At 42.2% G+C, this 72,089-nt stretch overlaps 1 long non-coding RNA gene across 1 annotated transcript; it reads left to right on the top strand.

The window, feature by feature from the left end:
* Positions 1-39,605: 39,605 nt before the first annotated feature.
* LOC118843198 lies at positions 39,606-63,908 on the top strand. Its single transcript, XR_005009903.1, has 2 exons — positions 39,606-39,831; positions 63,695-63,908. It is a non-coding gene; the product is annotated as an uncharacterized LOC118843198 (long non-coding RNA).
* The last annotated feature ends 8,181 nt before the right edge of the window (positions 63,909-72,089 follow it).

Below are 72,089 nucleotides of genomic sequence, written 5' to 3'. Positions count from 1 at the left end.
AGGACATGGGCAGACTATGCCTTGAAGAACGTCTCTCTGGCAGCTGAGTGAAGGATGAGCTGGAGCTGGGGGAAAACCTGGGGCAGGCAGGGAGACCAACAGAAGACTGCTGATATGATCCAGGCACAAAGAGAGGAGGGCCTGCACCAGGGTGGTATGTGACATATGTTGTGAAGGTAAAGGAAACAAGATTTGGCAAAGTGTTGGGTTTGTGGGGTGAATGAATGCAAGAGGAAATGAGGATGACTCTGAGGTGGCAAGCCTGAGAGAGGACCATGGTGCCCTAAACAGTAACTGGGAAGTTTGGTAGCCAGAGGGTTAGGAGGGAAGGTTAATGGGCTTTGTATGCTGAGTTTATGGACATCCAGTTGGAGACATCCAGTAGGCAGTAAGTGATCCAAGACTGAAGGTCAAGAGAGAGTTTAGGGCTAAATAGATTTGGGAATCAGCTACATAGAAATGATCATTGAATTGATGGAGCTGTTGAGATCCCCAGTGGATATAGTATACAGCGAGAAGAGGATATTTCTACGGGTGCTCATATATTTCCAGGACAAGAAAGAAATGTGGACATCCCTTGGAGTTCCTTTTAATGAGATTCGACTTGAGTGATAAAGAGAAAGTTCTTTGTCTATTGTCACTGTCAACAGAGCAAGAACTGGCTCAGGGCCCTGGGTTTTCCACAGCTCAGAGCCAGATTTTGCTCACTGGTTGCCAGGATTTCATCAGTAGTGAAAGGCCAGATCGACTTTTCTTTCCCTGTTTAGAAGATGAAAACATCTTTCTATTTTTGTGGAGAGAGTTATTTGAAAGTAATGTCACGGCTCTACAAAATACTGCATTCCCTCACACATGACTATGGTATTTCAGTTCTTCAACATTCTATTCCATGTGTAGGATTCAGATTTCAGGGGCAGGGGGAGGAACAAAATGAAATTTGGTGTTTCCTTTTTTTCTTGGGAATTATCCCCAGGGCCTTTGCACATAAGACAGCCTTAACAAGTATGGAATAGAAATTTGAGGAGTCCAAAATATAAAACCAGCACTCTTGATGAAAGCAGCCCTTTTCCTCCTTTACAAACATAAATTATTCAAATCACAGAACACTTACCCTGTTCAATACATCAAGAAATCTCACACTGTCCCCAATATGCTATATGACAGGATTAGTTAGCCCTAAACTCTCACTTCAGTATAAAAACCTAAGTAATGGCCAAAAGTATTTTTCCCATAGTTTTGAGCTGGCTTAAAATTGCACCAAGACTCTTAGAACCACATACACACACACATACACATACACACACACACACACACACACACACACACACATGGCCAGAGCAGGGGTGGGGTACCTGTGGCCACATGTGCCCCTCTACGTCTTCAAGTGGGACCCTTTGACTGAATCCAAACTTCACAGAACAAATCCCCTTAATAAAAGAATTTGTTCTGCAAAACTTTGACTCAGTCAAAAGGCTACACCCAAGGATCTAGAAGCCTACATGTGGTCTCGAGGCCTCAGGTTCTCTACCCCTGGTGCTAGAGAGCCAGCCATAGAGTCAAGAAGATCTGAGTTCAAGTCCTTACTTTGACAAGTAATGGTAGATACTCTTTCTCTCTCTCTCTCTCTCTCTCTCTCTCTCTCTGTTTGTGCCCAGGGCATGCCCCTTCACCTCTCAGTGCCCTCAGACACTATGACTTCCTGCCAGGTTTCAAGTCTGCAAAGCTGAAAATCTGACCAGACCAATAAGAATGAGTATTCCACCTATCGTTGGGCAATCTGTAGCACCAATACACCCTGAATACCTGGTCCTAAGAAATATCATCTGTTATGGTTCTTTCCTATCAGACTATAATTTTATGGATTTAACTATCTGAAGACTTCTGTTTGATTTCTGTAATTCTCATTAAATTACTTTCATACTGAGGGGGCAGAGCCAAGATAGCCACATGAAGGCAGCGTCTTACCGGAGCTCTCTCACAAGGTCTGTCAGATTCCTATAAAAAAGTGAATTTGAGCAGATTTGAGAGAGTCAGAAACCGCAAGCAGTCTTCGTGGGGCAAATTTCCGAGCTGGGAGAGTCTGAAAGGCCGGAGGCACGAACCTGTAGGCTCGGAGAGTGCTCGGTGCAGAGCTGCTCCAGACCAAGGCGGAAGCGGCTGGCCAGAAAATCCACATGGGAGACGGGCTGGGAGAAAGCTGGGCACCCGAAACCGGCGGAGATCCCCAGGACTCCCAACACAGGACGGCAGTCTGTGGAAGCGACGAGAGGCAGCGCAACGCCACCCATGAAACACCGTCTCCAGAAGTTTGCAGCCCAAACGTATTAAACGCGGCTTCTTGAACTTCCGGGAGTTCTTAATGTCCAGGTAAACAGCTCTAATCCCTCCCTTCCCCACCCAGAGAATCCCTCGGGGGGGAAAAAAAAGAACGCTGGAACTGAGCAGAAAGTAGTGGGGCTTCAGTGGTCAAATAGCAGAAGTTCATCAGTCCTAGAGGGGCAGAGTAGGCAGGGGTCAACGCCAGGAGCCCAGACGTACCCTTGCTCCCCCAGGGGAAGTGCCAGACATCAGCTCAAACAACAAACAGCTGAGACCATTGCTGAAAAGCAAGTGCTGGAGAGCACCCACAGGGAGTGAGATGCCAGGGAGCCAGACCCCTCCCCCACACCTCAGGAAACTGAAGGTTATAATTCTAGACTCACAACCCCCAGAATAAGAAAGCTGGGACAAAAAGCCCTGAGGCCCACAGATAGAAATTCATTGTAAAGCCAGCAAAAGGCAAACCAACATGAAGAAGAACACAAAAAAACCGAGGACAATAGATTCTTTTTATGGAGACAGGCAGGATCAAAATATCAACACAGAAGAGGATAGCAATGACACTGTAGATACATTGGATACCTCAAAAGCTAATATGAACTGGTCTCCAACCCAAAAAGCCCTGCTGGAAGAGCTAAAGGAGGATTTTAAAAACCAAATTAGGGAGCTAAAAGAAAATATGGAAAAAAAAGATTGGCGAAATGGCTACGGAGATTCAGAATCTAGAGAGAGAAAATCACACCCTGAGAGGCAAAATCAACCAATTGGAAAAGGAGACTCAAAAGCAAAATGTAAACACTAACTCATTAAAAATTAGACTTGAGCAAGTGGAAGCTAATGAATCTATGAGGCACCAAGAAGTAATAAAACAAAACGTAAAGAATGAAAAAATAGAAAAAAATGTGAAATATCTGATTGGCAAAACAACTGACCTGGAAAATAGATCCAGGAGAGACAATTTGAGAGTTATTGGTCTACCGGAAATCCACGATGAAAAAAAGAGCCTTGACAGTATCTTCGAAGAAATTATCAAAGACAACTGCCCAGAGGTCCTAGAACCAGAGGGCAAAATAGTCATTGAAAGAATTCACTGATCACCCCCTGAAAGAGATCCCAAACTGAAAACACCAAGAAATATTATAGCCAAATTTCAGAGCTATAAACTCAAGGAGAAAATACTGCAAGCAGCCAAAAAGAAGCAATTCAAATATCGTGGAACTACAGTCAGGATCACGCAGGATCTCTCAGCTTCCACATTAAAAGACAGGAGAAATTGGAATATGATATTCCGAAGGGCAAAGGAGCTGGGACTACAACCAAGGATCAACTACCCAGCAAAACTAAGCATAATTTTCCAGGCAAGGCGATGGACATTCAATGAAATAGGGGAATTCCGGACCTTCCTGATGAAAAGGCCAGAACTCAATGGAAAATTTGATCTCCAAATACAAAACTCAAGAGAGACATAAAAAGGTAAACAGGGGGAAAAACCCCACAAACCTTAATAACCAATAAGGGCAGGTTGTTTACATCTTTATGTGGGATTATATCATCTTATGTATGTTTTATCTATATATCTATATCTATATATATATATATATATATACACATATATAAGTCATTCTTGTGAATGGTACAGCTATTATGACAAATGAAAGGGATATACATAGGTTGTGAATGCCTGTATAAATTAACTGATGTAAAGATATAAAATATAAGTAAGAGATATAAAGGGAGGGCTATGAGAAGCGGTAAGGAGGTAGTAGAAAAGGGTAAATTACACCAAATGAAGTGGCACAAAAACATATTAAGAGATGTAAAGGGAGGGTTATGGGAGAAGAGGTAAGGAGATGGTAGAAAAAGGTAAATTACACCAAATGAAGTGGCACAAAAACATATTATAATAGAGGGAAAGAAGGGAGGGAGAAGAGCAGTATTTGAGCTTTACTGTCATCTGATCTAGTTCAAGAAGAGAATAACATACTCTGATAAGTTTAGAAATCGAACTTGTCCTACGGGAAGTGGGAGGGTAAGGGGGGAAAAAGGGAGCGGGGTGGTCAGAAGGGAGAGGAGAAGTAGCAAGTGGGTTACGGTAAGATAAGGGAGGGGAATAAAGAGGGAGGGTTAACTGAGGAAAGCAGCGGTCAAAAGCAAAACTTTGTTGAAGAGGAGAAGGGGAAAGGGAGAAATAAAAGCATAAACAGGGGGAATTATGATGGAGAAAAAGACACAGATAGAAATCATAACCCTGAACATGCAGGGGATGAACATTCTCACAAAACAGAAGCAGATAGCAGAATGGATTAAAAATCATAATCCTACAATATGCTGTTTACAAGAAACGCATTTGAAACAGGGGGATACACATAGGGTAAAGGTAAAAGGCTGGAGTAAAATATATTGTGCCTCAGCTAAAGTAAAAAAAGCAGGTGTAGCAATCCTAATCTCAGACAAAGCAAAAGTAAAGACAGATTTAATTAAAAGAGATAAGGAAGGACATTATATCCTGCTAAAAGGCACCAAAAACAATGAAGCAATATCATTGCTTAACATATATGCACCAAGTGGTAAGGCATACAAATTCTTAGAGGAGAGGTTAAGGGAGTTACAGGAAGAAATAGACAGCAAAACTATAATACTGGGAGACCTCAACCTCCCCCTTTCTGAACTTGATAAATCTAACCTCAAAATAAATAAGAGAAAAGTTAAGGAGGTAAACAGAAATTTAGAAAAGGCACAGATGATAGACCTCTGGAGAAAACTGAATGGGGATAAAAAGGAATATACTTTCTTCTCAAAAGTACATGGCACATACTCAAAAATTGACCATGTACTAGGGCATAAAAACCTCACAATCCAGTGCAGAAAAGCAGAAGTAGTCAATGCATCCTTTTCAGATCATGATGCAATAAGAATCATTTTTAATAAAGTGCCATGGAAAAATAAGCTAAAAACTAATTGGAAACTAAATAATTTAATTCTAAAGAATGAGTGGGCCAAAGAACAAATCAGAGAAACAATTAATAATTTCATTCAAGAGAATGACAATAATGAAACAACATACCAAAACTTATGGGATGCAGCAAAAGCAGTTCTTAGAGGAAGTTATATCTCTAAATGCCTACATGAATAAAATAGGGAAAGAGGAGATCAATGATCTGGGCATACAGCTGAAAAAGCTAGAAAAAGAGCAAAATTGAAAACCCCCAATTAAATACCAAATTAGAAATACTGAAAATCAAAGGAGAGATTAATAAAATTGAAACCAAGAAAACTATTGAATTAATACATAAAACAAAGAGCTGGTTTTATGAAAAAACCAATAAAATTGATAAACCTTTGGCCAATTTGATTTAAAAAAGAAAGAATAAAATCAAATTACCAGTATCAAAAATGGAAAGGGTGAGGTCACCTCTAATGAAGAGGAAATCAAAACAACAATTAGGAATTATTTTGCCCAACTGTATGCCCATAAATTTGACAACCTTAGAGATATGGATGAATATCTACAAAAACATAAACTGCCCAGGCTAACAGAAAAGGAAGTGAAATTTCTTAATAACCCCATATCAGAAAAAGAAATTGAGCATGCCATCAATGAACTCCCTAGGAAAAAATCTCCAGGGCCAGATGGTTTTACATGTGAATTCTATCAAACATTTAAAGAACAACTAATTCCAATACTTTGTAGACTATTTGGGAAAATAGGGGAAGAAGGAGTCCTACCAAATTCTTTTTATGACACAAATATGGTACTAATACCCAAACCAGGTAGAGTTAAAACAGAGAAAGAAAATTATAGACCAATTTCTTTCATGAATATTGATGCAAAAATTTTAAATAAAATATTAGCAAAAAGATTGCAGCAACTCATTATGAGAATAATACACTATGACCAGGTAGGATTTATTCCAGGAATGCAAGGCTGGTTCAATATTAGGAAAACTATTAGCATAATTGACCATATCAACAACAAAACTAGCAGAAACCATATGATCATCTCAATAGATGCAGAAAAAGCCTTTGACAAAGTACAACACCCATTCCTATTAAAAACACTAGAAAGCATAGGAATAAGTGGAACCTTCCTCAAAATTATAAATAGCATCTACCTAAAACCATTGACAAGCATTATTTGTAATGGGGATAAACTAGATGCATTCCCAATAAGACCAGGGGTGAAACAAGGATGTCCATTATCACCCCTATTATTCAATTTGGTACTAGAAACATTAGCTGTAGCAATAAGAGAAGAAAAAGAAATTGAAGGAATTAGAATAGGAAAAGAAGAAACTAAATTATCACTTTTTGCAGATGATATGATGATTTTTCTAGAGAATCCTAGAGAATCAAGTAAAAAACTACTTGAAATAATAAACAACTTTAGCAGAGTTGCAGGATATAAAATAAACCCACATAAATCCTCAGCATTCCTATACATTACTGACAAAGCCCAACAGCAAGAGATAGAAAGAGAAATTCCATTCAAAGTTACTGAAGGCACTATAAAATATTTGGGAGTCTATTTGCCAAGACAAACCCAGGGCCTATATGAACATAACTATGAAACACTTCACGCGAATAAAATCAGATCTAAATAAATGGAAAAATATCAGTTGCTCATGGTTAGGCCAAGCTAATATAATAAAAATGACAATTTTACCTAAATTAATCTTACTATTCAGTGCCATACCAATCGAACTACCAAAAAATTATTTTACTGAGCTGGACAAAATAATAACAAAATTCATTTGGAAAAACAAGAGGTCTAGAGTATCTAGGATATTAATGAAAAGACATGCTAGAGAAGGTGGCCTAGCCACACCAGATATTAAACTGTACTACACAGCAGCAGTCATCAAACAGGGGCGTGGATCAGTGGAATAGGATAGGTACACAAGTAGGAGAAATCAACAAGTTTAGCAATCTACTCTTTGATAAACCCAAAGAGGCCAGCTTCTGGGCTAATAATTCACTATTTCACAAAAACTGTTGGGAAAATTGGAAAATGGTAGGGCAAAAACTGGGCATAGACCAATATCTTACACCATATACCAAAATAAAGTCAAAATGGGTTCATGATTTAGGAGTAAAAGCTGATACTATAAGTAATTTGGGAAAGCAAGGAATAGTTTACTTATCAGATTTATGGAAAAGTAAAGAATTCATGACCCAACAAGAGATAGAGAGCATTACAAAATGCAAAATGGATAATTTTCATTATGTCAAATTGAAATGTTTTTGTACAAAAAAAGCTAATGCAACAAGAATTAGGAGGGAAGCAGAAAATTGGGAGAAAATCTTTGCAACTAGTATCTCTGATAAAGGCCTCATTTCTAAAATATACAGGGAACTGAGCCAAATATATAGGAATACAAGCCATTCCCCAATTGAGAAATGGTCAAAGGATATGAACAGGCAGTTTTCAGAGGAAGAAATTGAAGCTATCTATAGGCATATGAAAAAATGCTCTGGATCACTACTGATTAGAGAAATGCAAATCAAAACAACTCTTAGATACCACATCTCTCCTGTCAGATTGGCTAAAATAACAAAACAGGAAAATGATAAATGCTGGAAAGGATGTGGGGAAATTGGAACATTGTTGCATTGCTGGTGGAGTTGTGAGCTGATCCAGCCATTTTGGAGAGCAGTTTGGAACTATGCCCAAAGGGTTATAGATATGTTCATACCCTTTGACCCAGCAATACCACTTCTAGGGTTGTATCCCAAAGAAATCACACAAGCGGGAAAAGGACCCATATGTACAAGGATATTTATAGCAGCTCTTTTTGTGGTAGCCAAGAATTGGAAATCAAAGGGATGCCCATCAATTGGGGAATGGCTGAACAAGCTGTGGTATATGAAGGTGATGGAATACTATTGTGCCATAAGAAATGGGGATGATGCAGACTTCGTAACAACCTGGAAAAACCTACATGACATAATGATGAGTGAGCGGAGCAGAGCCAGGAGAACGTTGTGCACAGCCACAGATATATGGATGCCGTGAGGACCAACCCTGACATACTGCGCTCTTCTCAGCAACCTAAGGGGCAAGGCAACTCCAGGGGACTCACGACGGAGAATGCTATCTTCATCCAGAGAAAGAACTGTGAAGTTTGAATACAGAACGAGGCGCACTACATGCTCGCCTTTTATGCTTCTCTTTTGTTTTTGTTTTTGGGTTGTTTTTTTTGGTTCTGTTTCTTCTTTCTCATGATTCAGTCCATTGGTCAAAATTCTTCTCCACAACTTGACTAGTGCATAAATTAATTCAATGCGAAGTTATGCATGACAGTTATATGAGATTCCATGCCATCTTGGGGAGGGAGGGGGGAGGGAGGGGAGAAAATCTGGAACTCAAAACTATGTAGAACCGTGTGTGGTAAACTAAAAATAAATAAATAAATAAATAAAAATTCTTTCATACTTATGTCATTTGCCTAATGTTTAATATAGGGATTTGCCAGAATTCTATTTTATTTTTTGACGACATTCGTGACAATGAACTTAAGAGATCCTGTATCACATCTGTCCAGGTCTGCCCAATTCCCAGGCTCTGCTGCCTCTCTATGAAGAATTCTTAAGACATGGCAATTTACTGGATGTGGGGGGCAAGGGGAAAGGATGTCTCTACCAGCCAGAGATATTGATTAACTTTTACAGAGAGAGGGAAGCCCCCAAAGGGAGCTTCCTAGGAAGGTGGTGGGGGGTGGGGATTAGGAAGCACGGTGTAATAGAGAACACACTGGATTGGGACTGTGTTTTCACTTAACCTCAGGCCTTCAGCATCCTCAATTGTAAACATGTGATTTGCAGTCATTTGGGATTCATAGACCTAAGAGGTGAGAAAGTAGGATGGAAAGGGGAAGTGACATGCCCAGTGTCACACAATGCTAAAGGCAGGATCCAAGCCTGGGAACCCCTCCACAGGGAGCACTCCTTCCCTCCCCAGTGCCATCCCATTTGGTCCTGCCCAGTCCTTTGGCCCATGACTATTTAGCATTCAATTCGAGTTTCTCTGAAGTCTCTGAAAAGCTGCTTGTTTTCTTAGGATTTCCATGAACATGTTTCTATTTTCCTCTGCAGTGAGTTTTGATAGTCACCAGAGGGAGGTATCGACCTCTTTTTGACGGAGAGTTTTCAGTGAACTTTCAAGTCTGTGCTTTCCCACCCCACCCCCAGCAAGAGAAAATCAAGTTTCCCTTATTCAGTGTGACACAGGAGAAGATCTGAAATAGGAGTGACTCCTCTAGGCAGCCTTTTTAGTTGGCTGGCTTTAGAGACAATGATAGAACCATTCTTGCATAGCAGAGTTGGGAGATAATTAGAGACGGTTCCACTGAACCCCACCTTTATAAGGTGTGGAAGCCCAGAGATGCACAGTGCCCTACCCAAAGTGACACAGAGATATTGATGTAGCCGGGCCTAGAACACAGGGCTCCTGAGTCCAAATTGGGTGCTCTTTCCATTCTGTCACACTACTATGCCTGTTTTTAAAGAGCTGTTTAAAGTAAATCAAAGGTGCCTATAGAATCAAACAGCTCATTAAGGGATTTCTAACACACCTCTGGGACGCATTTAAACTGGACTCAAACTTTGGGGATTTATCAAGCAAACCTCTCATCCATTCGGTGATGCTGTAAAACATACCTTGTGTGAACATGTCCTGAAAGCGCTCCCTCTGCCTGGAGGGCCTTTCCCTGGACACGTTTCTCCCCAGCTTCTCCCAGCTACTTCTTACTGCTCCTTCAAGACCAGGTACAAATGCTGTCTGCTCTATGAAGCCTTTTTGGATCCTCTTCCAGAAGTAATCACCTTTTCTTCTAAACTCTCAGAGCATTTTTATTCCCTCCCTTTCTACCTTATATTACAGGGACTGGTTACACATCTCATCTTCCTGCTAGGCTGCTCCTTGAGATTACCGGACATGTCTTATTCTCTGTATGCCCAACATCACCTTGTACTGGGCCTTGCACAGAGTGAGTGGTCAGTAGGCATTGGTCAAATAGCAATAGACTCATCATCGATTTAGAGCCCAAGGGACCTCAGACACCACCTGGTCCAAACTACTTATTGTACAGATGAAGAAACTGAGGCACAGGGAAGAGAAGTGACTTGCCCACAGTTGCACAGATAGTAAGTGGCAAAGCCAGGCTCCAAACCCAGCATCATTTCTACTATACCACCCCACACACACACACACACACTGAATATTTACAGTATGTTATAGAAGACTTGGAGTGATTTGTATCTCACACTCGGGCTGGCCAATTCTCACAAGATCAATTTTAGCTATTAGAGCTCAGACTGGTAATATAGATCCCAAAGATAAGTCCTGAGATTTTTATCTAGGTAAGTTATGACAGTCCACTGTGAGATATTTTACATCATAACTTCTACATGTTTAAAATGAATTGTCCTTTGTAGATTGGATAGACAAGTTGGAGAAGTGTTTTATGACATGGCTGATATCATGTTTGTGCCAGCTGCAGAGGATGTATGCCCACCTTTCTTCAAGTAGGCTTGTAGTTCCTTGTGATTCTCAGGTAATGGGTAGTGTAGGACCTGGAACTCAATGACTGTCTTAAAACATACCCCTTGCATTTAGTTTGGTCATCTGCTGGGAAACAGAAACATTTATGCCCGGTTTTCTGAGCCGAAGTCAGAATCATTGACTAAGAATACAAATAATTAATTGTTCTGTGACATTTGACCCCAGTTTCTGCCAGTTTTCTTATAGGAGGGTAGAAATGAAAGCCTTGTCCACTCTTGTTTTTGAGTGCACAAGTGGGGGTGGGGTAGCATTTGGGGTGTCATGTGGATTAGGTAACAGAGCCAGTCTTTGTGATGACCTTTCAATAAAGACCCAGAGGTCAGCACCTATAAACATCCTTCCACCTATTACTGTACCCATGGCTTTCCCTTTCCCTTTCTTTAGCATTTTGCCTCCTGGTATTGAGAGATTAATAAAGCGTGCCAGCAGCCTTTTAAGCAGCTTGATTTGGGTTCTCTTTTCCACCCTATTAGCAAGGAGGCAGACCATTCACATTTCCAGCTAGTAGGTACTTAATAAATGCTTTTCCATGCTTTCATTCATGTATTTCTTGTATTATAATTATTGATGTTTCTGTCGTATCTCCTTAGGAGACTATAAGTTCCATGAGGACAGGGACTCAGTCTTTTTGGCAACTTTGTATCTCTCCCAGTCCGCAACATACAGCAAGTATTTGTAAATATTAGATGAAAAAATAACACAATAAAAATGAATGCTGTGTAATTATAATGATCAAGCTTTTCGTGAAAGAAAAAAAGGAGACAATGTACCTCCCTTCCTTCTTTGCAGAGATAGAAGACTGTGGTTTGGAAGAATGCATACATAGCCCATCAGACTTGGTTGATGTGTTGGTTGGTTCTCCTGAAGGGCTTTCTCTCTTCTCCCTTTATTTTTTGTAATAGTGGGTAGCTATCTGGGAAAAGGAGGGAGGAAGATAATATTTAAAAAAGAAGATGATATAAAACAAAGGATATCAATAAAAAATTTTAAAAGTCTGTTGACTTTCTGAATTGATCCAGCTATTTGGCTGGAAGGGTCACTGTTTGCTCAGCAAGAACATGTCACTAGACGCTGAAACAGATGAGGATGTTATTTTCAAACTGCATGTAGACCCCCAAGTGCAACATCTTCTTTTCCAATGCAACCCCTTCTAAAACCCACCCGACAAATTGAGTTTCACTTTGAGCAAGCTCCTAGCACTGGGTGAAGACAGAAACCAGCAGCCATTTGGGCCCCCTCAGTACAGATCCTGCTCAAAGATAAAATTATTTGTTGCCTGTATTTCTCCTTCTTCCTTCCTCCCCCAACTTCCATGATTATTTGCCATCTTTTCCCTCCTTTTTTCTCTCTCTTCTCTTTTTCCATGATTGATCTTTCCCTTTTTCTCCTTCTCCTATGTCCTTCCCTTTTTTCATCTGAACATCTGTTAAGGACCTACTATGTGCCAGTCACTGTGTTAGGCACTGGAACACCAAAACAAAGATAACACAATGTTTGGTCTCTTGAAGTTGACATTCTCCTGAAGCTTAGATGCAAAATCCTTAAGGATTAGGTCTTTTTCTTGCATATAATCTATGAGCTATCCTGTATGCATTCAATATATGTGGAGATGGGACATGTGGTATCTTATAGATAGGACATTTGGCCCAAGAGGCTTGATTTCCCTTTTTCATTTGTCCTCAAAAATAAATAAATGAATGAATAAATAAATAAATAAATAAATTCAGGCTTTGCCCCAAGGTACATAATGTGGAGATTCCTTCATGACTGGGTTGATTTAGATGGCCTCAGAGATCCCTTGGCCTCATTCCAGCATCTATAAAATGGGTTGGATTAAGTGAGGTCTAAGGGGCTTTTCAAATCAAGAGTCATAATCCTAAGACTCTCCTAGAGTCCTTCAGTCATTCCCCATCAGGCCACACTCCTCTGGACTTCTCCATCATTGCCTTCTCTCCCCACCCCATCTCACTCACTTTTCTGCCTCCTTTTACATGCTGTCTTCCCCCATTAGAGTGTAAGCTGCTTGAAGGCAGGGACTGGCTTTCTTTGTGCTTGTATTTGTATTTCCAGAACTTAGCACAGTGCCTGGCACCTAGTAAGCATTCATAAATGTTTGTTGATTGATCAGTAAGTGTCAGAGTCAGAGTTCGAATCTAGGTCTCCTGATTCCAAACTCAGTGTCCTTTCCCCACCACTATGATGACCATCCCACCCACCCCCTTTGCTATTTTGAATAGTAACTACTAGTTACATAGTACTATATAACTAGTAACATAGTTACTCCACCTGTCGCCAGCAGTATTAGTTGTACAGTGACTCAGTTGATCATTTGACAACCTCCCAGTGAAGTCAGGCAGCATGTCATGCACAGGGAGCCCAGGGGGCTTGCAAAGGCTCACAACCTGTCTGCTTACCACCCTAAAGAACACTCCCCACAAGAAGATAGGAAAGAGGCCGGTGGAGAGGAGGGAAGGAGGCAGCAAGTACAGTGGAAGCCAACCAGTCTGTTCTGACTCCTCACCCTCAGCCCAGCTGCAGGGTCTGTCTCCTGCGGGCCTGTCTTCCCCACTCAGGGAATCCCCAAGTTCCCTCACTGTCCTTAGAAAAGAGTCAAATCTCCACTTTCCTCTGTTGTACCAATGCCTGAGTCACCCCTTAGCTAGGCTCTGTCCAGGTGGCATTTTGACCTAGTCCCTGCTTAAAGAGCAACCCAAGCATGTCCTGGCAGAGCCCCTCAGTCAGTGTGCTTGCTTTGTGATCACTTGACAGCAAGTGCAAAGAGCTCTTTTTGAAGACGGAAGCCTGGAAGACCCAGCATTGAAGCACAGACAAAACCTCTGGCTCACACTAATGGTGGTTCTAAGGCATCACTGGAGGAGAGGGAGGGGGAAAGCCAGCACAGTCACTTGAGTATCTTGCCTGGAGAGTGAGCTCACTGGAGGGGAGCCATGCAGGATCGGAGAAAGAGCATGGGATTTGGAGTCAGAGGACCAGAGGATCCTGTGCCTAGAGCTCAAGGGGAGCTGAGGTCACTTTGCCCAACTCCCTTGTTTTGCTGATGAAGAAACTGAGGTTCAGAGAGATCCAGTGACTTGCCCAGGTAGTAAGCCACAGGTTCAGGATCTGAACTCAGTTTCTGAAGCTCCAACTTCAAATGTACCACATTTCCTTTGTATCACAACTTGGGATTCAATTCCACCTCTGCCATTTGTTATGTATGTCCTTACACAAGCATTTATTAATTGCCTACTATGTACCAGGCATGTGTGCTGGGGATACACAAAGGAAACTGTTCCTCTAAGAGCATAAAGCAAGAAACCCCAACTCTCCAAGGTTCAGTTTCCTACCATAAAAATATGGCAGGAATGGTTTGGAGGGTCTTTACTATGTTTGTGTCCTCGATCCCTTTGGCAGTCTGGTGAAGCTGTAGGCCCCTTCTCAGAGTAATGGTGCTAAATTCATAAAAGAAAACATATGGGATTATAATGGAAGCCAATTATATGTTTACTGACTACTCAAGACACATGTATATAAACATGGTGGGCATATAGGTGATATAGTGAATAGAGGACTGGGCCCAGAGTCAGGAGGACTCATCTTCATGAGTTCCAGTCCAGCCTCAGACACTTACCAGCTGTGTGACTCTCAGTTTCCTCATCTATATAATGAGCTGGAGAGGGAAATGGCAAAGTACTTCAGCACTTCTGCTAAGAAAACCCCAAAGAGGTCACAAAGAGCCAGACGCAACTGTAAATGACTAAACAATCACAACATATCAATATGAGGTTAAGAACCCCTGGACTAGATCCTCTCTATGGATTCTTCCAGCCCCAAATCCTTTGATACTACGAATTTATGGAATAGTGGAAAGAACACCAAACTAGGAGTCAAGAGACCTAGCTCCTTGTCTGGCTACTAACTTTCTGTGTGACATTGGACAAGTCACATGTAAAAGGACAATGATCATACTTAACTCACAGGGAGCCAAGAGATAACTTGTGAAGAAAGCACCTTGAGAAGTAAAAAGGGCTAGGACCCTTCTTGGCTGCCACATTGGATTCCTCTATACTCTCCTCTCTTCCTCTTCTATAAAATCAGGAGTTGGCACTCGGTGACCTCTAAGGTATTACAGCTTCCGGCCCTCAATCTATGCTCCTACAATCCACACTTGCTTCCCACTTCCCAGAGTGGGTCAAACAGAGGTTACCTAAAGTATTTATAAGGCAGCTCAAAGCCTGGGAGGTTTGTTACTGGCTGGAGCCTAATTTTCTAGGCTCACTGGGCATTCCTCCCCCTCTCTAACCCTATATTGCAGCCAGACTGACTTGCTTTTGGTGGTATATGCCATTCATTCCATCTCCTCCTTCCCTAGGCCTGGAAGGCACTTCCTCGTCACTGCCATTTCTAAAAACTCCTAGCTTCTTTCAGGGCAGAAGTCAAACTAGGTCTATGCTGCTTCCTCCACTTGGTAATTAATGTTCTTCTTGCCTCCAGTCCTAGAAATTGCCTCGTTTTATTTTTACTTAGTATATGTTTGATGTGTTCCTGTTGTAATGTAGAATGTAAACTCCTTGAGGGCAGGGACCATTGATTTTGCCAGCAAAAGCAAACTCTTCAATTTTTCCCCACTTATTAGCATTTTGTTTTTTCCAATTACATGTAAAGATAGTTTTCAGCATCCACTTTTATAAGGTTTTGAGTAACAAAATTTTTTTCTCCCTCCCTTCTTCCATTCTTCTCTCCCCAGGATGGCAAGCAATCTGATATAGGCTATACATGTACAATCATATTAAACATATTTCCACATTAATCATGTTGTGAAAGAAGAATCAGAACAAAAGGGGAAAACCACGAGAAAGAAAAAAGAAAAAAAGAGAAAATAGCCTGCTTCAATCTGCATTCGAGCTCCATAGTTCTTTCTCTGAATGTTGATAGCATGTTCCACCACAAGTCTTTTGGAATTGTCTTAGATCATGGTATTGCTGAGAAGAGCTAAGTCTATCAAAGTTGGTCATTGCACAATGTTGCTATTACTGTGTACAATGTTCTCCTGGTTCAGCTCACTTCACTCAACATCAGTTCATGTAAACCTTTTCAAGTTTTTCTAACCTGCTCATCATTTCTTATAGCATTCTATTAAATTCATATACAACAACTTGTTCAGCCATCCTCCAATTGATGGGCATCCCCTCAATTTCCAATATTTTGCCACCACAGAAAGAGCTGCAATAAATATTTTTGTACATGTGAGTCCTTTTCCCTTTTTTTATGATAGCTTTGGGATACAGACCTATAGTATATTGCTGGATCAAAGGGTACACACCGTTTTATAGCCCTTTGGGCATAGTGAACTCTTCAATCTTAACCCCGGGGATTTCTGCTTGGCTTTGAATAGGGAGTCCTACCTATTTATAGTACCTGTTATTGATGTTATCATTGTCCTGGCAGGCGGCAGCAGAGACAACTGACAGGTGCCCTGAGGAGATGAAATCCAGAATCTAGTAGCAAAAGGACACCTGGCAACAACCATGAGACCAGCAGAGATGCTGCCTAACCATTTTAAGGAAATCCACTTTGACAGGAGTTTTTTTTAATCTATTTTGGGACTTGTAACAAGAGAAAATATATCAATATAAATTTAAAAATTAAATAAATTAACTTCATGTAGGAGTGAATAGATTGTTAAGAAATGTCACCCTCAGGGATTGGTTAAAATCTGATGTCATGAAGGGAAGCATAATTGAAGTGAAGGTGCACATAGTAGGTATGAGTAGGTGGCAGCCATGAAGAATTGCACAAGAGAAGTGGTGTAACAAATCACTGAAGAGATTTTTGCTGGGAAAAGAAGATGAGCTATTCATGAATGGGAGATAACCAACCAACAGCCTGCATGCTTCACTGGTATTCATACAATGTCAGGAGATCTGAAGGAAGGCTTCTAGCACATTAGGTGCCTCTATGGAGGCTTTCTAGGAGGTCATGGACAAGCGTACCCCTAGATAAGGAGATTTGGGTAGGTTCAGTTCAATTCAATTGATCATTTATTAAGCTCTGTGCTAAGCATTAGGGATACAAAGAGTGAAGTGATCCTTACCCACAGAATTTACATTCTTATGGGAAAGACTATAAGTACAAACAGAATAAATATAAAGAGAATAAATACAAATCAATTTAAATACAAGGTGGTTTGAGAGGGAGGGCACTAGTAACCAGGGTTGGGGGACTTATCAAAGCTTCATACAGAAGGTGATGTTTGAGCTGCATCTTGAAGGAAGAATAAGGATTCTAAAAGGTGATGGAGAGAGGAAGATGAATTCCAGGCATGGGAGACAAAGGCAGGAGGTAGGAAATGGTTATGTGCTGAGTGAAGAAAGAAGCATTTGTGATCTGGAGAGTTGGGAGGGAGACCCCACAGTAATGAGATCATAAATCTATGGAAATATTGAAGTGACAAACCTGAAAACTGATGAAAGGACCAGGAAGTGGGTAGAGGTGTGATCTTGTGGTTGGAACAGTGACGGCAGGTAAGCGTACTGTGTTTTTGTTCTGGCTTTGTCACTAGACTTCCCTACGAAACCCTGGGTTCAACCAGGCAGAATCAGACACTTGTCTCGCAAGGTCTTGGGGCATCAAGTGAAAGGGAGTGTCTAGCATATAAAAGTTATTGGGAGGCCAATCGTTGTGGAGTTTTTTTCTTTCAACAAAACAAAAAGCTTTCCTGAAAGGGTAAAGGATATTATAAGTACCTTACAGATGAAGAATGCAATAATCTGAGTCCCTGTCATATTTGTGGGTTTGTGAAATGTACCAGAGCCATTCATCAATCAAGATGACGTAGCCCTGAAAGCAGCAAGAGGAAAGCAAAGAGTCATGATAGGAAATCCCACCTCCCTGGTGGGCAGTGGGGGAGAGGAGTGAATCATGGAAACCTAGGAGGCTTCTCTGTTAAGACACAGCCACCCTACCTACACTCAAGAACACTGACCTATACTTGAACATTTGAGTCAAACACTGGTATTCTCTCATTTACAAGGCGTGGAAAGGGCCAAGTCCCTTGAGGACGAAGCACTTTTTCAAGCACCTTTAGCCAACCCTGGAGGAGATCCTGGGGTCATCCCTTAGGCTGGGTGCCCCAGATTTATGTCTGATCCCTCAGGTGGTGCTCCAGAGTCTCTCCTTCCAAACACAGAAGAGTAGATGACACAGAAGAATTTCATTTTTCTAAGGATCACAGAACAGATTCTTAGGGTACAAAAGGATTTGAAGAAATTCCCTTGTCCAGATCTTTCATTTTACAAATGAAGAAATAAATAAAAGCCTACAGGGTTGAAGTGACTCACCCACAGTCACACAGCTAATTAACAGTAGAATTGGAACTAAAAACCAGGCACATGGACCGGCAGATCAGTGTCCTTCCTACCACAATAGGCTGCTTCTCCATCTTCTTGCATGAGAAATACAGTAAGTTAGTAAATACTAGAGAAAAAACACAACCCCCCCCCCAAATAACCTTGTAAAAACAAGTTAAAATTAAATGATATGGTAGTAAGCAAATGAAAAAAAAATGCTGCCTAGGTCTCATTTTTTAGAAACAGAACTGGACTGATGAATGTCTGGTTGGACTCATTCTAGGGAAATGTAGTGGAGCCCTTCCCTGATCTAGTCCCTACTCCATTAGGATGCTTAGATTCTTGGAGACGGAAAATTAAGTGGTCCTCCTTCACCATACTCCTTTGTTGAAGACAGAAGCACCATCGAGTCTGCAGCAGCAGCAGACTCTCTGTTTCTGCCACTCTGAAGGGCCTACAAGGCGTCCTCAATGAACACAGACCATCTAGATACTGTGGAATCACTTTGTTCATAGGGCACAGTCGACAAAGAAGACAAAGCAGAGTGGATTCTCTATACAAGGAGTCAGAGTTTTTTCTCAGGAGACCAAGCTTCTTCAGAAACCAGATTAGAGCTTTCTTCCAGGATGGCACACGCACAAAGACAAATCATTCTGGTCTCTCCCTTTTCTGAACTGAGGGTTACAATAAGAAACAAAGCTAATAAGGTCAAAGTCTGGGGAGCAAACAGTTGTATAAGGACTAGGATGGCATTTTCACTTTTGCCTTGGACGCTGGAGCTAACTTTACACATAGCAGGAAACAGTGTCAAACTGGAAAGAACCTCAGGTGCTCTGGCCCAACCACTTCATTTCTCCAATGAGGAGACTGAGGTTTAGGGAGGTTTTGTGATTTGCCTAAGATCACACAGACAGTATATTTAAGGGGCAGGATTCAAACTCAGGTCCTCTGACTCTATCCCCCTGCAAGATGTTGCCTTCCCTGAACAGAAGCTCTGAGAAGGAAGAATATAAAGTATTTCTTCCATCTTGTTGGGTTCTGCTTTGTATATTCAAATGTGTATAAACACATTTGTTTATGGTTGTTGATGATTGTTAAGTTCCTAATATAATGGAGAAAGATTTGGAAAATGAAGAAGTCAAAAAGATGGTGGCTGAGAGGAGGATTTGGATTTTAGGTCACAACACAAAATACAGAAATGATGGCCTCTGGGCCAAGATTGGCTGGTAGGGATGGAATTTACTTGGAGTCTTATACCTCTAGTCAAAAGGGTTTGGGAGAGAAAAGGAGCGGAAGGGATAAACTGGGCATATGTGTGGACTGTGTGCCACACAGCAGGGCTCTTAACTGGTCCAGAAGGGTCTGGTCACAAATTTTCAGGAGGTCTGTGACCTACGATGAGAAATAAATCACGTCTTTGTTTTTCACTAACTTCTGACTGAAATTTGGCATTTCCTTTCCTTCAATGGTGAATTTTCAAAAGCCCACATTATTCAGAGAAATCTATGACACAAAAACAGCCAAGAGCCCTTGCCATAGAGGAGAGCTAAATCAAGGAGGAACAGGCATCAGGACACCCATGAGTCCACAGGAGACACTCCAAGGAAGGAGCCCCTGTAAAGGCCATGGCCTCAGAGGACCCTCTCCAGAAGCAAGCAAGGCTGGCTGACAAGGAGATGCATGGAAAAGGGCTGAGAGAGAGATCGGAACTCACAGGCATGAGCGCAGCATGGGGTAAGGCCAAGCCCCACTGCATGCACATACCCACAGAAAAGGGATGAGACTTTGTAAAAGAAAACAGAGTTAACTGGGTCAAAGGTAACTGGGTGTCAGAGATAACTGGGTCAAAGGTAACTGAGTGTTGGTGTACACAGTGTTGGGGCAAGAGGGCAGTCTGTCTCAAGGAGCCCTGAGGGGTGGAGGAGCATGGTAGGTACCAGAGAAGCATGACTATAGTAAGCACACACTGCAGACCCTCCAGACAGAAGAAGCAAATAGAAGAGGAGGCTGGGAAAATGCTATAACCTGACAGAGGCACGCTATCTGAAGCAAAGCAGGCTTCAACTGTCCAGGTATCTGTGGGTGCTCCCTCTCTGCCAAAAGTAAAATGCTTTCTAATTCCTGAACTACCTTAATGGTAATTTCTTCCTTCAGAAGGTGAAGGAACCAGTGGAGATCCTATTCTGCATCTCCATCCCACCCAAAGGAGAGGTAACTGGGTCAGAGGTAACTGGGTATCAGAGATAACTGGGGTGAAGGTAACTGGGTGTCTGAGTACAGAGTGTTGGAGCAGGAGGGCAGACTGTCTCAAGGAGACCCATTTGGTTGTCCTGGCGGGTGGCGGAGCATGGTAGGTACCAGAGAAGCATGACCATGGTAAGGACACACCGCATACCGCTCCCCACCCACCCAAGGAAGAGGAAGCGAAGAGAAGAGGAATCTGAGAAACCATTATAACCCGGCAAAAGCACCCAGGTGCTCCCTCTCTGCCAAAAGTGAAGTGCTTTCTAATTCCTGAACTACCTTAATGGTAATTTCTTCCTTCAGAAGGTGAAGGAACCAATGAAAGGAGACCTTATTCTGTGTCTCCCTCCCACCCAAGGGAGAACATGGCTGCTGGCTGGAAATGAGAGTTCTGCAAGGAAAGGGAAGGAAAGGAAAGCAAACAAGTCTGATGGGCAGGAAAGACTTTACAAGGTTCAGGGAAATGTCAGGTGGGGTCTCACGGACTAAAATTCTACAGGGGAAGTCAGGAAGAGCTCAAGGAGATTTTAGAAAAATAATTCCAAGGTACAGTCTACGAAAAGGCCCAAACGATGCACATGGAATTTACCAACCAGCTTAGATTTTGAGAATCTAAATTGGCGCTGAGCGGACCTGTTTGGTGAATAAAACAATCACCTAACACTCGTTAATTTTGCTGGCCCCAGACCAGGCTTCCTACCCTATTCAACTATCCACCAGCACAACAGGGTCCACCCATGGTGAGCATACCACCCTCAGCTTTGCTGCCACTTGTCTCCTTCTCCTGAACTCCCCCCACCCCTAGATTTCCAAAGGCTTGTTCTGGAAACACTAATAAAATCAATGCTGCCATCGCGACTGGAATGGAGATGATATTCTAGCACCGTAGTTAACAATCCCCTAACTGCTGAGAACAAAAGTCTCTTCCTTGGCCACTACTCCCCCACAGGTAGCATATTCCCCCACTAGACTGTAAGTTTTCTGACAGAGGAACCACCCCAGTTTTGTCCTTGTTAAGTCCCCAGAGCCTTGAACAGTGCCTAGCACATAGAAGGAAGGCAACGTCTATTAAATGCCTGTTAATGTTAAATGTTAAATGCCATGATCAGAAGTTGGAAGCAAGGGCAGATATCAAAGGGTGGATACAGAAACATGGCATGGTCCCACAGAAGCCCCAGGTTACTCTAGCTCAGAATAAGCAGAGCTTGGTGAAGAAAGTGAAGGACAATAGAAAGGTGGTTTTTAAAAAATACATAGTGAGAAATAAAGGTGGGTCAAAGCAGCAGCAGGATCATGGATCAGAGAGAACAACAGAGAGAAGGCAATGATGTCACTTTTATTCTGCTTTTGGCAAGAACAATGATCTTTGGACTGAGAGGGACAGGACAAACACAGCTAACAGAGAAGTGATTCCCAAAATCAATAAGGAGAAAGTCAAAAGCTCTTGGGCACCCCAGACAAATTCAAGGGATTCGGCCTAGCAGAACTATATCCTTGGGTGCTACAAAACTAGCCTGTCACGAAGAAGGCTCAGCAGCTAGCTCCAATCCACTGTCTTCCTCGGTCAGAGGCTGGAAGACCATCTGGTACTTCAGGGCAGAGATATGCAGAAGCCAGAGTCCATTAGTGTCAGGATGGATCGTATTTTTCCCAGTGATGCTTCTATGAAGCTTCATTCATTAAAACGCTCTCTTGCCATCAGGTTTTCAAGCCCTGGAATTGATTAAATCCTGAGGCCTCAGAAGGAAAGAGTCAGAGACAATATAAAATTACCAGAAAATTTCAAGCTCAGAGCTCAGAGGAGCCCCAGGGTGTCTTTTTTGCCCTGTACTTTGCTTAAACTACAGTGATGACAACTGCAGTACCAGGCTTTCCAGCCAGACTGAGGAACATTAATCTCACATCATTCCAGATGAAGCCTTATTTTAAATGATCTGACCCTTCCTCCTTTCATGGTCTCTATTTCTTGAAAAAACATGCCAAGACAATGAAGTGTCTTAACATGTGTTCTAATACTTCACATTATAGAGCAAATATGAAACCATTGCTTCTGGGAGAAATACAGGGTCAGGTTCCTGTGAGCCTCTGGTAACAACATTTACTGAAGCACTTTCCAGAGTTGGCTAATGGACAGATTGGTAGATTTTCTTTACCTTTTTCTCATCATACCATATTGCTAACATCGAACTGAAGGCCCACAGGACTGTAATTCAGGTCTAACACACATACTTTCTCCATACGGTACTTCCCAGCTTTCTTCCACTTAGGGACACTAGACAGCACTTAAAGCACTGTGTTTGGGGGCCATTTTAAATGACAAAATCACCAACAAAAAATGTGGAATGTGATGCTAAATAGACCACACAAAGGATACTTGTTTATAGAGCTGAAACAAGAAGGCAGAGCATCACTTCATTCACCTCAGCTGGAAACAGGTTGGACAACTCAAATTTTTCATCACTCTTCATGTATCCATAAAGGACAATGAAAACACTGCAAGTTACAAATAAATTTGAGTAAGCAGGAGAATACCCAAATACAGAATGCAAACAAGGACTGACTGTAGCTGCTGTCTGAAAACCTTCTCAATGGGGTGGGTACGTGGATCACAATTGTTCTCTCCTTCTCAACTCCTGCCCTTACACTAGAGGACTTCAGCATCCACATGGACTCTCCCTCAAACACCCTGACTGCCCACGCAGTTCCCCAACCCACTTCCTTTTCAGGTCACTGTGCTCTCCTGGTTCTCCTCCTACCTCTCTCATCACTCCTTCTCTGTCTCCTTTGCTAGATCTTCCTACAGCTCATTCCCTCTAAGCACAGGTGTTCCTCAGGGTCCTGTCCTGGGCCTTCTTCTCTTCTCTCTCTATACTACTTCCCTTGGGATCTCATCAGTTCCCAAGGATTTAATTACCACCTCCACGCTGATGATGCTCAGATTTACCTATCCTGCCCTAAACTCTCTGCTGATTTCCAATCTAGCCTCATTTCTAACCACCTTTCATACATCTCAAACTGGATGTCCAAAACAGAACTCATTATCTTTCCCCCTAAACCTACCCCCCAACCTGCCATCCTACCTATCTTCTCTATTTCTGTTGAAGGTAACATCATTGTCCCAATCCCTCAGACTTCCAACCTAGGCATCATCCTTGACTCTTCACCATCTCTCACCCCCTATATCTAATCTGCCAACTTCACCTTTGCACCATCTCTCTTGAATATGCCTCCTTCTCTCCTTTGACATTGCCACCTCTCTGGTATAGGCCCTTATCCCTCTCATACCTGGATCACTGCAATAGCCTACTGGAGAGTCTGCCTACCTCAAGTCCCTCCTCACTCCAGCCCATGTTCAAAATCGCACCACAGTTATTTGTCTAAAGTGCACATCTGACCATGTCACCCTCACCCACACTCAATAAACTGCAATGGCTCCCTGTTGCCTTCAGGATCAAATACAAAATCCTCTGTTTGGCATTCAAAACCACCTATAACCCCTGCTCCACGCCTCACTCTCCAACGCCTACACTTGGCCACCATGGATCCCTTGCTGTTCCACAAATAAGACTCTCCATCTCCTTACTCCAGGCACTTTGTCTGCTTGTCCCCCCACACCTGGAATGTTCTCCCTCCTCATCTCTGCCTACTGGCTTCCCTGATGTTCCACGTAAAATCTCCCCTTCTACAGGAAGTTTTTCCCAGCCCCCTTAGTTTTTGTGCCTCCTCTCTGTTATTTCCTAATGATTTGTTACTTGGCTTGTTTGCGTGTTCTCTTCCCAATTAGAATGTGAGCTTCTTGAGGTCAGGAGCTGTCTTTTACCTCTTTTTGTACTCCCAGAGCTTAGCACAGTGCCTGGCACATAGTGTGCAATGAATTAATTAATCTTTACTAACTGACTGACTGCCCAGTCTACACCTAAAGATCCACAGGGATGAAAAGCTCACTCTCTTCGAGGCTGCCCAATCAGCTTTTAGAGACTTCTGGTAGGAAGGTGTTCCTTGTATTCAGCTGAAATCTGCCTCAGTAATTTTTCACTTCCTGTCCTTAGTTCTACCCTCCAGGACCAAGCAAAATTAGATAAATTCCTCTTCCCCTTTATGACCTTTTAAATATTTAAAAAAACAGCAATTATGTTTGGCCTCACCTCTCTGACCCCCACCCCAAGTCTTCTCTTTTTTAGATCAAACATCCCTGGTTCCTTAAACCAATGTTGACATACAGTCACACGTTCTCTCACTACCTGGACACGCTCCAGCCTGTCCAGGTCCTTCTTAATGCAAAGCATCTGGGGCTAAACATAACACTCCAGACAAGGCCTGACCAGCTCATAGCACATGACGGCCATTCCTTCCCTCATCCCAGTCACTGTATACTTAGATAAGCATTTAAGACTGTGTTAGCTTTCTCTACGTCCTTGAAGGCAGGGACGTCTTTTGCTTTCCTTGTGTCTCTTGGTCTCTGAGCACAGAGTGTTCTCAACACGTGTTCAATAAGAATTTCATAGATGTGGAGCTAGAAGGAATTTCAGAGATTTTCTGGCTCAAGTCCCTCATTTTATAGGTTTCTATATTTTCCTAGGCCTCATTTTATAAATCCTTTTTCTCTCTTATCTAGTTTAGCCCCATCAATGCTGGGAAGAACTACCCAGGATCCCTTGGAGTAACTCACCTATCTTGCTACAGAGAAGCTAAATGAATAACATACTGGAGCAACACAGAATTACCTTTATCCAAGGACTGGCTACTGTGACCACTGACAACAGGCAATCAGAACTTTGTGAACCTTACGTGAAAAACTAGGTTTATTACAAGAGAAATGAACATGAGTGTTGAACCCAAAGAGTTCACAATCCATACAGAAGTCTGCACATTTACATCAGCAGGACAAAGGAAGGAGGAGATATCAGAATCCCTACCTGAAGGGGCGTAGCGTGGGAGGGGAAAGGTGCAGTAAAAGAGGGAAAAGGACAAAACCCCTCCTGAGGGGAAAGAGCAAGATGAGGGCCAAAGCCACACTCTTTTCCCTTGGGAACTGCTGGACCATGAAAATAGGAGGGTCTCCTTATCTGCAAGGGTCCAGTTGCACAAGCCTAGTACAGACTGACTGGAGCCTGCCTTAACCCCAAGGACACACAGGAAGTCCAGCTTGGAATGCAAATGACAAATCACATCAGCTCGGGGAGCTTCATCCTTGACACATTCGGGGCCTCCTACATACTCTGGGTCCAGTGTTTCTGGAAATTATCACAACTCAAAAATACAAGTTAAATTCCTTAACATCGATCTTGGCCAAGATGGCAGCTGGAAAGCAGACACCAGCGTGAGCACCCCACCAAGTCCCTCCAAAAACCTATAAAAAATGGCTCTGAACCAATTCTAGAATTGCAGAACCCACAAAATAGCAGAGGGAAGCAGGGCTTCCAGGACAGCCTGGATGGTTGCTGTGTGAGGTATATCGCCCACAGAGCTGGGAGCAGGAAGGGAGCTGAGCAGAGCCCAGCGTGGGCTGTGCGGACCAACCAGACCAGGAGCCGGGTGGCGCAGGCTCTAGCACCCTGAATCAGTGAGCTGTGGCAGTTGCCAGACTTCTCAACCCACAAACACCAAAGACAACAAAGAAGAACTGCAGAACCCACAAAATAATGGAGGGAAGCAGGGCTCTAACCAAGGGCAGCCTGGATGGTCTCGGGGTAAGGTCTATCCCGCATGGAGCTGGAAGTGGAGCGGGGCTGAGCACAGCCCAGCATGGGTGGCATGGACCAACCAGACCAGGAGCCAGGCGGAGTATGCCCTAGTGCCCTGAATCAGTGAGCTGCAGCACTTACCAGATTTTTCAACCCACAAACACCAAAGACAACAGAGAAGGTTAATGGGAAAAGCTGCTGGGGACAGGGAGGAAGGGAAGGTGGGGCAGCTACAGAACTACAGCTACAGTTGCTTCCAGCCCCAGGCCCACCTGGTGGGAGGAATTAAGTGGCATATCAGAGCAGGAGTGCAGAGCCTGCTGAAGATCTAAGTCCAGTCCGGGTTGGGGGTTCTTGGGGAAGGAGGAGTGCTGCTGTGGCAGAGCTGGCTGTGATAGCTCTGAAATCAACAGCGCATCCCCTCAAGCTTGGAACATACCCTGCTGAAAAACTCAAGGGTCAAGTAAGTTGGCTGGGAACATGGCCAGGCAGCAAAAATGCACCCAGATTCAGTCTCAGACTTTGGAATCTTTCTTTGGTGGCAAAGAAGACCAAAACATACAGGCAGAAGAAGTCAACAAAGTCGAAGAGCCTACAACAAAAGCCTCCAAGAAAAACACGAACTGGTCTCAGGCCATGGAAGAGCTCAAAAAGGATTTGGAGAAGCAAGTGAGAGAAGTAGAGGAAAAACTGAGAAAAGAAATGAGAAGGATGCGAGAAAACCATGAAAAACAAGTCAATGACTTGCTAAAGGAGACCCAAAAAATACTGAAAAATATACTGAAAAAAACAACACCTTAAAAAATAGACTAAGTCAAATGGCAAAAGAGCTCCAAAAAGCCAATGAGGAGAAGAATGCCTTGAAAGGCAGAATTAGCCAAATGGAAAAGGAGGTCCAAAAGACCACTGAAGAAAATACTACCTTAAAAATGAGATTGGAGCAAGTGGAAGCTAGTGACTTGATGAGAAATCAAGATATTATAAAATAGAACCAAAGGAATGAAAAAGTGGAAGGCAATGTGAAATATCTCATTGGAAAAACCACTGACCTGGAAAATAGATCCAGGAGAGATAATTTAAAAATTATTGGACTACCTGAAAGCCATGGTCAAGAAAAGAGCCTAGAGCTCATCTTTCAAGAAATTATCAAGGAGAACTGCCCTGATATTCTAGAGCCAAAGGGCAAAATAGAAATTGAAAGAATCCACCGATCACCTCCTCAAATAGATCCCAAAAAGAAATCTCCTAGGAATATTGTCACCAAATTCCAGAGCTCCCAGATCAAGGAGAAAATACTGCAAGCAGCCAGAAAGAAACAATATGAGTATTGTGGAAACACAATCAGAATAATCCAAGATCTAGCACCTTCTACATTAAGAGATTGAAGGGCTTGGAATACGATATTCCGGAGGTCAGTGGAGCTAGGATTAAAACCAAGAATCACCTACCCAGCAAAACTGAGTATAATGCTCAAAGGCAAAATGTGGATTTTCAATAAAATAGAGGACTTTCAAACTTTCTCAGTGAAAAGACCAGAGCTGAATAGAAAATTTGACTTTCAGACACAAGAATCAAGAGAAGCATGAAAAGGTAATCAAGAAAAAGAACAAGAAAAAGAAATTGCAAGGGACTTACTAAAGTTGAACTGTTTTGTTTACATTCCTACATGGAAAGATGATATGTATGATTCATGAGACCTCAGTATTAGAGTAGCTGAAGGGAATATGCATATATATATATATATATATATATATATACATATATATATAGTGTGTGTGTGTGTGTGTGTGTGTGTGTGTATGTATGTATATGTGTGTGTATTTATGTACATATGTGTGTGTATGTATGTGTATATATATACATATATATGTATATATATGTATATATATATACATATATATATATATATATAGAGAGAGAGAGAGAGAGAGAGAGAGAGGGAGAGAGAGAGAGAGAGAGAGAGAGAGAGAGAGAGAGAGAGAGAGAGGGCACAGGGTGAGTTGAATATGGAGGGATGATATCTAAAAGAAATAAAATAAAATTAAGGGATGAGAGAGGAATATATTGAGAGAGGGAGAAAGGGAGAGATAGAATGGGGTAAATTATCTCGCATAAAAATAGCAAGAAAAAGCAGTTCGTTGGAAGGGAAGAGAGGGCAGGTGAGGGGGAATGAGTGAATCTTGCTCTCATCAGATTTGACCTGAGGAGGGAATACTATACATACTCAGTTGGGTATCTTACCCCACAGGAAAGAAGGAGGAAGAAGATAAACAAGAGGGGATGATAGAAGGGAGGGCAGATGGGGAAGGAGACAATTAAAAACAAACACTTTCAAAAAGGGACAGGGTCAAGGGAAAAAATTGGATAAATGGGGATAGGTTAGGAAGGAGCAAAATATAGTTAGTCTTTCACAACATGAGTATTGTGGAAGGGTTATACATAGTGATACATATGTGGCCTATGCTGAATTGCTTGACTTCTTAGGGAGGATGGGTGGGAAGGGAAGAGGGGAGAGAATTTGGAACTCAAAGTTTTAAAAACAGATGCTCAAAAACAACAAAAAAAGTTTTTGCATGCAACTAGAAAATAAGATACACAGGCAGTGGGGCATAGAAATTTATCTTGCCCTACAATAAAAGAGGGGAAAAGGAGATGGCAGGGGAGTGGGGTGACAGAAGGGAGGGCTGACTGGGGAACAGGGCAACCAGAATACATGCCATCTTGGAGTGGGGGGGAGGGTAGAAATGGGGAGAAAATTTGTAATTCAAACTCCTGTGAAAATCAATACTGAAAACTAAATATATTAAATAAATTAAATTTTAAAAATAATTCCTTAACATCAGCAACATCAGGATATTTTAAAGTAGGGCTGAGCAAGATACCTGGGGCAAACTGATGGTCTCATTCAAAGAGACACCAGGGAATCTAAGGGTTACCAAGACAGACTAAGTAAGGTGCTTAATAGAGATGTGGCAGCATAAACAACAGAGGACACTTAGGGAAAATGACTATTTGCCCCACTTCAGGTTTCTCACCCAAAGAAATATGTAGGAGAGCTGTAGGAATAGAAAACTGGACTTTAAACTCCAGAAGGGCAGGGATTATGTCTTACATAAACGTTATTTCTTCCCCAATGCTTAGCACAGCAATCTACACAAATCAGATGCCCACCAAATGTCTGAAAAGTGAACTTGGATGTAAAAGTTCTTCAAATGGAAGAGCCTCCTGGATGGGAGGGGGGGGCGTGGTTTAAATGTGATGAATTAAGAGTCAGGAGACTATAAATCTTTTACCCTATATTTCTAAATTCCCCTTTAGGAAGTGGTGTTTTATCTTCCATTTGCACTAAAACCAACATTCTCTAATACTCTGGTCCCAGGTTACAGCACTTACCTGTCCATATTCTCTCTCTTCCCCATTAGGAGGACAGCAAGTTCCCTCATTCATGTCTCAACTGTATTCCTTTAGAGAAGCCTTGAGAACTCAGTACAACATGCCTCAGCACAAAATTTCTGGCAAGGCCAGAAATCCAGAAGCCACAGGTAACAGTGGAAAAATCAAGGTCTCTATCTTTTCATTGGTCATGCAGGCTGAGGCAGAAGAAACAGGACTCCTAAGAAACTGGGCAGCCGCTAACTTCAAGATTCCCATCCAGCCATCTCTGGGGGACTCAGTTCTCTCTTGGAATCTTCAAAAGATGCAGCAATGTTAGTGACTTAGATTTGCTAACTCTTCTGTGCTGCAAGGCCAAGCTGCCTCTGCAGATCAAGTCTCTGGGCCCTCAGATCCAAGTGAACTGTCGATTCTGCCTCACTTCTGCTACCAGGAACGTCAGGCTATGTCCGTGTACCAGAAAGTACTCACACAACTCAGGCCCAGTGAAGAGTTGGTTTTCTTGTATAGCAAACAAAGCCCTAGGCAGTGGTCAGAGCTATTGCATTCAACTCTGTGATAAAAAGCAAACCCATGTTATCATCTACAAGTGTGGTCTCTAACAGAGAGGGCCGGTACCCCCAGCAGGTGATGGCATCACTACATGGGGTAACCAGCCAGAGGATGACAGGTCTTCTCATGCCACCTTCTAGTACTAACCAATCTGCTACCTTCAATACAATTCCATCCTCCCTTCCCAATCATTCCCCTACTCTACTCCTTCCCAGTGGCTGCCTCCTCCAAAACTTTCCCCTCCTGAACCTGGCATAGGCTCCTCAGGTCAGTTATAACCTGCAGCAGCAGCTGAGTCAGCCATGTTCCTCCCTTTGCCCATCCCTCCCCCCAAGAAAGTGCTCACACTGTACCCCCAGATTACCCCACGGCTGAGGCAGATGCCTGCAGGGAGGCAAGCCTGTCCATCCCTTCCCTTTTGTTTTTGCTGAGACAGAGTGAGCTAAGTAGACAAGCAAGGACGGATGCATTCTGTACCAACAGGGTCAGTATGTTATCTTTCCTTCAGAAACCACCCTCTTCCCAACTCCTCTTTTCTGTTCAGCGGTCCACCATCCTTCCAGTTAGCTCCTGCCTTCCTTTGCCCTCCCCTCATAGATCCAATCAGGTGCCACATCTTGTTCATTTACCTCCCACACCTGGCATCTACCCCCTTCTCTCCACTGACATAGCTCCTCACCCCAGACTACTGCAACAATTTCTTCTTTGGTCCCCTGAACTTGGTTTTCCTTAATGGAATCCAGCTTCCACACACCTGCCAAATTGATAATACTCTTGGTTTTGTTTTACTATTTCTTGTTTTCTCATAAAGTCATAGTTGTGTTCATATAGTTCCTGGGCTGGTTTGGCTAGGTAGACTCCAAAATATTTTATCATGTCTATAGTAACTTATAGAAATGAAATTTCTCTATCTCTTGCTATTGGGCTTTGTTAGTAATATATAGAAATGTAAATCATTTATGTGGGTTTATTTTATATCCTGGAACTTTGCTAAAGTTGTTTATTATTTCAAGTAGTTTTTTACTTGATTCTCTAGGATCCCATAAGTATATCATCATATCATCAGCAAAGAGTGATAACTTAGTTTCTTCTTTGCCTATTCCAATTCCAGCAATTTCTTTTTTTCCTCTTCTTGTTAAAGCTAACATTTCTAGTACCATGTGGAATAATAGTGGTGATAATGGATATCCTTGTTTCACCTCTCATCTTACTGGAAATGCATCTAAGTACATATGCTAGCTAATGGCTTTAGATAGATGCTACTTATCATTTTAAGGAAGGCTCCATTTATTCCTATGCCCTCTAGTGTTTTTAATAGGAAAAGGTGTTTTATTTTGTCAAAAGCTTTTTCTGCATCCATTCAGATAATCATAGGGTTTCTGTTAGTTTTGCTGCTCACATGATCAATTATGCTGATAGTTTTCCTAATATTGAGCCAGCACTGCATTCCTGGTATAAATCCTACTTAATCAAAGTGTATTATTCTCGTGATAAGTTGCTGTAATCTTTTTGCTACTATTTCATCTCAAATTTTTGCATCTATATTCATTAGGGAAATTGGTCCATAATGTTCTTTCTCTCTTTGACTCTTCCCGGTTTAGGTATCAGTACCATATTTATATCATAAAAAGAATTTGGTAGGACTCCTTCATCACCAATTTTCCCAAATATTCTATATAGTACTGGAATTGTTCTTTAAATGTCTGATAGAATTCCCTTGTAAATCCATCTGGCCCTGGAGATGTTTTTCCTAGGGAGTTCATTGATGACTTCTTCAGTTTCTTTATCTGTAGTGTTAACAGGTCTGCATTTGGTTAAAAAAAAGCCTAGGGGACAATCTTAGCCTCAATCTAAAATGGGATCCTCCTAGCTCAGTTTCCCTATTGTGTTCTTTTGGAAAGGAATGTTTCCCACCTGACAATTCCTGAGTTTAGCCATGGAACAGATGCTGCATGATTGAAGAACTGTAACCATATCTGATTTTAAACAAAGCAAGTATGTTTTATCTTATCATATTGGGTATGTCACATGTCCCTGCTTTTTCCTTCTATAGAAAAATTCTGTGATCAGAGCAAGTAGTCGGCATAAGATATGAGCTCTTTTGTGTTATCTTACTAGGTAATCTAATATTATTTTTACGTAGAACTAGAACATAAGCAGAACTTTATACAAACTGCTTCAGCCTCCCTTAAGATATTCCCTTTGTTTAAAAGGATTCTAAGAGTGATAGTATTTTTCCTGTACTCAGTCTCTTACTTCTACCAATGTGAGATTCCATTACAACACCTTTATGATATCTAAGAACTCTGTAATAACTAGAAATTTTGTTTGTTATAATACTTTGGGAATTGTTGTTACTTAAGGACTTTTGCACCAACTTAGTAAGGCCTTATGAACAAGAGTGGAAATGCATGCAAGCTAGTTAGGGCTCACTTTGGAGATGTTCCTTAAGCAATGTGAGAATGTTATTTTGTTATGTGATCAATATCATACTTGTCTAAAGTTTTGTTATAATTAATAATGCTAAAAAGAAGAATGGTTTGTTGTTTCTTTTGTAAATGCCATCAAAGAAACATGGCATGAAGAAGGTTAAGATTTCATATGCATTCTGTTAAAAATTGACTACTCAATGTATTTATGTATGTACTGAAGCCTGCTATTAATCCCTTAAGTGAAATCTCATCCTCCTGATGAGGAAATTAATAATGGATGAATGTAAAGTGTAAGACATTGCGTTCTGATGTGAATTTCTTAAACATGAGAATTGGCCATGGTTCCAAGTTTGAGTTTGTAAAAACAATCAGGGCTATAAGGATTAGAAATGATAATTTAAAATTGTGCTAAGGTCACTTTTGTAGGAGAATGGACACAAAGCTGGTTCGTACAAGAAGAAAAGAAAAAGAAGATGCTGAGATGCTGTGGAGATGGCTGGAACAAATACCAAGGACCAGAGGACTTCATTTAGGATGTTCCCTGACGGACAGTTTTATAAGAAAAGATTTTTGAATCTTAAAGAGACAATTAGATTTTTATTTCTTTTTGAGTCTCTGTATCTACATTCATAAAGGGAACTGCCCCTTTGATTTGTCAATGTGTTGATCAATCCTTCCCATATTTACTTAAAGGGGTGATGGTTAAGGGGAAGAATTCAGATGTATCTATAATGGTGAGGGGTCTTCAGAAGAAAAAGGGAGGATTGATTGGAATGCTGAAATAGTAAAACGGCCCTCTTCCTGGTATTGATCCAGAGGGGGTAACAAAAACAATTATTGATACTTTCAAAAAGCTTAACCCATTTAATGATGTGTTGTTGACTTGTTTTCCATACACTACCTTATATTCTTTGTTCGGTCATAGTAAATTTTTTTGTCTACCTTGTATCCTCAGGATAATGAATGCTATGACGAAGCCACTTAAAATTTCAGAATAAAAAGGAGGAGATTTGCAGATCCAGCTATATCCTATTTAGGCCTCTTAGACCTCTGCAGGGCACCCTCCTAGGCCTCTGCGAAGCAAGGTCATTTGAGGATAGGTCTATGCGAGGCAAACGCTACTGAAGGATGAGAAGACGTGGCAGAGAATACCCACCTTCGCAGCTGCTACCCACATGGGAAAGAACAGAAATGTTTCAATTTGGTTAGCAGTTAGGATACTAGCGTCTCATTCCCAAGCACAAGTTGATAAGGAACTTTACTATGTTAAACCATTACTTCACTGTATTTTTTCTGAGAAGTCAGAATGACTCAGTAATTAACCTGTATAAAAGATTGTCTATGTCCCCATTAAAATCAGTCTATAGCCAGACTATATGTGAGTGTGTGTGTGTGTGTGTGTGTGTGTATGCATGTGTGAGTGCCTGTGTGTGTGTGTGTGTGTGTGTGTGTGTATGTGTGTAACAGATTAGAATCCCAGGCCTCCTGAACCAAAGGCCAGTCAACCTTTATTACATCTTGCTGCATCTCTTAGATTTATCTTATTACACATTAATCTGCTCCCACCCATCTCACACCGTATTAGCTCATCTAGGAAGCAAAATACCAATAGGGACAACTGGAGATGGCTCTGGATACAGTGGGAGATCTTGGCCTTTTTAAACTAAGGTCTTTCCTAAGGCTCAGTTTGACTGAGGCAACACCCATTCGGTGATTAGGGCTAGGTAAGGAATGAAGGAGAGAATGGCCTCTTTAACTAGTCCAGAAATAAAAAAAAAATTGATCTGGGAGAGGAAGACCCTCAAAGTTTCTGGCCAAAACAAAATAGTTGCTATTTACATTTATTCTGAGCCAATCAGGGCCAAAATAATGACCAAGTGGGGCTCGGCCTGAGACTTATTGTAGGCCAATCAATGAGAGCCAGAGTGATTTGGATTGAAAGCAAGATCCTTAAGAAAAGTAATCGAGTCAGGAAACCCCAATGTATCTTGCAAGGTTTCAGTATTCAAAACTTGCATTCCTTTGGGCAGAGCATCTGCAGGTAAGGGTATCATACCCTATGTGGACAGAGCGAAGGGAAGGGAAGGGGGGGAGAGAGAGGGGGAGAGAGGGACAGATAGAGACAGAGAGAGAGATAGATAAATACAGAGAGATAGAGATAGAGAGAGATAGAGAGAGAGAGAGAGAGTGAGAGAGAGAGAGAGAGAGAGAGAGCATATGAAAGAGAAAGAAAGAACGAGCTGTGTTGTCCAGAAGGTTCTGGAGGAGAAAGTCAGGCTGGTGGTTTTACACAGCCCTCCTTCACTTATGTCCGATTCACTTGCACATCATGGCATCACCTCCCTGAAGTCATGGTGCTCTTCAAAAATGAAGGACAAAAGCAACAGCAACAACAACAACAGGAAGCAAGAAGCCAGCGAAGCAAGATGTTTGACAATCCTAAGTAGGCTAAGCTACTATTGTGGAAAGCAGAAGTAAGGAGATCAGTTATATAAAGCATCTTCTCTACAGTCTACATCAGAATCCTGAAGGTAACCTTCATTTGGACCTCCTGTTTTTAAACATCAGCATGTGGAAAATAGGGAAATTAGTTTTTATGTGGCAAAAAGAACTACGGCTGGAAGATAGGTCATAGTACCAGTGTAAAGAAGGTAGGCACATCTGTCCTTGGAAGAATAATTTTTTAATAAATGTAAATCCATTTCAAATCAACAAATAGTTATTATTAAATACTATATACAAGGCAGCTAGGTGGTGCAGTGGATAGAGCACTGGGCCTGGAGTCAGGAAGACCTGAGCTCAAATTTGGCCTCAGACACTTCCTAGTCGAGTGACCCTGGGCAAGTCAATTTTGTTGGCTTCAGTCTCCTCATCTGTAAAATGAGCTAGAGAAGAAAATGGCAAACTACTCCAATATCTCTGCAAGAAAACTCCAAATGGGGTCACAGAGAGTCAGACTGAAAATCGATTGAACATCACCATCGCTGAATGAAAGGCATCGTACTAGGTGCTGTCATTTCACATGTTTACTTTGTGCATGAGAACAAAGCTGAAATGGGGAGAGCAGGCTGGACAGGACCAAGAGTGCCATGCATCCTAACCTCTTATCAGACACTAAGGCACATTTTGTGTTGCCAAAGTTCTCCTGGTGATGAAACAGAGCTGGGAATCACGGGACATCCCAGTCTCAAATGATCTAAATTGGAGATGCCTGAAAGTATGTGGAAAGGCAAATGTAGGGAAAGAGGGAGTGGTGAAAGGAAGCACAGAGTTATACTGCAAAGACAAGGAAGAGGTCAGACCCCTATCCACAGGGCAGTAACAAAAAAAGAAAAGACCCTCGAAGAAGGCTCCTTGCTCACAGAGCCAGAGCTGGAAGTGACCTCAGAGGAAAAGGAAGCCCGAGGGGCCACATGACTTGTTCCAAGTCTCTCAGGCAGTGATTTCTGGAGGTGAGATTTGAGCCCAGGTTCTTTGACTTCTTGGTGGACTGCACCGCCACTTCCCAGAGGTTGGAAATGCATAGGTGGGCTTCCATCTGCACCAACAGAAGAAGTACCCTCATCAATTAAGTCATTCATATATAACTGGAAGGGGAAAACTCACTGAATAGGTATTTAAGTAAGTAATTGACTTCATCTGTGTATACACACATATATAAAACATTATGTGAAGCCTGTAGCCATGGCATGACAGCATCTATTTAAAGGGCAGCCAAAAAGCAAGTGTGATTTTGGGCCTCACACAGAGGCCAAACTTCTAGGAATAAAGAAGGGATAGGTCTGCTCTATTTCTACCCTGGTCAGAACCTATCTGGAGCACTGCGTTCTGGTCCTGGAACCAAAGCTTAAGGAGAACACTGGCAAACTGGAGACAGACCAGATGAGGGCAACCAGTGTGGGGAAGGTCCCAAGTCCATATTGGAAGTTCCTTGAAGGCAGCACCTGGTTTTCTTTCTTTCTTCATGTGTCTGTGTGTCTTAGATCTGTTTTATTTTTTTTTTACATTTCCTTTTTATTTTTAGTTTACAACACTCAGTTGCACAAGTTTGTGAGTTCCAAATTTTCTCTTCCTCCTCTCCTCCCCCCTCCACCCTAAGACAGCATGTAATCTGACATAGGTTCTACATATACCTTCCCATTAAAGTAATTTACATAGTAGTCAAGATGTAAACAAGAATTATAACCAATAGAATGAATAATAAGAAAGAAGAAACAAAACCAAAAAAGAAGGAAAAAAAAGAGAGGAAATAGTTTGCCTCAATCTGCATTCTGACTCCATAATTTTTCCTCTGGATGTGGATAGCTTTTTCCTTTATGAGCCTTCTGGAGCTGTCTTTGAACTTTGTATTGCTGAGAAGAGCCAAGTCTATCAAAATCAGTCATCACAGATACCATGTGTCTGTAATTGTGTAATAATGGTCTCCTGGTTCTGCTCCCCTCACTCAGCATCAGATCATATAAGTCTTTCCAGGTTATAATGAAGTCTGTCTGCTCCTCATTTCTTATAGCACAATAGTATTCCATTACATTCATATACCACAACTTGTTTAGCCATGCCCCAATTGATGGGCATCCCTTTGATTTCCAATTCTTTGCCACCACAAAAAGAGCTGCTGTAAATATTTTTTGTACATATGGGTCCCTTCCCACTTGTATGATCTCTTTGAGATACAGTCCTAGAAGTGGTATTGCTGGGTCAAAGGGTATGCACGTTTTTATAGCCCTTTGGGCAAAGTTCCAAATTGCTCTCTAGAATTGCTGGATCAGTTCACAGCTCTACCAACACTGTTCCAATTTTCCCACATCCTCTCCAGCATTTATCATTTTCCTGTTTTGTCATGTTAGCCAATCTGACAGGAGAGATGTGGTGCCCAAGAGTTGTTTTGATTTGTGTTTCTCTAATCAATAGTGATTTAGAGCATTTCTTCATATGACCATAGATAGCTTTAATTTCTTCCTCTGAAAACTGCCTGTTCATATCCTTTGACCATTTCTCAATTGGGGAATGACTTGTATTCCTATAAATTTGATTCTGTTCCCTGTAATATTTTAGAGATGAGGCCTTTATCAGAGACACTGGTTAGAAAGATTTTTTCCCAATTTTCTGCTTCCCTCCTAATCTTTGTTGCATTGCCTTTGTTGGTACAAAAACTTTTCAATTTAATATAATCAAAATTATCCATTTTGCATTTTGTAATGCTCTCTTATCTATTGTTTGGTCATGAATTCTTCCCTTCTCCATAAATCTCACAGGTAAACTATTCAATATTAGGAAAACTATCAGCATAATTGCTCATATCAACAACAAAACTAGCAGAAACCATATGATTATCTCAATAGATGCAAGAAAAGCTTTTGACAAAATACAACACTCATTCCTATTAAAAATGCCAGAAAGCACAGGAATAAATGGAGTCTTCCTTAAAATGAGAAGAAGAATCTACCTAAAACCATCAGTAAGCATTATATGTAATAGGGATAAGCTAGATGCATTTCCAATAACATCGAGAGTGAAACAAGGATGTCCACTATCAACCCTATTATTCAATTTGGTACTAGAAATGTTAGCATTAGCAATAAGAGAAGAAAAAGAAATTGAAGGAATTAGAATAGGCAAAAAAGAAACATCAGTTACTTGTGGTTAGGCCGAGCTAATATAATAAATGACAATTTTACCTAAATTAATTTACTTATCTAGTGCCTACCAATCAAACTACCAAAAAATTATTCTACAGAGCTGGATAAAATAATAACAAAATTCATCTGGAAGAATAAAAGGCCCAGAATATCACAGGAATTAATGAAAATAAATGCTAGGGAAAGTGGCCTAGCCATACCAGATATTAAAACTGTGTGATAAAGTAGCAGTCATCAAAACTACTTCATACTGACTAAGAAATAGTGGTGGATCAGTGAAATAGGTTAGGTACACAAGAGACAGTAGTCGACGACTATAGCAATCTACTCTTTGATAAACCCAAAGAGTCCAGCTTCTGCGTTAAGAATTCACTATTCCACAAAAACTGCTGGGAAAACTCGAAAATATTATGGCAGAAACTGGGCATAGACCAATATCTTACACCATATACCAAAATACAGTCAAAATGGGTTCATGATTTAGGTATAAAGGTATAAGCAATTTGGGAGAGCATTGTTTTTGTTTTTGTTTTTGTTATCTCCGTGCTTAGCACAAATACAAAGTATGTAGGAGGCACTGAATAAATGGTGATTGGATTGAACTGGATTGCCAGTTCCTAAGCTAAGGGCTGAGGAATGGGAAAAAAAGCGAAAACATATCCTGCTCTCATACAGGTCAGTCTGATGGGGAGATAACATTGGAACAACTCTGTACAAACTTGCTGGGTTTTTTAAAAGTGTAGTTTTATGACTGTATCCATATAACTGGCTTCCTTTGCAGCCCTGCATACTGTGTTTGATGCACATAAGAAAAGGGTCCACAGTCTTCCACAGCCTACCCGGGGGTCTGCGACCCCAAAAGGGAATAACTCTAAGATGCAGAAACGGTGCCAAGCTGCCCTGGAGATGGGAGGTCTCTCTATACAGTGGGATCCCTGCCCCACCCCCATTCCCATTCCCATCCCCAATTCCTTCCAGCGGAAAAAGCCCAGGATGCACCAGGGGAGCCCCAGCTGCTGGAGAGGTTACTTAGTATCAAATCCTTCGGGTCACGCCCTTCTCCCGCCTCGAAGGGAAGCTGGGTGGGGTGGGGCGGGGCACACTGGGCTTTCGGCTGGGGCGCGCGTCCTGCGGTGACCTAACTGCCTCAGCCGGTGATCCCTTTTCCCACAGAAACCGCCTCAGTCCAGCAGCCACCACCTCAAACCGACTCCCCCGGCGTCTGCCCTGGGCACTGCCCCGCCCCGGCCAAACGCGCGGCTCAGACGGAACTACACTTCCCAGCAGTCTTCGCGAGCCTGCCCTAACGGATCCCGGAGAGAGTGCCAGGGTGCAAAGTTCCAGGTCCAGTCGCTGGACTGCCCAATTTTGCTGCCCGCCCTAGTGGTGCGGATGGGCGAGGTGGGTGGGCTATGGGCGGGGCGGCGCCCAAGGCCCTCCTTATACCTGGCCAGACCACCCCGGGCTCCATTCCTCGGAGGCGGTCAACACGATGTTGTGGCTGTGGTGGGCGCTGGCGTCCGGGGTCGCGCTGCTCGTGACCCGGGTCCGGAGGTTCGTGGGCGGCGGCGGCCCGAACCCCTTCGCTTAAAGACGTGAGGAGGCCGCGGGAGCCGCTGGTGACCGACCGGGAGGCCCGCAAGAGAGTGCTCAAGCAAGGTGCGAATCCCGCGCCGTGCCTCAGTTTCCCTCTATGTAAAACGCAGCGCGGAGGTGGAGGGTTGGCGGGGGGGTGGCGTGGGGGCCAGGCCCGTCGGTTTCAGAGCGTGTCACTGTTGGGACCCACCCCCACGAGGATCTGTGACTGAGCGAGGCACTCCCGCCCACGGCCTGTTTCCCCACAGGTCAGACTAAAGTGTAGCTCCGAGCCCCGCAGAGCGGCTGTCGGGGCCGGACGTGGTCAAGCTCTAAGTGTCTGGTCAGCGTGGCCAGTGACCTCTACCTACGAAGCCCGGCGGGCCCTCACTACGAACCACCCGCAGAGCCATTTATGCAGAGCCCAGTTATTCCTCCTGGAGCTTGTGTCCCTCGCCCCCGGCACCGAATAATGGGCCTTCTTCATTTAGCCTTCTGCACTGTGTCATTTCACTCAAGACTTCTCTGGCTTCTCTTATAGTATTGTATTTATATATCATGATTTATATATCATGATTTTTCCATCCTTTCCTCATTGGATGGGTACCTCCTTAGTTTCCACTTCTTTACCATCACAAAAAAGAGCTGGTAGAAATATTGTTGGTGACACACTAAGTCCAGAACCAATATGGTGAGCAGACAGGAGTGGGGGAAAGGGATTAGAATTTGGGTGGAGTACAAAGCTGTCTAGGATGGGGTAAACTGGTTCATGTCAGAAAGGGAGCAGGCCAAAGCTCTAGTGCTGACTGGTGGTGGGATCAGGTCCATGAATGGCTGATGCCACTGGGTAACACAGGAAGGCCCAATCAAAGAAAGGAAGGAAGGAAGGAAGAATTTCTGGAAATAAAAATACATGAACAAAATCAAAAGCAAAAAAAGAATGAATTAATAAAATTAGGAGTTGGATTTTTTAAAAAAATATGGACTACTTTAGGTGAATTTGATTTTTTAAAAGAAGAAATAGGAAAAACTGATTATCAGTATGAATAATTAAAAAGGAGAATTCATAACAAATGGACACTAGACCTAAAGGCAGGAAGGCTGGAATTCGAATCCAGACTCAGACCCTTCCTATGTGACCCAAAGCACATCACTAAACCTCTGTATGCCACAGTTTTCTCAGTGAAATGGGGATAATCCTATCTCTCAAAATTGTTGTGAGAAGACAATGAGATAATATTTGTATAGTGCTTTGCAAACCTTAAATTGCTATATAAGTGCTAGCTATTATTAGTATTATTACTGGAAACAATTTTGCTCAACTATATATCAATAAAAATCACAAATGAGATGGGTGAATATTTACAAAAACCTAAAGTCCAGATTAACAGAACAAGAAATAGAATTTAATTAACCCAACCTCAGAAAAATAAATTGAATAAGCCATAAATGAACTCACAAAAGGGAAAAGACGGGGAAGAGATGGCATTATAAGAAACTTCTCTCAAACATTCAAAGATGAATAAATTCCATTATTCACAAACTGCTTGCAAAAATAGAAAAAGAAAATCCTCCCAATTTTTTTCTATGATACAAATGTGGTCTTGATGCCTAAAGCAGACAGTCAAAACTGAAAGAAAACATCAACATCTCTAATGAATACTGACATAAACATTTTATATGAAATATTAGCCAAGAGACTACAGCAATATATCACAAAAATTATATTCTGTGACCAGGTTGGATTTATACCAGAAATCCTGATTTGGTTCAATAGTAAGAAAGCTACAAACACGATATACTGTAGTAATAAAAAGAACAATAAAAATTGTGATTCTATCAATATATATAGAAAACGATTTTTGATAAAGTATAACACATAATTCTGTTAAAAACATTAGAAAACATAGGAACAAATGGACCTTTCCTTAATATGGCAAGTAATATCTATCTAGTGCAGCTAGGTGGCACAATGGATAGAGCACTGGACCTGGCGTCAGTAGGACCTGAGTTCAAATTTGGCCTCAGACACTCACTAGGTCTGTGACTCTGGGCAAGTCTCTTAACCTTGTTTGCCTCAGTTTCCTCATCTGTAAAATGAGCTAGAAAAGGAAATGGCAGACCACTCCAGTATCTTTGCTAAGAAATTCCCAAATGGCACTATAAAGAGTCAGATATGACTGAGCAATAATATTTACCTAAAATCCAGAGACAACATTATATGTAAAGTTAATAAATTAGAGACCTTTCCAATAAGATCATCCAAATGACACCTAAGTGGTGAGCCTGGGAGACTGAGAAGATATTGGCACCATTGACTAATGGAAAGGGTAGGAAGATGGGGAGGTTTGGGAGGAAAGATGATGATTTTGGTTATGGACATGTTGAGTTTAAGACATCTAAGGGAAATCCAGTGCAAAATGTCCAACAAGCAGCTGGAGACATAAGACTGAAGGTCAGCAGAGAGGTTGGGCTGGACAAAGAGATGTGAGAACCATTTGCATAGAGATGATCCACGGGAGTTAATGAGATCACAAATGAAATACTATAGAGGGAGAAGAGAGGAGAAGGCTCAGGACAAAGCCTTGAGGGACACCCACAGCTGATGGGTATTACATGGATGAAGCTCCAGCAAAGGAGACTGAAAAGAAGGGCTCAGGGAGGAAGGAGAAGTAGGAGAGAGTCATGTCAAAAACCTAGAGAGAAGAGCATATCAAGGAGAAGATAGTGCTCAACAGTGACAAAGGCTACAGAGAGGTCAGAAGGAGGAAGCTTGAGAAAAAGCCATTCTCAGACTCCTGGGAGCCAAGACGGTGGAATAAGCAGTAAGTCATTCTCAATCTCCCTTACTGACCTCTAAAAACCCAGAAAACATCACCCCAGGAAAAATCCTGAAACAGCAGAGCCAACAGAAAGATGGGGAGCAGCAGTCTTTTAGCCCAGGAGGCTTGGGGGATTAATGGGGAAGATCTCTCTTGCTCTGGTGGAAGGGGAAGAGTACAGAATGGGAGGCATCTTGGCAAGCAGGAATCCTCCAGCAGTCAGATATTGCCACCTCCCTTCCCCCCAGCTTCAGTGTAGCCCCAGGGAAATGCAGAAAAATCCCACCTGTCCTCAGCACATGCCAGCCACCACCACTAGGACCCCAGCTCAACACCAGGTAAGCTGCCAGACCCCTACTGCCTCTAGCTGCTAGTACCTGAGGGCCCAACACACAAAGCCAGTGACCAGGCCCCTGGACCCCAACTCAAGAAGCTTGGGACAGTGCTTCCTGTGCTCCAGCAGGAGAGCTCAACTTTAAAAGTCAAGAAATAGGCAAACATAATGAGCAAAAAGAAAAAATGAACACTGATCTTAGATTCTTTCTATGGAGACAGGGAAGATCAAAACACAAATTCAGAAGAGGACAATATTGTAAATATATCTACATGGAAATCTCAAAGAAGAATAGGAACTGGTCTCAAACCCAAAAAGCTTTTTTGGAAGAGCTCAAGGACTTTTAAAAAGTTAAAATAAGAGAGGTAGAAGAAAACTTGAGAAAAGAAATGAAAGTTATGCAAGAGAAAGTCAATAGCTTAGAAAAGGAAGGACAAAAATTGACTGTAGAAAACAATTCCTTAAAAAAATACAATTGGCCAAATGGAAGAAAAAAAAAGTCCACTGAAGAAAACACCTCCTTAAAAATTAGAATTGGCCAAATGGAAAAGAAGGCACAAAAACTCAGTTAAGAAACTCCTTAAAATAGAAGAAAATATAAAGTATTTCACTAGAAAACCAACTGATCTTGAAAATACATTCAGGGGAGATAATTTAAGAATTATTGGTCTACCTGAAAGCCATGGTCACAAAAAGAGCCTGGACAGCATCTTTCAAGAAATTATCAAGGGGGGCAGCTAGGTGGCGCAATGAGTAGAGCACCAGCTTTGGAGTCAGGAGTACCAGAGTTCAAATTCGACCTCAGACACTTGACACACTTACTAGCTGTGTGACCTTGGACAAGTCACTTAACCCAATTGCCCTGCCTTCCTCCCTGCAAAAAAAAAAAAAAAAAGAAAAGAAATTAGCAAGGAAAATTGCCCTGAAGTCTTAGAACCAGAGGGTAAAATAATCATTGAAAGAATCCACTGATCACTTCCTGAAAGAGATCCCAAAATGAAAATGCCAAGGAATATTGTAGCCGAATTCCAGAATTATCAGACCAAGGAGAAAATACTTCAAGCAGCCAGAAGGAAACAATGTAAATATTGTGGAACCACAGTTCCATTACAAGGACCTTGCAGCTTCCACCATAAAAGATCGAAGGGCTTGGAATATAATGTTCCAGAAGGCAAAGGAGCTTAGATTACAACCAAGGATCAACTACCCAACAAAACTGAGCATAATCTTTTAGGGGAGGAGATGCAAATTCAATGACATAGGAGACTTCCAAACCTTCCTGATGAAAAGACTAGAGCTCAACAGAAAATTTGATCTTCAAATATAAGACTCAGGAAAGGCATAAAAAGGTAAACTGGAAAGGGGAAAAAATGTCATTCAATAAAGGCAAATTGTTTACATCCCTACATGGGAAAATGGTACTTGTAACTCTTGAGAACTGTAACTTTGTTATGACATTTAGAAGGGGTATACAGGCAGGAGGTGTGGGTATAAGTTGACTTTGATGTAATGATAAAAAGTCTAATTAAGAAATGAAAAGGGATTGTACTGGAAGAAGAGGAAAGGAGGAGGCAGAAAAGGGTAAATTACATCACATGAAGAGGTGCAAAGACCTATTACAGTAGAGGGAAAGAAGGGAGGGAGATGAGCATCATTTGAACCTTACTCTCATCAGATTTGATTCAAAGAGGGAATAATATACTCACTTAGTGTAGAAATCTAACTTACCTTATAGGAAGGAGGGGAAAGGGGAAAGAAAAGAGAGGGTGTGGATAGAAAGGAGGGAAGATTGAGGAAGGCAGTGGTGAAGAGCAAAACTCGGAAAAGATAGACTAAAAATTAATTAGAAACTAAATCATCTAATCCTAAAGAATGAGTGGGTCAAACAACAAATCCTAGAAACAATCAGTAACTTCATCCAAGGGAATGCCAATAATGAGACAACACACCAGAACTTATGGGGTGCAGCCCAAGTGGTTCTTAGGGGAAATGTTATATCTCTAAATGCTTACATGCTACCCAGAGTCTTGTCTGGGCAAATCACACAAACACTCTTCCAATGAGTGAGCTCCAAAGCAAAATGCCAACCTCAGAGTATACATACTGTTTCCAATCGAGGACTCTTAATTCAAAGACTCTTGATTGAAACAAAGGCAAGTCTCAATCAATCAAAGGCACTTGATGGCCTTAGTGCTAAAAAGCACTCCAAAAGAAAAAACAGCAAAAAGTCCCACTTTACTTGCCATTACATTCAGTCAACCTCTTAAAGGAAATGGTCGTCTGCGGAAAGAAGGACTGACTTGGTTAGCATGTGCAGTCTTTGGAGCATATTCAAGTCCTCTTAGCAAACTGCAATGCAAGGTACACAATCCCTATAGCACAAACTATTTCATCACACTACAGTGGACACACTGGGCTCTAGGAGTCAGGACACCCCACAATCTAATCCTGGCTCTGCTATGTGACCACAGGCAAGTCACACCCCCTCCTCTGCACTACAAGGGACTCAGGTTAGACAAGGTCGTGGGTCCCCTGTGGTTCTAGATTCTGTGATTCCATCATTATTTATTTGTATTCTCTATACAGCATCTCCTTACCTGTTACAGTTAACATCAAAGCACATTACAAGGGAAACCCTGATTTACTAAGGAACCTGGCGATGATATTCAATGAATAATGAAAAACCCATCTTTAATTAGTGTCATCATCTTCTTTAGAATATTATTTTTTTAAAAATCAAATACACTTCTTCTGCTAGCCAAAGAAATTAACCTTTTGTCATTTACTGTCAGGTGATTAACCCTGTACCAAGCTTTCTGATTGGCACAAGTGGTCATTTTGCAGTGCTCACATTTAAGTTCAGATATTTCTAAAAGTCTTTAGCATTTAGGAGGAGGCAGCTTGGCCTGATGGGTAAAGTGCTAGGCTTGGAGTCAGGAAGACCCCTGGTTCAAAACATGCCTCTAAGGTTAGTTGATAATCCTAGGCACTTGTAAGTCAGCCTCCCATGGGAGCATTATCCATTCAGCAGCTCCCTCCCTAGGGCTTTCAAGTCATCAGGAATACTTACTGGCTGTTCCTGTACTGAGAGTGGTATAATACTGTAGTTCTAAGTTCTGCATAGCAGGTAAGCAAGAACAAGAGGAAAAGAAGAATGGGCATTTTATTACTTCTAGCTAATGCATTCCTGGTAGTGTAGCTAAAGGACCATCACACCCTCCTCCTGCCTCTCAAGATCCTGATCAGGTTATTATAACAAAAGTGGCTCCTTTTCAAGTCCCAAATCCCACTTTCATTCTGCTTTAGCTGTAATGGGCTGAGCAGGATCTTGTCGGTCTCATGGGAAGGGATGATCAAAGGTCAGTGTAGCAAGAACTCTACAAGGAGCCAAGAAACAAAAGCTGAAATGTATTGGGGAAAATGATAAATGTAGACTCAAACCCAAGCAAAACAGAATGAAGACACTTCCATGAAGAGGAGCATTTTAAAAGCTCATGGTAAAAGTCATCATTCTATTTTCCAAGATACTGTTATTCCATTAAACCAAATTTTTAAAATGTTAGTAACACTAAAAACACTGTTGTTCACCCACCTGTGGCCCGCTTCTCTCGAGTATATGAATGATTTTTACGTTTCTGCACTTCATTGAGAATGAGGAAAATTCCTAGCTTCATGATTACAACAACAATCAAATGATTTCTGTTATAGCATTTCTCTAAAATAGTCAAAATGAATGTTTATCTTCAAGACTATGAGGCAGATACGTAGATTTTGATCCAGATGCTATCAGATTCAAGTTAATTACCAGCATAAGAAAAACGCAACAGATTGCATCACAGCAATATCCTTCTAGAAAATTTAGAAATTAATTATTCAATGCAAGGAATGCTTTTTGTTTTTAACTAGCTAGTGAGAGTCATACTTAGAACGAAGGGAGGAATGACTAAAAAAGCATTTACTATGCACTGTGTTCCAAGGGCTGTGCTAAGATCTAGGGAAAAACCCCAAGACAATCCATGCTGTCAAGGAGATCCCACTAAAGGCTTTGCTGATTGTGTCTGCCCTAGGGAGGAAGGTGAGGACAGCAAATTCTTGTATTATACTGTAGATCTTTCATGAAAAATAATGTTAGATTGAAATCCTGTGCACTTGTTACAGATAGCATCATCTAAAAATTGACAGAATTAAACAAGTAGGAAGTTCTTACCATGGAGGCAGCTAAAGTGGCTCCTTTAGATGGAGCCAGGAAGACCCAAGTTCAAATCCTGCCTCAGGCACCTACTGGCTATGAGACTTTGGGCAAGTCACTTAATCTCTCTCAGTCTGTTTCCCCTTCCATAAAAATGAGGATAATAACGGTACCTTCCTCCCAAGACTGTTGTGAGAATCAAATGAGAGAAGTTTTGTAAAGCACTTTGCAAACTTTAAAGTACCCTCTTATTATTATGTGCACAGGAACTGTACCTAAGGCCCTGTTGTAAACACTGAAACTTCAATATATACGAATGCAAACACATTACCAAATAATATTAGTGCTATTATGGGATAATTTTTTTTTCACATAGGATGACAAAACTTTGAGACCTGCGCTTTTGATCTGTTTTTCTTAAGAGATCTAGCCTACAAGCTACACTTATCTTAAGATGTGCAAAGGTTGGTTTTATAACAAGCTTGTAGTTCATTATCAGCAAGCATTTATTAAGAGCTTACTGGGTGCTAGCCACTGTGCTAAGTGATGGAGACACAAAGAAAAGCACAAACAGTTCCTGCACTCAAGGAACTTACCTTCTAAAGAGGAGACAACATGCAGACAACCATGTAGGTACAAGACATTTACAGTGTAAGTGGGAGGTAACTTCAGGAAGGAGGCCCTGTGTAATATTAATTAAGGTGGGGCTTTTTTACAGTTTTCTCTTTTAGAATGCTAAAGTAATCAAATGCCTTTGATTAAGCCTTACTAGGTGAAAGAAAAGCCCCAAGCCCACACCCTTTTGCTGATTAGGTGTGAAGCCCCAGGCTCACATCCTTTTGCTGATTAGGTGTGAACCCTTCGGTACTAAAAAGGATATATAAACTCAGAGGTTAGCATTTCGTTTGGGGCTCTCACTCACTGGAAGAATGTTGGTGTGGAGACTCTGGGTAGCTGTTGTTAAGAGTGCCCCAGCTTATAAACCCAGATATTGATGCTTCCCTGGTAACTCTGAATTGTGATTTGAATCAGACAGGGTCTGTCTGTTGATGTTTGTAATTTCTGTTTGTATTTGCCCTGAAGTTCAGGCTGCTGGCTTTTCCTCCTGAACTGAGTTATATATGTATGTCTGATTAAAGTGAGATTGTTAACCCCTTAAAGTTACTTTCCTTAGTAAAGCAGATCAAAGAACCTGTGCTGGCAGCTCTTGTTGCTGGTCCTGTTGGGTCTTATACGCCAACAGCAGCAGCTAGCCACATTGTTGTTGCAAAATCAAGAAATCTCGCACTGTTTCCAGTATGCTAGATGTCAAGATTAGTTAGCCCTGAACTCTCACTTCAGTATAAAAACCTAAATAATGGCCAAAAGTATTTTTCCCATAAAAAGATAGGCTCGAACTCATTTAAAATTGCACCAAGAATCTTAGAAGCACACATACACACACCCCAGGAGAGGTCACTGTCTTAGTTTGTAGGGGTGTGGTGCCTGTGACCTTGAAGCCATATGTGGGCCCTCTAGGTCCTCAAGTGTAGCCCTTTGACTGAATCCAAACCTCACAGAACAAATCCCCTTAATAAAAGGATTTGTTCTGTAAAACTTGGACTCAGTCAAAAGGCTGCACCCAGAGACCTAGAAGGCCACATGTGGCCTCAAGGCTGCAGGTTCCCCACCCCTGGTACTAGATAGCCAATTATGGAGTCAGGAAGACCTGAGTTCAGGTCCTTACTTGGACAAGTACTGGACAAATACTCTCTCTCTCTCTCTCTCTCTCTCTCTCTCTCTCTCTCTCTCTCTCTCTCTCTCCACCTTCCCTCCTCTCCCCCCTCCCCCCTCCTCCTCTCTCTCTCTCTCTCCTCCCTCTCTCTCTCCCTCTCTCTCTCTCTCCCTCTCTCTCTCTCTCCCACCTTCCCTCCCTCCCCCCCCCTCTGTCTCTGTCTCTCCTCTCTCTCTGTCTCTCTATCTGTGTCTCTTCCTCTCTCCCTCCCCCTCTCTCACTGTGTGTCCCCTGGACATGTCCCTTCACCTCTCAGTACCCTCAGCCATGAAGATTTCCTACAAGGTTGCAAGTATGCATCAGTGGAGGAAACTTCCACCTTAGGAATTACTCAAACCAGTGAATGGACAGCTCCTTATGTATGCTCCCACCCTTCTCCCCAAAGATTTATTTTTATCAAATAAGTAAATAGACCTAACCTTCCACAAAATCGTTAGAGTAACAGTAAGCCTTTCAGCAGAATTGGGCACTAAGCAAAAGTGGTTTAAATTCCATCAATGGTCTTCATGTCTTCAACTGCCAAGCTCCCCTTGGAGAAATCAAATCAGTTCTCATCGTCCCAGTCCATTTCCAGAGACATTTATGTAAGCACAGAATCTTTATAATCCTTTCTGCCTCAAGCTATCATTAAATTTGTCAAAAAAAGCAGTGATGTCTAAAGTCACTTGATATTATCTAATAGAATTAGTTAAGAAAGAGATGTAAATTGGCATCTCTGCTGGCTGGGTGACTTGGCAGGTCATCTAACCTCTTGCTGTCCCAGGCTTCTACCCCAGAATTCATTGGTGAGCAGGACCTAGTCTGCATTGGTGGAGGATATTGCTTACACCAGGGATTCTCAGGTCCAATCCAAAAGAAAAGGGATCAGTGTAGGAAAATCAGGGGGCGGTTGGTCCTAACTTTGCACAATTTGTGCTTTCTAACATATGGCTAGAAAGCAAATGGCAGTTTCTACGATAAAAGATTTCACAGAAAAAGAAAACCCTGAATGTCTAAATTGAAAATTACTTTCAAAGAAAGGAATGTTGACTGTAGCTATTACTAGGGAAGGCAAGGTGTTTACTGGGAGTTCTTCAGAGTACCTTCCAAAACGGGAAATTCACTACCTACTGAGAGCTTTCATTATACTTTTGGAGTATAATCGTAAAGCTGCTAATTGCTAAGATTTTCTTGATGACTCAGCTTCTGCCCATTGCACCCTTTGGGACCAAACAGAACAAGCATCATCTTCATATACTTGGAGATAGCCGTTATCCCTGACATGTGGCCTCGAAGCCATAGCTTCCCCACCACTGATGCATCTGACACATGGTGCATGGGAGGAGGTGACAGGTCAGATATGAACCTTAGGAAAAGTGACCCTTAACCTCTAGGTACCTCACGGACCAAGGTGGGGCTCACCCCCCATTCCAGTGAATAGGGAATCTTAGCATCCTTCTCTTCCCTAGCATTTCCACTGTATGACTCATCACAATGTATTGTAATAGCTCAGGCCCACCAACGCTCCCTTCTCCAGTCTACCCTCCCTCAGACACCCCTGCCAAATTCACCTGGCTGAACTACTGGTCTGCACGTGGCATTTCCACTGCCCAAATAGTCAGTGATTTTGTACTTTGGCATTCAAGGCCCTGGTCAGTCTGGCCTTTATTCCTCCTGGCTGACTCAGTCAAGTTTTGATGAAGGGCTTATACTGCCAGACATTGTGCTGGGGCTGAAGAGTTGGTGGCTGAGTTCTTAGATTAAGAAAGGCAAATCCAGCCCCCGCCCTCAAGGACCTCTCACTTTAACAAACTGGGCACATCCAAGATGGCTACAGAGTGAATAGAAGGTTGGGAGGCAGAAGGGAATCCTGGGAAAAGCCTCCTGCCTAAGGGGGACTAGAAATGAGTCATGAAGGAAGCCAGGGAGATGAGGAGGGGGCCCTCCAAAGGAGGAAGGGACAGATGGTGCATGGAACAGCAAGGGGGCCAGGTTGGCTGGACAGTGAGCATGTGGAGGGGAGCAGTGTGTGGGAAGGCTGGGGAGAGGAAGGGGCCAGTGTATGAAGGGCTTTCAATGCCAGAGAACTGTCTTTGATTCTTGAGGCAAGAGAGAGACAAGTGGTATTTAGTGAGGCAGCTACTGGGTGCCATGGGGCATAGAGCCCTGGGCCTGGGTCAGAAAGACCTGAGTTCCAATCCAGCCTCAGGCACTTCCTAGCTACATGACCCCTGCACCTCTGCCTGCCTCAATCTCCTCATCTATAATGGGGATAATCACAGCATCTCCCTCCCAGGGTTGTTGTGAGAATAAAATATTCTCACATCACTTTGCAAACCTTAAAGTGCTACCTCTATGCTGCCTATAGTTCTGAAATCAAATCTCCTCTGTGACGCCCCTCCAGGCCACAGGCTCCTTTGACCATCTGGTGGCACCCACATGCTAATGGGCTGGACAGTCAGCTTTCTTCCCCATTAGACTGCAAGCTCCCCTGGAATAAGAAGAGTGCCTTGGGCTTCTCTGCCTCCTTCCCAGCCAGCACAGTGTTCTTGTGGAGGATTATACCCGAGAACCTTTTCTTACCCTGGAGGCTGTGATTTATAACAAGGGAAAATGCCCTCTGAGGAGCAAGACAGGAGACCCTGAGACACTCCTTCCTCCTCCTCATCCATCACTGGGGGGCAGGGGAGGCAAAGTTTGGACAAAGGTACAAGAATGGGGAGTATTACGAAGTGGAAATGACCTCCTAGTTAAGGTTCTATTCCTTCCCCTGTAGCTGCCCAACAGTGACGAGTAGGATTTAAGTTGAGTAGAAGGTTTTGTTTTGTTTGACGGGCAGGAGGATCCAGACCTGTGGGGGATTTCTAGTGTGTAAACTCCCTTCACTGACACAGGTCAGCAACTTATCTATAACTGATACAGACTTAGTGAGAGTCTAGGACACTGGAAGTGAAGATAATTTGCCCATGGTCACACTGAACCCATGTCTTTCTGATTTCTATCTACTACTTCATGTCACCTCCTTGCTAATAATTTAGGTCTTTATTACTCTTTTCTCACTTCTATAAGGAAAGGAAAGTTTTCCTGTGCACACACATTTCTAATGTCCCAAGTCTGTGCTGCCCTCTACCTTCTCTAAAGCTGTCACTCGACTATAATAAGGAAATAGTGGAGAAAACTGTGCTTTGCCTCCTCCCTCCCCCCAACCCTAGTCCCACCTGACTAGGGCACCTGGGTGGTGCAGTGGATAGAGCACTGGGCTTGGAATCAAGAAGACTGATATTCCTGAGTTCAAATCTGGCCTCAGGCACTTACTAGCTGTGTGACCCTGGGCAAGTCACTTAACCCTATTTGCCTCAGTTCCCTCATCTGTAAAATGAAATGACAAACCAACCACTCTAGTATCTTTGCCAAGAAAACCCCAAATGGGGTCACAGAGAGTCAGACATGACTGAAATGACTGAACAATAACAAAATCCAACCTGACTGGAGGCAGGAGCTGAAATATAATTAGATTAGATTGCTGTGTGTTCATGATTTCTCCTAAAATAAATGAGGAATCAGCGATCAGAGCCTAGAAGACAACTCTTTGGGGAATAAGCACGGTGATCCCAGGAGGGCTGGAGATTGCTCTGCACAAAGTAGATGAGGCTAGTCCAGATCTGTTCAGTTCCCCAAGGATAGATGGACAAGATGAAAATAAAGTGAAGGGGTTCCACTCCCAGGTATGGATACCCAAGCCTGACTCAGTGCCACTGACTGAAAACAAAATAGAATAGAGTTCTCTCCAGAGAATGTCTGTAAGCTGAGGCAGTTTCAAGAGGAGAAGGGTGGTGATCTGGGAAGCCACACAGGGGCAAACTAGCAAAAAAAGACAGCAACTCCAAAGATTTGGACTAGCAGAGGCTTGCAATGGAGAGTTACAAGGTCCTGCTTTCAAGTGCTGGTTCTGCTGTGACTTTAGACAAGTGAGAATTCATTACTCTGGGCCCTAGTTTCATAACTACCACCATGAAAACAACTAGCATTTATATAAAGCTTCAGAAATATTATCTCATTTGATCTTTACCACAGCCCTGGGTGATAGGAGCTATTATAATTCCCATTTTACAGATGAGGAAACTGAGGCAGACAGAGGTTAAGTGACTTGCCCAGGGTCACACACCTAGGGAGTATTTGGAGTGGCATCTGAACTAAAGTCTTCCTGACTGTTGGCCCATTGCTCAGCGCCCTCTGCGCTCTGTAGCTGCCTCAGTCTACCACCCTCATCCCCAAAGAAGAAGGGGCTGGCCCAGATGATCCCTAATGTCCCTCTGGGCTTTAATATTCTAGGATTCCATTGCTGAGGAACTGAAGATAAGGAGCACCTCTGATCCACGGGATGCACCAAGTGCTTAAACTGGTGCCAAGTCAAGCCAGGATCTGTCTCTTAGTCTGTGTGAAAGCACTTTGTCACTATCAAGAAATTTGCAAATGCACCATAATGTGGCTTATCACCTTCGTCTCCCTCACACCAAAGGAAAAATAGCTGAAGACTCAACTAGACTTTTTCCCTCTACTTCAGGAGCCATGGAAGGGAAGAGGCACCATCAGAGAGAAGAAATAAGGAGGAGTCATAAGTCACTGTGTCTGGTTTTTGGAGGGACTCCCACACTCTAAGGGCCTCACCCTCAATCCCAGCTCCACTGTGGAGCTGGCCACGGGTTCATTTCATACTGAATCCTCTTGGCCACTTAGAAATGTCTCGAGGCTTGACCATGTTTCTAAGGAGTTAAGGAAATAGAGATTGCCATCTGATAGGCTGTTTTCCAAAAGTTCACTTTGAAGTTGGGTTTTAGGGAGGCCAGACACCACCCCCTGCATGTGCTACAGTTGGCGGTTGAGTTCTCAGATTAAAACAACTTGTCCAACTTGTAATTTAGGTCAACTATAATGTTAATAGCACTTAATATTGGTTCTCTGTCCTGAGCATGGTTAAGGTGTGGGGATAGACATGTGGCACAGGAGGGAGAAGAGAAATGCTTTAAAAATGTTTAATGAAATAGAATGATAGAATATTGAGTCAAATGGACCAAGTGTTAACACCTCTCTAGCCCAATCTATCTAATGAAGGAATTACTTCCACATCACCCTTGCTCAATGTTCACCCCTGAACACCAAACCCATCTCACAAATGCTGCCGATTTAATTTTAAATTTTTTGACCGCTATAATCCTGAGTTGCCCATTTATTTTTCCTACATTAAGCTGAAAATCTGACCAGACCACTAAGAAGAATGAATATTCCATGTATCTTTGGGCAATGTACAGCACCAGTCCATCCTGAGTACCTGGTACTAAGAAATAATCATCTGCTATGGTTCTTTCCTATCAGACTTTAATTTTATGGATTTAATTTTCTGAATACTTTTGCTTGCTTTCTGTAATTCGCATTAAAATACTTCCATACTTATGTCATTTTCCTACTGCTTAATATAGGGATTTGCCAGAATTTTATTTTACTTTTTAACAACATTCATGCCCATCCTGTATCATATAGGTCCAGGTCTGCCCAACTCCCAGGCTCCACTGCCTCTCTAGGAAGAATTCTTAGGACGTGGTAACTTACTGGATGTGGGGGTCAAGGATGTCTCTACCAGCCAGAGATATTGACTAACTTTTACAGACAGAGGGAGGCCCCCAAAGGGAACTGCCTTGGAAGCTGGTGGGGGGTGGGGATTAGGCAGCACGGTGTAATAGAGAACACACTGGATTGGGACTGTGTTTTCACTTAACCTCAGGCCTTCAGCATCCTCACCTGTAAACCTGTGATTTGCAGTTATATGGGATTCATAGACCTCCTATGAGGTGAGAAAACCGGCTGGAAAGGGGAAGTGACATGCCCAGTGTCACACAATGCTAAAGGCAGGATCCAAGCCTGGGAACCCCTCCACAGGGAGCACTCCTTCCCTCCCCAGCGCCACCCCATTTGGTCCTGCCCAGTCCTTTGGCCCATGACTACTTAGCATTCAATTCAAGTTTTTCTCAGGTCTCTGAAAAACCACTTGTTTTCTTAGAATTTCCATGAACATGTTTCTATTTTCCTCTGCAGTAAGTTTTGATAGTCACCAGGGGGAGGTATTGACCTCTTTTTGATGGAGAGTTTTCAATGCACTTTCAAGTCTGTGCCACCCCCCCCCCCCAAGAGAAAATCAAGTTTCCCTTATTCAGTGTGACACAGGAGAAGATCTGAAATAGGAGTGACTCTTCTAGGCAGCCTTTTTATTTGGCTGGCTTTAGAGACCACGGTAGAACCGTTTCTTGCATAGCAGATTTGGGAGATAATTATAGAGATGGTCCCATTGAACCCCACCTTTTTAAGGTGCAGAAGCCCAGAGATGCACAGGGCCCTGCCCAAGGTGACACAGAGATATTCATGTAGCCAGGCCTAGAACACAGGGCTCCTAACACCTAACTGGGTGCTCCTTCCATTACATCACACTAATATGCCTGTTTTTAAAGAGCTGTTCAAAGTAAATCAAAGGTGCCTATAGAATCAAACAGCTCATTAAATGATTTCTAACATACCTCTGGGACGTATTTAAACTGGACTCAAACTTTGGGGATTTATCAAGCAAACCTCTCATCCATTCAGTGATGCTGTAAAACTTACCCTGTGTGAACATGTCCTGAAAGCATTCCCTCTGCTTGGAGGGCCTTTCCCCCAAGTCTTTCCCCCGACATGCTTCTCCCCAGCTTCTCCCAGCTACTTCTTACTGCTACTTCAAGACCAGGTACAAATGCTATCTGCTCTATGAAGCCTTCTTGGATCCCCCTTCCAGAAGTAATCTCCTCCTCTTCTAAACTGTGAGAGCATTTTTCTTCCCTCACTTTCTACCTTATATTACAGGAACTGGTTACACATCTCATCTTCCTGTTAGGCTGCTCCTTGAGATTACCGGACATGTCTTATTCTCTGTATGCCCAACACCACCTTGTACAGGGCCTTGCACACAGTGAGCGGTCAGTAAGCATTTGTCAAATAGCAATAGACTCATCATTGATTTAGAGCCCAAGGGACCTCAGACACCATCTGGTCCAAACTACTTATTGTACAGATGAAGAAACTGAGGCACAGGGAAGAGAAGTGACTTGCCCACAGTTGCCCAGACAGTAAGTGGCAAAGCCAGGCTCCAAACCCAGCATCATTTCTACTGCCCCCCCCACACTGAATATTTACAGTATGTTATAGAAGACTTGGAGTGATTTGTATCTCACACTCGGGCTGGCCAATTCTCACAACATCAGTTTTAGCTATTGGAGCTCAGAGTTGGAATGTAGATCCCAAAAATAAGTCCTGAGATTTTTATCTGGGTAAGTTATGACAGTCCACAGCAAGATATCTTACAGTATAACTTGTACATGTTTAAAATGAACTGTCCTTTGTAGCTTGGATAGACAAGTGGGAGAAGTGTCTTATGACATGGCTGATATCATGTTTGTGTCAGCTGCAGAGGATGTGTGCCCACCTTTCTTAAAGTAGGTTTGTGGTTCCTTGTGATTCTCAGGTAATGGGTGGTGTAGTACCTGGAACTCAGTGACTATCTTAAAATATACCGCTTCCATGTAGTTTGGTCATGTGCTGGGAAACAGAAACATTCGAGCCTGGTTTTCTGAGCCCAAGTCGGAATTATTGCCTAAGTATAAAAATCATTAATTGTTCTGTGATATTTGACCCCAGTTTGTGCCAGACTTCTTGTATGAGGGTAGAAATAAAAGCACTGTCCATTCTTGTATAGAGGGCACTACTGGAGATGCGGTTGGGTTTTGGGAGTCATGTGGATTAGGTAAGAGCCAGCCTTTGTGATAACCCTTCAATACAGAGACCCAGAGGTCAGCACCCATAAACATCCTTCCACCAATTACCATACCCATGGCTTTCCCTTTCCCTTTCTTTAGCATTTTGCCTCCTGGTATTAAGAGATTTATAAAGCATGCCAGCAGCCTTGTAAGCAGCTTGATTTGGTTTCTCTTTTCCACCCTATTAGCAAGAGGGCAGACCATTCACATTTCCAACTAGTAGGTACTTAATAAACGCTTTTTTATGCTTTCATTCACTTCTGTATTTTTTTGTATTATAATTATTGATGTTCCTGTCATATCCCCTTAGGAGACTGTAAACTCCATGAGGCCAGGGACTGAGTCTTTTTGGCAACTTTGTGTCTCTCCCAGTCTGCAACATACAGCAGGTATTTGTAAATATTAGTTGAAAAAAAAATGAACATACAATAAAAATGAATGCCATGTAATTATGACAAAGCTTTTCCTCAAAGTAAAAAAGGAAACAATGTACCTCCCTCCCTTCTGTGCAGAGATAGAAGATTGTGGTTTGGAAGAATGTACACATAGCCCGTCAGACTTGGTTGATATGTTGGTTGATTCTCCTGAACTGCTTTCTCCCCTCTCCCTTTATTTTTTGTAATAGTGAGTAGTTCTCTGGGAAAAGGTGGGAGGAGGGAAATATTTAAAAAAGAAGATGATATAAAAATAAAGGATATCAATAAAAATTTTAAAAGTCTGTTGACTTTCTGAATTGAACCAGCTATTTGGCTGGAAGAGTCACTGTTTGCTCAGCAAGAATATGGCACTAGACATTCAAACAGATGAGGATGTTATTTTCAAACTGGATGTAGACACCCAAACGGAATGTCTTCTTTTTCAATGCAACCCCTTCCAAAATCCACCTGACAAATCGAGTTTCACTTTTAGCAAACTCCTGGCACTGGGTGAGGGCAGAGGCCAGCAGCCCTCAGTACAGATCCTGCTCAAAGATAAAATTATTTGTTATTGTCCTCCTTCCTCCCTCCCCCAACTTCCATGATTACTTGCCATCTTTTCTCTCCTTTTTTTCTCTGTCTCCCTTCTCTTCTTTTCCCATGATTGATCTTTCCCTTTCTCTCCTTATCCTATGCCCTTCCCTTTTTGTATCTGAACATCTGTTAAGGACATACTATGTGCCAGTCACTGTGTTAGGCACTGGAAGACCAAGACAAAGATAACACAATCTTTAATCTCTTGAAATTGGCATTCTGCTGAAGCTTAGATGCAAAATCCTAAAGGGTTAGGTTTTTTTTCTTGCATATAATCTATGTGGTATCCTGTAAGCATTCAATATATGGGGAGATGGGACATTTAGTATCTTATAGATAGGACATTTGGCCCAAGAGGCCTGATGTTCCTTTTTTCATTTGCTGTCAAAAATAAATAAATGAATGAATAAATAAATAAATAAATAAATTTAGGCTTTGCCCAAGGTACATAATGTGGAGATTCCTTCATGACTGGGTTGATTTAGATGGCCTCAGGGGTGCCTTGGCCTCATTTCAGCATCTGTAAAATGGGTTGGACTAAGTGAGGTCTAAGGGGCTTTTCAAATCAACAGCCACAATCCTAACACTCCTAGAGTCCTTCAGTCATTCCCCATCAGGCCACATTGCTCTGGACTTCTCCATCATTGCCTTCTCTCCACATTCCCAATTCCACCCCATCCACTTTTCTGCCTGCTTTTACATGTTGCCTTCCCCCATTAGAGTATAAGCTGCTCGAAGGCAGGGACTGGCTTTCTTTGTGTTTGTATTTGTATTCCCAGAACTTAGCACAGTGCCTGGCACCTGGTAAGCATTCATAAATGTTTGTTAGTTGACTAGTAAGTGCCAGAGTCAGTGTTTGAATCTAGGTCTCCTGATTCCAAATTCAATGTCCTTCCCCATCACTACAATGACACCACCTCCCCCTTGCTATTTTGAATAGTAACTGCTAGTAACATAGTAATATATAACAAGTAACATAGTTACTCTGCCTGTTGCCAGCAGTAGAAGTTGTACAGTGACTCGGTTGATTCTTTGACAACACCCCAGTCAGGCAGCATCTCATGCACAGGGAGCCCAAGGGGCTTGCAAAGGCTCACAACCTGTCTGCTCACCACCCTAAAGAACACTCCCCACAAGGAGATATTAAAGAGGCAGGTGGAGGGGAGGAAAGGAGGCAACAAGCACAGTGGAAGCCAACCAGTCTGTTCTGACTCCTCACCCTCAACCCAGCTGCAAGGTCTGTCTCCTGTGGGCCTGTCTTCCCCACTCAAGGAATCCCCACGTTCCCTCACTGTCCTTAGAAAAGAGTCAAATCTCCACCTTCCTCTGTTGTACCAATGCCTGAGTCACCCCTTAGCTAGGCTCTCTCCAGGTGGCATTTTGACCTGGTCCCTGCTTAAAGAGCAACCCAAGCATGTCCTGGCAGAGCCCCTCAGTCAGTGTGCTTGCTTTGTGATCACTTGACAGCAAGTGCAAACAGATGTCTTTGAAGATGGAAGCTTGGAAGACCCAGCATTAAAGCACAGACAGAACCTCTGGGTCACACTAAAGGTGGTTCTAAGGCATCACTGGAGGAGGAGCATGGGGAAAGCCAGCAGAGTCACTTGAGTAGCTTGGCTGGAGAGCCAGGTCACTGGAGGGGAGTCACGCAGGATGGGAGAAAGAACATGAGATTGGAGTCAGAAGACCAGAGGATCCTGTGCCTAGAGCTCAGGGGGAGCTGAGGGCCACCTTGCCCAACCCCCTTGTTTTGCTGATGAAGAAACTGAGACACAGAAAGATCTAGTGACTTGCCCAAGTAGTAAGCCACAGGGTCAGGATTTGAACTCAGGTTCTGAAGCTCCAACTTCAAATGTATCACATTTCCATTGTACCATAACTTGGGATTCAATTCCAGCTTTGCCATTTGTTATGTATGTCCTTAGGTAAGCATTTATTAATTGCCTACTATACACCAGGCATTTTGCTAGGTGCTGGTGATACACAAAGAAAACTGTTCCTCTAAGAGTATAAAGCAAGAGACCTCAACTCCAACATTCAGTTTCCTACTCTCAAAAATATGGCTGGAATGAATTGGAGGGTCTTCACTGTGTTTGTGTCCTGGATCCCTTTGGCAGTCTGGTGAAGCCATGGGCCCCTTCTCAGAGTAATGGTGCTAAATGCATAAAAGAAAACGTATGGGATTATAATGGAAGCCAATTACACTGTTACTGACTGTTCAATACACAAGTATATAAACATGGTGGACAGCTAGGTGATGCAGTGGATAGAGTACTGCTCCTGGAGTCAGGAGGACTCATCTTCATGAGTTCCAATGCAGCCTCAGACACTTACTGTGACCCTCAGTTTCCTTATCTATAAAATTAGCTGGGGCAGTTTCCAGACTTCTCAACCCACAAATGCCAAAGACGACAGAGCAGGTCAGTGGAAAAACTGTTGGACCTGACTGAGAGAAGAGCAGTCTGGCCCCTGCCCTGGGGGTGGGGGAAGTGGCTGCAGCGGCAGTGGCAGTGTTAGCTGTAGCAGCATCAGCAGTGGTTGTTTCTGGAGCTCCAGGCCCACAGGTGGTGGGCGGAATCAAGTGGCTGCTCAGAGCAGGAGTGCAGGGATCTCTTTGCTTTTGCTGAGGCAGAGTTCTCTTGCTTTGCCCTGCCTGGATCTGGGTTGCAGACCTGGTTGGCTGTCCTTCGGGAAGGGGGAGCACTGGTGTGGCAGAGCTTGTGGTGGCTGTGGAGAGGGTGTCCTCCTGGTAGTTACATGGCAGAAAGGAGTGCCTTCACTCACATATCAGAGCACAGGCCAGAAGAGGAGCATCATACTACCACAGAATAGAAGTAGCTCTGAAAACAGCAGCACAAAACCCCTGAAACTTGGGAGAAAGCACTCACACTCTGGAAGCAGTCATACCCTGACAAAGAGCTCAAAAGTCAAGTAATTGGCTGGGAAAATGAACAGGCAGTGTAAAAGGACTCAGACTACAGAATCTTTCTTTGGTGACAAAGAAGAGCAAAACATACAGCCAGAAGTCAACAAAGTCAAAGATCCTACATCAAAAGCCTCCAAGAAAAATATGAATTGGTCTCAGACCATGGAAGAGCTCAAAAAGGATTCTGAAAATCAAGTAAGAGAAGTAGAGGAAAAATTGGGAAGAGAAGGGAGAGTGATGCAAGAAAATCATGAAAAACAAGTCAATGACTTGTTTTATTGGAGACCCAAAAAAAAAATACTGAAGAAAATAACACCTTAAAAATAGACTAACCCAAATGGCAAAAGAGCTCCAAAAAGCCGATGAGGAAAAGAATGCCTTGAAAAGCAGAATTAGCCAAATGGAAAAGGAGGTCCAAAAGACCACTGAAGAAAATACTGCCTTAAAAATTAAAATAGAGCAAATGGAAGCTAGTGACTTTATGAGAAATCAAGAAATTATAAAACAGAACCAAAAGATGAAAAATGGAAGACAATGTGAAATATCTCATTGGAAAAACCACTGACCTGGAGAACAGATCCAGGAGAGATAATTTAAAAATTATTGGACTGCCTGAAAGCCATGATCAAAAAAAGAGCCTAGACATCATCTTTCAAGAAATTATCAAGGAAAATTGCCCCGATATTCTAGAACCAGAGGGTAAAATAGAAGTTGAAAGAATCCACCAATCACCTCTTGAAAAAGATCTGAAAAAGAAAACTCCTGGGAATATTGTAGCCAAATTCCAGAGTTCCCAGGTCAAGGAGAAAATATTACAAGCAGCCAAAAAGAAATAATTCGAAAATTGTGGAAACACAATCAGGATAATACAAGATCTAGTAGCTTCTACATTAATGAACTGAAGGGCTTGGAATATGATATTCTGGATGTCAAAGGAGCTAGGATTAAAACCAAGTTCAGTTCTAAAAAATAAATGTTTAAAAAATTGTTTTTACATGCAACTTGGAAATAAGATATACAGACAATGAAGTATAGAAATCTATCTTGCCCTACAAGAAAGTAAGGGGAAAGGCGATGGGGTAGGGGGAGTGGGGTGATAGAAGGGAGGGCAGACTGGGGAAAGGGGCAATCAGAATACATGCCATCTTGGGGTGGGGGAGGGTAGAGATGGGGAGAAAATTCGTAACTCAAAATCTTGTGGAAATGAATGTCGAAAACTAAAAATAAATTTTAAAATATTTTTAAAAAGAAAGGAAAAAAAGATCATGGGTTGAGATTAAAAAAATAATTAAAAAGAAATAAAATGAGCTGGAGAGGAAATTGGCAAAGTACTTCAGTACCTCTGCCAAGAAAACCCAAAATGAGTTTACAAAGAGCCAGACACAACCATAAAAGACTAAACAACAACCACAACTATATCAACATGAAGTTAAGAACTCCTGGACTAGATCCTCTCTATGGATTCTTCCAGCCTCAAATCCTGTGATACTATGAATTTATGGAATAATAGAAAGAACACCAAACTAGGAATCAAGAGACCTAGCTCCTTGTCCAGCTACTTTCTGTGTGACATTGGGCAAGTCTCCTGAAAAAAGAGAATAATCACATTTAACTCACAAGGAGCCAAAAGAGATAATGTATGAAGAATGCATCTGGAGAAGTAAAAGAGGCTAAGACCCTTCTTGACTGCCATGTTGGATTCCTCCATACTCTCCTCTCTTCCTCATCTGTAAAATCAGGAGGGGTATTTGATGACCTCTAAGGTATTTCAGCTTCCAGCTCTCAATCTATGATCCTACAATCCACATATTGCTTCCCACTTCCCAGAGTGGGTTAAATAGAGGTTGCCTAATTTAAGTATTTATGGGGCAGCTCCAAGCCTGGGAGGTTTGTTACTGGCTGAAGCCCAATTTTCCAGGCTTGTTGGGCATTCCTTCCCCCTCACTAACTATACTGCAGCCAGACTGGCTTACCTGTCTTTGGCGGTATATGGCATTCATTCCATCTCCTGCCTCCCTGGGCCTGGAATGCATGTCCCCCTCACTGCCATTTCAAAGAACTCCTACCTTCTTACTGGGCAGATCTCAAACTAGGTCTAGGCTACTTGCTAATTAATGTTCTTCCTGCCTTGAGCCCTAGGAATTGCCTTGCTTTTTTTTTTTACTTAGTATATATTTGGTATGTTCCTGTTGTAATGTAGAATGTAAACTCCTTGATGGCAGGGACCATTGATTTTGCCAGTAAAACTGAATGCTTTGATTTTTTTCCCCACTTAATAGTATTTTATTTTTAAAAAATACAAATTCCACATTCACTTTTATAAGATTTTGAGTTCCAAAATTTTTTTCTCCCTCCCTTCTTCCCTTCATCTCTCCCCAAAACAGCAAGCAAACTGATATAGGTTATACATGTACAATCATATTAAACATATTTCCACAATAGTTACGTTGTGAAAGAAGAATCAGAACAGAAGGGGAAAACCATGAGAAAGAAAAAAGAAAAAAAGAGAAAATAGTCTGCTTCAATCTGCATTCAGATTCCATGGTTTTTCTCTGGATGTCGATAGCATTTTCCATCATGAATCTTTTGGAATTGTCTTAGATCATTGTATTGCTGAGAAGAGCAAAGTCAAAGATGGTCATTGCACAATGTTGCTGTTACTGTGTACAATGTTCTCCTGGTTCTGCTCACTTCACTCATCATCAGTTCATGGAAATCTTTCCAGGTTTTTCTAACCTGCTCATCATTTCTTATAGCATTCTATTAAATTCATATATAACAACTTGTTCAGCCATTCTCCAACGGATAGACATCCCCTCAATTTCCAATATTTTGCCACCACAAAAAGAGCTGCTATAAATATTTTTGTACATGTGGATCCTTTTCCCTTTTTGTGATCTCTTTGGGATACAGACCTAGTAGTAATATTGCTGGATCAAAAGGTACACACAGTTTTATAGCCCTTTGGGCATACTGAACTCTTCATTCTTAACCCTGAGGTCTTCTGCTTGCCTTTGAATAGGGAGTTCTACCTCTCTGTGGTAGTTGTTATTGATGTTATCATTGTCCTGGCAGGTGGGAGCCGAGACAGCTGACAGGTGCCCTGAGGAGATGAAATCCAGAATATGGCAGGAAAGAGAAGCTTGGCAACAACCATGAGACCAGCAGAGATATTGCCTAACCATTTTCAGGAAATCTTTGAAGGGAGTTTTCTTTGAGTCTATGTTGGGAAATTATCTCTTGTAACAAGGAAAAATATGAATAAAATTTAAAAATAAAATAAACTTAATGGAGGAGTGAATGGATTCTCAAGAAATGTCACCTTTAGAAATTGATTAAAATCTTACGTCACAGGGCAGGCTGGGGGAAAGCATGATTCACCTGGATGTGAAGGTGCATGTAGTAGGTATGAGTAGGTAGGAGCCACGAAGAATTGCACAAGAGAAGTGGTGTAACAAATGTCATTGAACTGATGTATGTTGGGAAAAGAAAATTGGCCAATCACGAGTGGGTGATAACCACCCAGCAGCCTGCATGCTTCACGAGTATTCATACAATGTCAGGGGATCTAAAGGAAGGCTTCCAGCATTTGAGGTGCCCCCATGGAGGATTTTTGGGACATCATGAACAAGAGTCCCCCAAGATAAGGAGACTTGGGCAGGTTCAGTTCAGTTCAATCCAATCGATCATTTATTCAGTAGTTACTATGTGCCCAGCTCTGTGTTAGGGATACAAAGAATGAAGTGAACCTTATCCACAAAGAGTAAATTCTTATGAGAAAGACTATTAGTACAAACAGAATAAATATAGAGAATAAATGCAAATCAATTTAAATACGAGGTAGTGTGAGAGGGAGGGCACTAGCAACCAGGGTCAGGGAATTTGTCAAGGCTTCACATAGAAAATGATGATTGAGCTGCATCTTGAAGAAGAGGAGAGATTCTAAGAAGTGATGGTGAGGGGAGGGTGAATTCCAGGCATGGGAGATAAAGGCAGGAGGTAGGAAATGGCACATCCTGAATGAAGACCAAAGAAGCATTTGTGATCTGCAGAGTTAGGAGGGAGACCCCACAGGAATGAGATCATAGATCTATGGAAATATTGAAGTGACAAACCTGGAAACTGATAAAAGGACCAGGAAGTAGGTGGAGGTGTGATCTTGTGGTTGGGACACTGACAGCAGGTAGGGGTACTATGTTTTCATCCTGGCTTTGTCACTAGGCTCCCTTCGAAATCCTAGGTTCAACTGGGCAGAATCAGACATTTGTCTGGCAAGGTCTTGGGGCATCAAGTGAAAGGGAGTGTCCAGTATGATATAAGAGCTATTGAGAGGCCAACAATCAGGGGTTTTTTCCTTTAAACAAAACAAAAAGCTTTCCTGAAAGGGTGAAGGATCTTGTAGGTACCTCACAGATGAAGAATGGAATAATCTGAGTTCCTGTGATATCTGTGGATTTGTGAATGCACCAGAGCCATTGATCAGTCAAGATGATATGGCCCTGAAAGTAGCAAGAGGAAAGCAGAGAGTAGTGATGGGAAATCCCACCTCCCTGTTGGGCAGTAGCGGGAGGGGAGTGAATCATGGGAACCCTGGAGCCTTCTCTGGTAGACTCTGACATCCCACCTACACTAAAGAGCACTGACCCATCCTGGAACATTTAAAAATTTTTAATTTTTTAAAAAAGCATTATAAATGACAAATATTGAGAAATGTGAATATTTCAATGTACAAAAAAGGATTATATATGAACTCATGCATTTCTATTACAGATAGTTTTTTTAAAAAGCATGTATTACATTTAACACAATAGAACTCACATTGCCTTGTTTGTCTGTGTTCCCTTTGGACTTTCTTCTGCTCTCTTGTGTGTATTTTAAAGTCATGATCGATTACCGCATTGATCGGAGTCCCCAGAATTAATTATGCCGAAGTAGGTGGCAATCGGGGAAAAAAAGTTTCAGAGCCTAATTGCTTGATGTTTACTCTTCATGTTGCCACAACTGAGGCGACAGCCATTAACGCTAGTGTCTGCATGTACATGTATGAACTCGGGATTCTAAACCCTGGGATCATAGGAAACTTTGATAAAATTGCCATATATCGGATAAGCCAGCGTAAGAACCAGGAAAAACCTGGGGCATCTTGTGTCCCTGGCTGAGGACTGGCTGGCTGATAGACAGGAGAAAGGGCATCTCCTCTCTAATTCCATTCTATTCCAAAACTCCTTATTAGATTATAAGCTCCTTGAGAGCAGAGGCTGTCTTTTGCCTCTTTTTCATCCCCAACACTTAGTACAGTGCCTGTCACATAGTAGGCACTTAATACATGTTTGTTGATTAATTGATAATCCATTGGCAGGATAAAAAAGTAAGGGCTCTCACAGACAGCCTTAGGAAGGTAAGTGGAGCCATAAAGGGTGTCCAAAGAGGAAATCAGAGTAACAACCAACATTTATGGAAGAATCTTAATGTCTGAAAATGCATTAAATTAAACCAGGAGAAGTGGATAAGGCCAGTATCCCTGGAAGGGTGAAAATATAACTGGAGCAGATGAGAGAGTAATTTTCAGTTTCCTGACACATACAGAAGATGACACAGTCATGTACTTGGAGGTGGAAGGGAACTTTGGGGTCATCTAGTCCCACTCTCTTGTTTTACAGATAAGGAAACTGAGACCCGAGGAGATTAAGTGATTGTTCAAAGTCACAAAAGATGCTGTTTATTTCCCTCTGCTTTGAGTTCAGACTCATCTTCCCACATTTCTCTGAATTCCTCCAGCTCATAATTCTCCTGGGGCCATAATATTCCATTATACTCATAGAGCACAATTGGTTCAGCCACCCCTCCATCTAAAAGATCCATCTTTTAAAATTCCTTCTTAAATCTTTTCTGGAGAGGCATTATGGCTGTACATGATGACATGCCACCATTTTGAGGGAATCAAAGTTCCAGGTCACCCTAAAGCCAATGGAGAGATGCACGATAAGGGTGTATGAGCTGTAGGGTTTTTAGTATCTATGTAAAAGAGATTGTCAAAGAAATGAGGTGAGGCCATCCAAGTAGTGGGCCTCAGTTTCCTCATCTGTATAATGAGGCTTTTGGACTAGATGACATCTGGGGTTCCTTTCAGCTCTGAATCTAGGACCCTATGTTGAAATAAAAAAGGAAATCCCAATGCTAATGAACTTACTGAAGCCCTTCTCTATCTCAGTCCCCAAACCAGGATTGGCTCTCTAGTTTCCTTATCTTCAGAAACCAATTTGCAATGACTAATTGATGGTTTCTCTTGGGCTGCCACCAAGGCACAAGCAAGAGTGAGCTCTTTCTTCTGCTAGGACTAGGAAAGGCACCCAAAGAGGCGACTCTGTTTGAGTAGGGACAGCTTCGGAACGTTAGATCTTCCTCCTCCACTGGGCCCCTGGGGATTTCTTTCTGAAAACAAACCACCCACTTTCTATGAATAGTCAGCAAGCATTTATTAAGTTATTATGTGCTAGGACTCAGAATACGTTTAGCCAGTGAACTAGCACTATTAAGCGCCTACTATGTGCCAGGCACGGTGCTGAATTCTGGTGATACAAAGAAAAGCAGAAAACAGTCCCTGCTCTCGAGGAACTAATGGGGGACACAACATGCAAATAGCTATGTATGGACAAGCTAAATACAGAATAAATTGGAGATAACAGAGGGAAGGGACTAGAATTTGAAGGGATCAGGAAAGGTTCTACCTTTGGAAGCTGACCAAGCTTGAAAAACAAAAAGAGGGAAAGTGGAGATGGGGGATCTTCTTCCCCCAATCTCGCGATAGCTTATAAACCTTGACTTCCTGACAGGGGAGTCTAGTTCACGTAAGTTGTAAGTGGCGAAACTGGTATTTGAACTGAGATCATGGGCCATGGGGCTAGAGCTGGAAGTCACCTCAGAGAATATTTAGTCCAGTCTTTCTTTTTATAGTTAAGGAGATTAAGGCCCAGGGAGTTTAAATGATTTGTCTACAATCGCACAGGTAGTAAATTTCAGAAGTGGGATTTGAACCCAGGGCTTTTGATTCCAAATCCAGCATTCACCAAAATTTCACAGGGATGGCGGTGAAATGAGGGAACACCTTGGCCCAGGAACCTACAATCGTTCACTGGTGTTTAGTTAAAATTGTCAGGGGGTCAAGATGACCCATCAAATAAAACAAAACAAGACCTTTTACTGGGTGTGATGTCTTTTCTCTGGCTTCCTGGGTCAGCTCTGGGCCTTAGGAAGTCACCACAGAACCCTTGGGTTCCTTCTTAAAAGTGAAAGAAAGGCAAATGAAGCCTGAACTAATGAAGAGGGAGGAGAGGGAGGCTGGAGCAAGTGAACCCTTAAACCACGAATCAACCTGAAGAGGAGGAGAGAAGGGGAGGCTTTGAAATGTTTATCTTAAAATTAAATGTCTATGTTGAGGGAGTGGTTGGGGTGTGTACATGTAGGAGGGTGGTGGGGTTGGCCATGCAGGAGCTTGTCTCTTTGCGGTATCTAAATTAGCATTTTTTCTGTGTGTGTGTGTGTGTGTGTGTGTGTGTGTGTGAAGATCTGTGATTTCATTATTTCCTGTGTGGAAACTCCCTTCACCAATGCTGAAGTAGGTCTCTACTCGTCTGTAACTAATAGTTTTAGGAAGTTGCCTGAGGACGATGAGAGATTCACTGATTTGCCCAGCCAGTTACTGTATGATTACAAAACCAGCATATATCAGAGGGTATGGTGGAGAGAAAAACCAAACTGAATAATGTATACACCAGCATGTTTAAAGAAAAAGGATGAATTTTTATAAAAAATGCAAATTATCAAATTTGACAAGATTAGAAATAAATAACTTAGACAAATTCATCTTGAACAAAGAAAGTGAATAGGTCATAAGTGAACTGCTGCAGAAAAGAACACCAGGACCAGATGAGTTCACAAATCAATTAATAAACATTTATTAAGTACCTACTGTGTTCCAGATGCCTATTCTATTAAGTATTTAAAGAATAAACAATCTCTACATTTCTGTAAACTATCTTCAAAAGTAGAGAAGGAAGTTACTCTATCAAATTCCTTATATGAAACAAATAAGATCCTGATAAAACCAGGAAAGGATAGTACAGATAAAGAGAACTAGAGATCAATAACACTAATGAATATTGATGCACAATATTGGCAAATTGTAAATAAATATTTATATATTTACATTAAGCATCAGAAACCCTTTGGAGGATTCATATTACTTACTGTTTCACAAAGTGATACCGAGCTAGATTCCACAAGTCTGCGGGGACCCATGTCCACTAATCAACTAACAAGTCTTTACAGAGCACCTCCTTGGGTTCCATTCACTATTCCAGTTGGTTATTGGGATTCTCATGGATGTCCTTACCATCCCATATTTATGGGTCTAAAACTGAAAGGAACCTCCGAGGCCATTTATTCCAGCTCCCTCATTTTACAGATGAAAAATCTGAGGTTAAGTGACTTGTCCAATGTCACACAGATAGTTACATGGCAAAGTCATGAATTAAACCCACATCCTCTGACTTCAGATCCAGTGTTCTTTTCACTCTACTTTCTAAATCATTTGGATCTCAGTTTTCTCTTCTGTAAAGTGGATAATACCTGCCCAGCCAACCTCACTAGGTTGTCATGAGAAAGAAATGAAGTAGCATTATTAATAAGAACAACTCTATACGATGTTCACCATAACTCTTAGAGGTTGCTATCATCTGCTTCCCACTGAATCCATGTGCTATGTTCTTTAGCTTGGTTTTCAGGGTGATCAGAACCCCATTCAATACACTAGCATCTGCTGGCATCACAGACTGTCTGGCCTAAGACTTTGTCCAAGGTAGACACTTAATAAATGTTTGCAGAGAGGACTTGGTCTTGAGATGCAGCTTGATTCTCTAAACATCCATCACTCGTCTGCTTGGTGTTAATGTCCATCCAGGCTATGACGGGAGCTTTTGTTTTCTCCTAGCACTGAGGTGCATTCTGCTGTCTACTATCACACAAAAGAAGAGCTTCAAGTACCTTTAAAACACTTAGTTGTAGTCTGATGAACAGAGCCCTGGCTTTGGAGGTAGCACACCTAAGTACTGGTCTCCCTTCCATCATTAAATATTAAATAATGTGACCTCTAACACTTATCTCTGAACCTCAAGGCCCTCATCCATTAAATGGGTCTGCTTTGACTATCTGACTCAAAAGATTGTTGGGAGCACATGTAGAACCAATGAATGGATGGCACCTTAGACATAGGGTGTCATCATGGCATGCCCTACAGTCAGAAGATCGGGGGTCTAGACCTGGCTATGCCACTAACTAGCCATGCAATGTTGATTAAGTCAGTCATGTTCTCTGAACCTCAGTTTTCTCATCTTTAAAATGGGGATAATTACACCTGCCTTGCCTACCTCATAGGGTTAGTGTGAGGAGCAAATCAGACAATAGATGGTTAAACAACAACAATGAAAACCCAGAAAACAAAATAAATAAGTATTGGGAGGCATGGCATAGGTGAGAAAAAAGAATTGGGGGGGCAGAGAAAGAAAAGATGCTTAATTACGATTATTAGTAATTATGGAAGTAATATGAGTCGCACAGTTACTAATTGTGGAAGTCAGATATTTGGTAGATCTGTTGAGTTGTTCTGCAATTATGCAGTTTTTCCTTTTGCTCCTAAATCTTCAATGGCTCCCTACGATCCCTAGGAAAAAACAGAAGCTTGTTGGCCTGCCATTTAAAAGCCTTTCACAATTTGGCTCCACCTCAGTTTCCAGAATGCAAACCCTCGGGCATCAGAAGTACCTGACAAAAGCTCTGACTGACTGGTTTTACTCCCTGCAGCCACTCGACAGCTGGGTCCCGATTTGTGTGAACAACAATGAGGGAATCCCTGGGAACTGGCTGCTTATCTGAAGTCACGTTGCGTGTTTCCACTGGGCTGGAGCCAAGCCTACATAACTGTGACCTCCAATAGGGCAAATTCAAATTCATAGGACCACTTCAGGGAATTCATCATGGGCACTAATCAGGACCAAACTGTACATTCCAGCCATCTGCCCTATTTTCTGCCCTTCAGACTTGGCGTTTCATCTCCTGCCTCTATGACCTTGCATAGGCTGTGACCCCTGTTCCTGGAATGGAATGCCTAACTCCCTTCAGCATTCAGTACATGTGCCAGTCTTCCTGCTTATTTGTTTTCTTGAGAAAGTCTCACAATACTTTGTGTTTACCTATCAGTGTATATTCTGTATTTCCCACTTCCACCAGAATATAAGCTTCTTGGCCATTTTTGTTTTCAAATTTCCCTTGCCTAAAAGAGTTCTTACACATAGTAGGTGCTTCAAGACATGCTTGCTAGATTGAATTAATTATGTATCTTTGGCTTAAAAAAAAGTTCTCTGGTCTGTCTCTTTTTGCTGCTCAGGCTTTTATCTTCTAGTCCCCTCTTCCCAAGCTCACCAGTAAGTGGGCCTGGGTCCTGGCCCCAAGGTTCTTTTACTTTATGTTAGCCCAGGAATACTGAAGTTTTCTGCTTTGATAAGATAATGTTAATAGAAATGCCTGTTGAAACAAATTGATCCAAGAATCTCAAAATCATTTCATGTGCCCACTAGATCTTCTATCCCTCAAACATTCCCATTTTATAGATGGGCAAAGTGAACTTTGTACAGGGAAAGTCAGAGAGCAATTCTGCTCCTCTTAGCAAACTCTGGCCACAGCAGCTAGTCTATAGAGTTATTCCCAGAGGTGTAAACTAGATTTGATCATTTAACCCTCCTGCTAGGTCAGTGACTTCAAGAGAGTTCTCAGAAAAAAAAAGCTTGGTCTGTAGAAGCTAGCAGCAAAAGAGAAGCCCCCATGGTCTGTTCCCATGATGCCCTGTTTTACCTCTCCCCCTTCACCTTCTGTGCTTATAGATTATTTTGGATGAACATAAAAGGAATGAACTTTTTCAGATGACTTTTGTAAAGTGTGTGGGGCAATGGTACAGTTTGAATCCCAAAGGATTTAACATTATGAGGTAAGCTGAAAGCAAAGAGGAATTATGTCCTGAACTAGATTGGTTTTTTTTCCCATTATATTAGAGCCATCTTATCCTTGTCCCTGTAAAAAACAGGAGAGAAATTATGAACCTCAGGTAGGTGACTCTTAGCTTCAGCATTGGATGGTAGACTCACAGACATGATCTGAGCCTTCTTAGGGTACCAGGTATGCCAAGGGTGAAACATGGGCTTGAGAACTAGGCAAAGAAAGCACTGAATATGGCCAGGCCTGGGAGTCTGGCATCTGGCTCAGGCCCATCTCTGGTCACAAGCCTCAGGACCAGGCATAACCTGGAGCAGACTGGGGAGGGGTCCCTACTTTGCCCTGAGGCACCCAGAGAATACAAGAGGGACCATTAATGGCTGTGTGACAGCAAAGTTTCTGCAATTGGAAGAGCTGGTAGTAAACC

Source organism: Trichosurus vulpecula, chromosome 3, assembly GCF_011100635.1.
Source record: "Trichosurus vulpecula isolate mTriVul1 chromosome 3, mTriVul1.pri, whole genome shotgun sequence".
Taxonomy (NCBI): domain Eukaryota; kingdom Metazoa; phylum Chordata; class Mammalia; order Diprotodontia; family Phalangeridae; genus Trichosurus; species Trichosurus vulpecula.
This window is presented reverse-complemented; position numbering and strand designations above follow the sequence as displayed.